At 42.1% G+C, this 72,089-nt stretch overlaps 1 protein-coding gene across 1 annotated transcript; it reads left to right on the top strand.

Annotated features, from left to right (window-relative positions):
- The first annotated feature begins 15,027 nt into the window (after positions 1-15,027).
- On the top strand, positions 15,028-54,635 carry AQP9 (aquaporin 9). The gene is made up of 6 exons (XM_080673855.1): positions 15,028-15,533; positions 39,085-39,211; positions 45,801-45,938; positions 46,737-46,855; positions 48,839-49,056; positions 52,230-54,635. The coding sequence occupies exons 1-6, from the start codon at positions 15,423-15,425 to the stop codon at positions 52,402-52,404; spliced, it is 888 nt and encodes a 295-aa protein (XP_080529981.1). The 5' UTR covers positions 15,028-15,422; the 3' UTR covers positions 52,405-54,635.
- The last annotated feature ends 17,454 nt before the right edge of the window (positions 54,636-72,089 follow it).

Raw genomic sequence — 72,089 nt, 5'->3', positions numbered from 1 at the left:
TCATGAGGTTTATATTTTCATTTGTTCAATTGCTAGCAAAACAGAGCATATTTTCATGTTTATTGGCCATGTGTTTGAAGTGCCTCTTCAGTTTTGTGTCCATTGGATCGCCCTTTGTCTATTATATGTGATGCATGTATCTTCTTCCAAATGTCTTTGACTCCCTTTGTGTATCTTTCAATAAACATTTTTTAAGTTTAATGTGTCATATGTATCAATATTTTTTCTCTGGTTTGTGCATTTGAGGTCTTATTTAGGAAATCCATCCCTGTGCTGACAGCAGGACCTTGAGTGCTCAGCCTGAAAGTTTTTACTTTCTTTCCTAGTTTATTGAAAAGAGAAGTGAGACCTGTTTTAGGATGATGGCTAAAGACAGTCTAAAGGTTGTGGTGCAAAAAAGACTCAAGATAGGGAGAAGCCAATTTTAATTGTTCACACAAAAGATGGGAGAAAGATTTCTAGAAATAAATTATTACAAGTTCAGAATATGTTGAATACAGCTTTGATTAAAATTGAAGCCAGACACCACCAACTTCAATAGCTGTAACTTTCCCATAAGTAATTTTAAGAATAGCAAAGTACTTGAGTAACATGTCACCTTAGTTTATACAGGTAAGAGGGAAGACTAGCAGATAGTCGCATACTGTTTTTAAAAACTTAAATTACGTCTATCCTTCTTCTAAATCTTGTCTTCAGAAGGTAGATAGATGTTCATTGTTTACTGAAAAGGACAAAAAATTTCCTGCAATATTTAGAGGTTTCTTTTCAAGTTCCAAGGATTATTGATTTGAAACAATGAGAATATTAATCATTGCTAAAGAAAAAGTATTTATTAAGTGTTTGTTGTTGAACTTTGTATTTGTACAGTAAAACTGTAAATTATAATTGCAATAAAAAGTTCTTATTTACTAATTACATGCTAATTAATCTGCTTACCATTCATGTGGTTGTGACAGTTCACATAAGCCCTGACCTGGTAGCTCAGTTGGTCATTCTGTACACCAAAAGGTTTGAGGTTTGATTCCTGGTCAGGGCACATACCCAGATGCATGTTGGATCTCTGGTGGGGGCACATACAGGAGGCAGCCTATCAATATTTGTCTCTCTCTTGTTACAGAAAACCGGAGAAGAACCAAGCAATACTTAGAGAGATGGAGTTACATTTATTACACGCGGGTCCAGAGGAAAATGTCTCTCAAATTCTGGGCCCCAACATGGAGGAATTTCCCCTATTTATATGTTTTTACTTTCTTTGTCTCCCAAATATGGGCTGTTTCCGGCCCCCTTTGCAAGTTCTTAAAAAGCCCCTATGTGCTGGGGCCTTGAGACCTCAATCAAAGGCTTGGCCTAGTGCCAGCACTGATAATTTCATCTGGGGAAGGTTTAATGGCCTCTTTGAAGTGGGAGTAGTCTTATTTTTCCTTATTGTTTAAGCAAGCAAGCAAGCAAGCAAGCATTTACAGAAGCCAAATAGCAGGGTTAAAATTTCAAACAGCAATTTTTATATAAGATCGATGCTTCACTCTAAAATAAAAAATAAAAACAATAAAAATATATCCTCAGGTGAGAATTTTAAAAAATTGGGGGTGGAGGCGGGAAGGGGGGGAGAGGATTCACTTAAAGTCAAGAATATAGCTAAAGGCTTTCCTCCTTGTAATAAGCCATTTTACCAGGAAAATAAAGAAATAACTCTAAAAGATCAACTGTAAAATATAATGTAGATCTAATTTTTATTCAGCAGATTGAAAATTGAGGGGTGGGCAAAGATACAGCGAACAAATATAAAAACAGAGGTGGCAATACTATAATATGAAACCAGAAAAGCATCTAATGCTTTAAAGAGAACTATTTGTTTTGATAAAAGAGGCAGTTCATAAAGAAGTTGTGTAATAACATAAACTGATGAACAAAATAGATCCAGAGACCAAGAAGCATCGAACAGACCATCAAACTTGAGGGAAGGCTGGGGGTGGGGGTGGGGGGGCAGAGCGGGTGTAAGAGATCAACCAAAGGACTTGTATGCATGTATACAAGCATAACCAACGGACACAGACACTAGGGAGGTGAGGGCATGTGCTGGGGGGTGTTGGGGGGTGGCTGGGGAGAGGTCAATGGGGAAAAAAGGAGACATATGTAATACTTTAAACAATAAAGAATTAAAAAAAGAAGTTATAATAGTCATGAAAATGTATGCAAAAACAATTACAGTGGAACCTCCTTTCTTGAACTTAATTTGTTCTGGAAGGCTGTTCCAGAAGTGATTTGTTTGAAAACCAAATCATTTTTTCCCATTGGAAACAATGTACATTGAATTAATTCATTCTAGACCCCCAAATGATTCCCTGTTTTAATCTTTCTTTCTTTTTAATCTTATATACAGTACATGTCTAATGTACTGTTTAATTTATAAATAAGCATTTCTTTCCTTACATTTATCAAGCCACCCCCCTCCCCCCATCAGCCTTAAACAAATTTTTCATATATCACTGTCTGGGAAATGCCATCACCAGCTAACTGCTTTTCCTTTATCTGATCAACAACAATTTTTCTACCTATTCAATTGCCTGTGATTGTTGTTTTGTGAGCACTTACACACCTTAGCAACATTAGCATTCTTGATGACCTCTTTGTTTTACTATTGTACTAATCATTGATTTTGCCAGCAACAAAAGCATTCTCTCCTGTGCTTGTTTCCTGAGAGACACTTTTTGTTATGCTGACACAGATATCAGCATGAAAGTTTTGTCAGGTCAAAAAGTGAAGTTTTTGTCCACAACCGAGACATTTTTTCGGTGTACAACTTCCTTGAGAACTGAATTGTTAAAGATGGGAGACATTCACGAACCAAGGTTTGACTGTATTAGGGTTCAATCAGAGCAGCAGAATCATCTATATCTACATCTATACCTATATCCATATAACCATGTATGCATGTACTAGTACAGTGGTCGGCAGACTCATTAGTCAACAGAGCCAAATATCAACAGTACAACAATTGATATTTCTTTTGAGAGCCAAATTTTTTAAACTTAAACTTCTTCTAATGCCACTTCTTCAAAATAGACTCGCCCAGGCCGTGGTATTTTGTGGAAGAGCCACACTCAAGGAGCCAAAGAGCCACATGTGGCTCGCGAGCCGCGGTTTGCTGACCACTGTACTAGTATACATATACTTGTGTGTGTAAAGTTATCTATTAAGGGATTTGACTTTATGTAACTGTGGGAACTAGTCTAACAGTCTCTTCTAAGACTGTTGTCTTCACCTCTGATGATGAGGCTTGAGGTCCACAGAGCCAGGAAGAGAAGACGAAGAAAAAGTAGGAGAGAACAAGAACAAGTTGGAACCCATCATGAGTTCACAAGGACAGACTGACATCTGCTGAGACCTGTCAGTTCTTATTGCTTCTGACCTCAAGGGTATGAATGTGCTACAGAAGCTGGGACACTTCATGGAGTTAAACCCACCGAGTTCAGGAGTCAGAGGAACTAACAGTGGAGCCACGGGAAGGTGGGGCAGTGGCAACAAGGGGAGCCAGCAGACAAAGGCAACACGTGTGAGCTACAAAACAGTCACTGCTTCAATTCTATTCTCCACATCTTGCACAAGAATTCTCTGGTGGCTCACCCCAACCAGAAATATACAGAAAAGGGAATTCTGGGAAATGCATTCAGCCTAGTCAAGTTGACACATTGCAAAGCCACCATAAACAATATACCATGGACATATATTAAGCAAATCTTCCAGTAACATAAGGAGAATTTCATAAAATCAATACATATTATTGATACCGAATTTTGAGAGTGGAACCCAGATTCTTTGTCCGCCAGAATCGAAGAATGAATCCAGACAGAAAGTGGTATAGCAAAGATGGAGATTTATTGAAGAACAAGTACAGACTCCCACGTGGGGAGAGGGAAGAGTCCCACAAAATGGATTCCCACTCCCACGTAGGGAGGGGGAAGAGTCCCACAGGGTTCCCTTTCCCTATGGCTTATAAAGGCTGCAGATCCTGGTGCCTTGATATCCCCTCTGATTGGTCACTATTCCCTTAGACTGGTTACTATAGTAACTCCTGGGCTCAAAGGTTGAGTCTCACATGAGACCTGTGAGGTACTCTCCCCCCACCCCTCAAACACACACACTCTCCTTCCTTATTGTTTTCCTCTTCCCTTTGGGCTTTCTTCTTCTCCTTCTGAAAGAAGGGCTTCCTTCTCTTTATTTTGTAAATGTGACCTTTCTTGGCTACTTCCAGTTCCCTTGTCTTATGGAAATATACCTGTTGCTGCTTCCCTGTCTTAAGGAGATGTAACTGCACCTGGCTTCCTTGTGTTATGGAAATGTACCTTCTCCCAATCTGAGGCCCTGTGTTTTTTCCATGGACCCCAATTCTAAAAAGTCCCTAAGCCTGCCTATATCCCCCTAAAATTCCTGCTTCGTTATGGTGGATAATTTGAACAAACTTTACTCAGAATTTGATAGCTTAAGTGTGGTAGGCAGAAGTCTAAGATGGTCCCAAAGTCCCCCACCTTCTGGTGTGTGTATACTCTCTATAATCTACTCCCCTTAAGAAAGTCAGACTTGTAAATATAATGGGATATCACTCCTGTGTTTATATTATGGTACATGGCTGAAGAGATTTTGCAGATATAATTTAGGTCCCCAGTTAACTTTGAGTTAACCAAAAGAGTTTATACTAGTGGGCCAGATCTAATTTTAATGCCTCCCATAATTAAAACATTTTCAAAGATCTACTACCCCAAGAGGGGCTTGGCTCCTATTTGTATGTAAATGGGGGCCAATTAATTTTTAAGAAACAGATAATTCTTGGGTTATTTAAACTGTTTCATAAGATAGAGAAATATGGAAATCTTTTCATTTTATTTACCCATGAGTAGTATTGTTATGCCCAGATTTCGTGATCCCCAAAGACCACCAGGGAGCCGAGTCCGATGCAAAAGCAAAGAGCCTTTAATCGAGCTAGCTCGAGCCCAGTCCCCCCCGCCACACACACACACACACACACACACACACACACACACACACACACACACACCGGCGCGCGCGCGCGCGCGCGCGCGCGCGCACACACACACACACACACACACACACACACACACACACACACACAGGCGCAGCGGTGAGGTGGAGAGAGAGCTCCAGAACCCAAACGCGATGATTTATAGGGGGCCTGGGAGAGGTAGGAGGGGTGAGGTAGTGTGGCCTCCGCTGATTGGTCGGGGTCAGGTTGCACATGGGGGCAGGGCGCGGCTTACTTTCCCCTTGCATTTCTATTGGCTAATTCAAAAGTGTGGGTTGGGCTCTTGGAGAGGTTCTAGGGCGGGAACCTGACTCCACGAGGTGGAAGATATGGAACAAAGGGAACATGGAGTCGGTCTCTCCCGGCCCTTTCAGTATTAGTGTGATATCAACGTCTGAAAAATAAATACAAATTACCTATCTATAATTTTACTTGTAAATATCAAAGCCAAAAAAATAAATACTGAAAAAATAAAAATATAATATAATTTAATAATAACATGAGTAACAAGAATTTTTGAAATGCAATATCTTCATTAAATATTCAAAAGACATTTTATAAAATTCAACATCCATTCCTACTTTTAACAAAACATTTCTCAGTAAAAAAAAAAAAGTTTAGCTGGGCCAGTGTGATTCAGTGATTGATTGAGTGTTGACCCATGAACCAGGAGGTCGTAGTTTAATTCCTGGTCATGGCACATGCCCAAGTTGTGGGCTCGATCCATAGTGGGGGGTGGGTGCAGGATTAAAATAAAGAAAAAAAGTCTTAGCATGATAAATAGGAAACATGAAACTTAATAAATGGGCCACTAAAGGCGTTTTCTTTATATATTTTTCAATTTTATTTTATTGATTTTTTAATTTTTATTTTATTTTGGAGAGAGGAAGAGAGAGGAGGGTGGGGAGAGAAAGAGAAACATAGAAGAGAGAAACATTGATTGGTTGCCTCCCACTTGTGCCCCTACAGGGGATGGAACCGCAACCTGGGTATGTGCCCTGTCCAAGAATCAAACCCACCACCTTTTGGTGCATGGGACAACGTTCCAACTGTTAATGTAAAAAAAAAAAAAAAACCACATTGAAACCTGTAAAGAATTTTTGTGAGTTTATTTGAGCCAAACTGTGGACATATGCCAGGAAGCAGAACCTCAACAAATTGAGATAATGCTCCAGAGAATGGCGGGTTACATTTGTATTTATACATTGCAATCAAAGGAGGGACATAGGTGGGTTACATGAAATCAATTGGTGATACCGGTAGATTAAGGAGGTGGGATAATGCAAAGTGGTGGGAAACCCCTGGGATTGGATAAAAAGTAAAATGATGGACAGGTACTTAGGTGAGTGCGGGAACGATTAACATGATAATGAAGGAATTTGTAGTATCTGTCCTGGCGCTGACCACATTTGGTTGTGCCCCAGGGGCTCCAGAAAAAGGGAAGTTACAAGTTACCCAGACATTACAAGGGTATGTTATCATAGATGCAAAAAGACAGATAGGCTCAGTTAAGGTAAAGGTTGAGCCATCAGTGAAGATACCAGCCTAGGATGTATCTGCCCACCATAACTGTGTTTAGTTAAAGTTTAATTTCAGACCATCCTTTGTGGTTACTTTAGGTCTCTGAGTTTGCAAGACTGTCATGCAGGCCTCCCCTGAGCTTGTCAGGTCAGCATGTGGCGTCCACACAACTAACAGCCAAACAGGCCAGGCAAAGCATTGTCTTTAAATTCAGGAACAATATAAGGATGTCTGTTTTCATTATTATGACCCAATATTTTTGCAAGGATTTACATCCATACAATAAGGCAAGGAAAAGAAATAAAAAGAATAATTAAAAAAGAAAGTAAATGAATAAGGCTTATATTTAGTTCATATTATTCAAAAGTCTAAATATCAGACAAGTAGGGCTCTCCAGTATGGATATTCACAGAAATCCCATTCAAACTGGCTTTACTATAGGTTTACATAGTTGCAAGCCCAGAGATTGAGAGGGCCTCAGGGTTGATTGATCTAATAATTCAGTGATGTCATTTAGGGCTCAGATATATCTTGTCTTCAAGCCCTGCTAGTCTCTGTGTCAGCTTAATTAGGTTAGTTCCCCACAAGATTGTGGGATGGGTTTCTGTAAAAGTTGGGGCTATAAACTTGCCATATCCAGGGAATAATAGAGAACTGGGTTCTTCTAACTTTCAGAGAAGTGAGGGATTCCTTTCCAAAGCCCCGGAAAGCTTTGGAAAGCTTCTTCTAAAACATCATTGGACCAGATTAAATAATATTATTATTTCTGAGCCAGGCATGGCTTCAAGGGACAAAAAATGATTCTGATAAGCTTAGAATAATCAGTGTTTACCTTTAAACCTGAATATAATCTGTATTCCACCCCATACCAATAGTTGCATAGACAAAAAGATAGCTATTCAAATGAATATCTGGTGCTATTAGAAAGAGGGATTAATAGATGCCAAATAGGCAACTAACAATGTTCACTATAATATCATCCACAAAACTATTTGAAACTATAAAAATGTTCATTAGGATGGACAGATACAAGACATACACAAAAATAGAGATTTGCTTGTAATAATTGGTTAGAAAATAGAATAAAAAAGGAGATCTCATTTTAATCCCCAAAATAAATATGACTAAATATCAAAGGCCTAGAAACACATTTAAGTATTTGCAAGACCAATGGAAAAAACAATGTAACTTGATTTGAGAACTGAAAAGAGACTTGAACAAATGGAGAGATAAGAATTATAATTCTAACTGGGAAAGCTCAATATTATAATTTTATCCATCCATAAAGTTAATGCTTTTTCATTAATTATAGTTGGGAGGGCATGGAACTTAAAAAATTATTCTAAAGTTCATCTAGATAATAAACATTTTAAAATAATAATCAGAAGGATCTAACAGAAAGATATCAAAAGGTGTACCAAAACTATTTAAAATCACAGTTTTATTTTGGGGATTTTTTTTATACAGAGAAGATGAAATTTCAAATCAAATAGTGTTGAAAACTTGTCAACCTATTTGGGGAAAATATTAGAATGCTATCTTATATTATACATCATAATATATTTTTAAAAAATTAAAAATTTAAGTGTAAAAAGTAAAATCATGAAAATAATATAGGACAAATTTTAATATTTTTATAATTGTTGAATAGAGCAGATCTTTCTTAACATAAATGCCAAGTTGGAAACCTTATAGGAAAAGTTTATGGACTTAAACACATAAATTTTCTAAAATTTTATATGGCAGCCAAATACCATCATTTTAAGTGAAAGATAAATAATTAACTGGAAAATTAATTGCTACATATAACAGATAAAATATTTACATTTACATTATTTTTTACATTATTATATTGTAAAGAGTGACAAAAATAAGTAAAATATTATATATACCTGAAAAGGAAGTAGAGGACTGAAATAAAAATTTGTAAAAGAATAAATATAAATAGCTAATACATGGAAGATGCTCAGCCTCACACTTAACCAAAGAAATGCATACTAAACAACATTATTTTTTAACTATTAGATTGGGAAAAAATTGAAAGGATTTACATTGACCAATATTGAAATTAATGGGAGCCCTAGCAGGTTTTGCTCAGTAGATAGAGCATTGGCCCTAATTTGATTCCAGTCAAGCGCATGTACCTTGATTGCAGGTTCCCTGGCCCTGGTCAGGGTGTGTGCAGGAGGCAACCAATCGATGTGTCTCTTTCATATTGATCTTTCTCTCTGTCTCTCCCTCTCCCTTCCATTCTCTCTAAAAATCAATGGAAAAAATATCCTCAGGTGAGGATTAATAATAATAGATAAATAAATGGGAGAAATAGGTACTTTTACAACTATATATATAGAAATATTCTAATATATAAAAAGCCAGGGGCCATCATGACCGAAACAACCGGGCCAACGACCGAACAGCAGGCTGCGTTGGGCGGCCAGACTGGTAGGAGGGTTAGTGAAGGATGACCAAATGATTGAACAGCAGGCTGCATGGGGCAACCAGGCCAGCAGGGGGGCAGTTGGGGCTGACCAGGCCAGCGGGGGGAGCACTTAGGGGTGACCAGGCCAGCAGAGGGGGTCAGTTGGGGGCTACCAGGCTGGCAGAGCGGGGGGGGGGGGGGGCGGAGTTAGGGGCGACCAGGCTGGCAGGGGGGGCAGTTAAGGGCAATCAGGCTGGCAGGCAGGTGAGCGATTAGGAGCCAGTGGTTCCGGATTGTGAGAGGGATGTCTAATTGCCAGTACGTACATTGATTGCAGGTTCCCTGGCCCTGGTCAGGGTGTGTGCAGGAGGCAACCAATCAATGTGTCTCTTTCATATTGATCTTTCTCTCTGTCTCTCCCTCTCCCTTCCATTCTCTCTAAAAATCAATGGAAAAATATCCTCAGGTGAGGATTAATAATAATAAATAATCGGGCCTAAACCGGCAGTCAGACATCCCCTGAGGGGTCCCGGATTGGAGAAGGTGCAGGCTGAGCTGAGGGGACACCCCCCCTATGCACAAATTTTGTGCACTGGGCCTCTTATATATATATATATCTACACTAATAAAAGAGAAAGATGCAAATTGACCGTACCTCCATGACGCCCACCAGCCAATCAGGAGTGCGTATGCAAATTAACCCAACAAAGATAGCGGGTTACTTTGCATACACAGGCGTGGAATGAAGACTGAGGCTCCATCCTGAGTGAAGACTGAAGACTGAAGACTGAAGACTGAAGAGGCTTGGCTTCTCCACTGCAGCCAGAGTGAAGGCCTGGGTCCTGGGTGCTGGAGGAAAACTGGTGCCAGCAGCCAGGGGAAGGAAGGCCTATTGCACGAATCTTCTAGTGTATGTGTATGTATATATATATATATATATATATATATATATATATATATATATATATATGTGTGTGTGTGTGTGTGTGTGTGTGTGTATTCATTGACCAGTAATTCAATTCTTAGACAATTATGCTAAGAGATAGATAATAAAATAAATATATAAGGATGTTCATTTAATGGGGAAAAATTGGAAATAACCAACTGTTCATCAAAAGAATGGCCAATGTGGCTTGGCTGGTTGGAGCATTGTCCTGTACACCAAAAGGTTGCAGGTTTAATTCCCAGTCAGGGCACATACCCAGGTGGTGGGTTCAATCCCTGGTTGGCAACTGATTGATGTTTCTCACTCACATCAATGTCTCTCTCTCTCTATCTCACTCTCTCTCTCTCCCCTAAGAAAAAAATCAATAAAAACAATATCCTTAGGTGAGGATTAAAAAAAGAAGAAACATTTAAATTATGGCATATTTGTGCATTGGAATATTACATAATTGTTAAAACATGTTATATATTGGCACAGAAAGATAAATGAGATATTTTAAGTAGAATATACACTTTAGTATATATATTATAATTCTACTTTTAGGGGGAAAAGGAAATATTTAAACAGTATAGACCTACTGAAAAAAAAAATCTAGAGGGATGTATTTCAATCTGTTAACAATGGTTAGCTCTGGGCTGGGATTATGACAGATTTTTTGTTTTAATTTAAATACTCCTGAATTGCCCGGCCAGCATGGCTTAATGGTTGAGCGTCAACCTATGAATCAGGAAATCACGATTTGATTCCAGGTCAGGGCACCTGCCCAGGTTGCAGGCTTGACCCCCAGTAGGGGGCGTGCAGGAGGCACCCAATCAATAATTCTCTCTCATCGTTGATGTTTCTATCTCTCTCTCCCTCTTTCTTCCTCTCTGAAATCAATAAAAAAAATATTTAAAAAAAATAAATAAAAATAAACACTCCTGAATTATTTTTATTTTGTTTAGTTTAATATGATTTTATGCTCAAGGGGAATTGGTTATTTCTTCATCAAATAGAAAAGAAAGTGGAGGAGACAGTTAATATGGTTACCATACACTGAATGTTTGTGTCCCCCAAAATTCATATGTTCATGCACTAATCCCCAATATGGTAGTATTTGGAGGTGGGATCATTGGGAGGAAATTGGTTTTTAATGAAGTTATGGGGTGGAGTTCCCATGATAGGATTGATGCCCTTAAAAGGGGATAAAGAAACCAGAGCTGTCTCTAGCCATGTGAGGATACAGTGAGAAGGTGGTTGTCTGCTAGTCAGGAAGAGGGACCTCACCCAAACCTGACCACACTTTCAGCCTCCAGAACTGTGAGAAAAAAAAAAAAAACACCACAAAAAACATTTGTTGTTTAAACAACCCAGTCTATAGGTCTTGTAGGCCAAACTGACTAAGATAATGGGATTCATGGTGAAGTAACTTTGAAGAAATATTTTTCAGGATAGATAAGACTTGAGCTTGTTTTAGGCCCTGGGAAAGAAGCCAATTCGGGAAGAGATTTGGGAGGGTGAGGGGAGCATTAACAAGCCAAAGTCCCAGAGGGGCTGGAACAGTACACAAGTATCAGGGCTAACTTTAGAAAGAAGGAAAGGACAAAAGGCCAACATAAACGAAGTTAGGAAATCTTTTTGAAGAGGGAAACAAAAGGTATTAAAACTATTGAAACCATGTGTTTTCCCAATGAATTGGGAGAAAAGATCATCATTGGGGAAAAGATCATCATTGGAGTAGGAGGGCTGGGACTGGGAGCTGGAGGGGTATAGAAGAGGTATATTGCTGCTGCATAGAATGAAATAGGCATGCTATCTGAATTACCAGTTATGCTCATGATATTCTTGATCTTTATCCCACATCTACCAAATCATAGTCTCTGAAGGTGGGTGATCCTAATGCACACTAAAAACCTGGAACCTTTGAAACAAAAGGTTAACTAAGGATATGGGGCTGCTGCTGATGCTAGATCACAATTGTTTGAAAGAGTCAATTAATACATTTGTATGATTTTCTCCAGCATTATTGAGAAAAATCAATAGCTGGATATACCCAGAGTTGGGCTTTGACAATGTGGGTGTAGAAGTTAAGTCGATGGGTCAGTGGAACCTGAGATACTAGTAAGTGCATCATTAACTTGGGTAATCACAAGGTAAGATTGGGGTGGGGAGAGAGGAGTTGGACTGGAATTTATGAGGAGGATATAAAGCAGATTTCTAAAAGTCATGGAGTGGGTGAAATGCAAGAACTACAAGTTTGGTTAGTGAGATGTGTCCTGGTGTAAAAGATTTTGAAAAGGAGATGGTGACACAGTCCCAATAGTGGCTATTGAAGGAGCTTCTGAACTACTAGAGTGGAGATAAAGTTGACCCAAGTAAAAGAGGTCAGAGTGTGAAATGGTTATCCTTATGAACACCAGGTTTGTTGGATCCAATGGGTGGAGGCGAAGGTGGTACTCAAGACCAAACCAGATAGTGAAGAAGAAAATGTTAGGGTCAGGGAGGGTGAAAAAAAAAAGTGTGACTGTTGTTTAAAGATAGAATAAAAGTAACAATAAAGATTTCATTGTTCTCTACCTAAGCATGAAATGTTCAGCCTCTGCTCTCTTCAAACTCTTTCCCTAGGTAACCTCATCTTTATTCACAGTTTTAATTATCACCTCTATGTGCACACAGACCTTCCTTCTGAATCCAGATCTGTATCATTTCCTACTTGATATCTATCAGAAGCACCAGAGAGCCCTTGAGGTTCACCCTGCACAAGCAGAGTTCATGATCTTCCACTGTAATTCTGGTCCTCTTCCAGAGTTTGTTCTCCCATTGCTTAGCACCTCCTCCCCACAAGCCAGGATGAGTCAGCAATCAACCTTGATGAGTCCCTTTTCCTTATCTTCTATATCCAACCCATCAAACTTCCAATCCTATATAATAAAAGCCTAATATGCTAAGTGTCCAACAGTTCTTTTGATGATTCGACCAGTCGCTATGACACACACTGACCACCAGGGGGAAGGAGCTCTGACTGGTAGGTTAGCTTGCTGCTGGGGTCTGGCAAATGGGGACGAGGTGAGATGGGCCAGACACGCCCTGGAGCCCTCCCACAGTCCCTCCCCTGCTGGCCAATCTTCCTTGGTCCCTCCCCAACCTCTAAAATATTTCTTCTAATTAATTTCCTTTCAATGTGCACAAATCCATGTACCAGGCCTCTAGTTTAAGATATAAAGAACTCTTGAATCATTCTATTTCTCTCCATTGTTAAAGCCACCACCCAGTCCTAGATTTCTGTAATACCCCACAATGGGCCCACCTACGCCCCCAGAAGGCCCCCTCCAATCCCTCTCCACCTCACCAGCCAGGATGATCTTTCCAAAACTTTAATCTGGTGGTGTCATGTTTCTGCTTAAACCACCTCAAAGACTTATTATTGGGTTTAGCCCTAAACATGATTTACAAGTCTCAGTGAGGTCTGAGCCCTGCCCACAGCCCCAGGCTCATTTTTGCATCACTCCTTCACTGGGAGCCAGCTGCAATGGGTTTGTTTCATTCTTAGATAGGCATCATTCTATTCCCACCCCAACCCCCAAGGCCTTTCTACATGTTCTTCCTTCCCTAGTACCTGTCACTTACCCCTACGCTCTCTTTTGATCTCAGGTCAGGCATGATTTCTTTGGAGGAGCCATCAGAGACCTCTCCAACAAGGTCAAATCTCCCTGTTATAATCATTCATATCCCCCAACTTTATGGCATACATCTCAGTTGTGATTTTACATATTTCTGTATGTTTGATTATTTCACTTATGTCTGTCTCCCTCACTAGACTCTTTGCTCATGACAGCCAAGAACCCTGTGTTGTTGCTAAGCACAGGCAGGGTGTGACACATAATGAATATGCCATAAATATTTCTTAGATGAGTGAATGAAGGGATCAAAAACCACCTCTGTCTGGTATTACCTATAGTCCCAGTAATAAAGTTTGTTTCTCGTGTCCATCCCTTGGGTCTTGGGAATAGTGTGGTCATAATGGACTCTTCTAAGTAATGATATCCATGCTAGCTTAACCAGCAGTTAAAGCCAAAATGCTTTATTCTTGTCCTGGCTCCATAGTGGTGTGCCCTCAGACAAGATATGCATTTTTTTATTCCTAAACTCTGTGTTTTACCTACAGATCAGGTGTCTCCTTTTGCCTTTGAACTTTCAACAGCTGTTTCTCCAAACCTCTCCTCCTTCCCTTCCAGCCTGCCTCCCCAGCTGGAGATGACTGCTGGCCTCCTGCAAAGGTAGGGGAGGTCCTAAAACAGAGCCAGCTCCTCTGTGGGAGGGTTGGGAGGAAGCGTGGGACTGCCTTTGTATTCAGAAACAACTGCTGGATTCTATTTCTTCAGACAAACACGTTTTGAAAAGAACAAGGCTTGAATATTTGACATGACAAGGAGCTAGTTCTAAACACTGTTGCCGGAAAGGGTGTAATTCATCAAACCGAAAACGGAGGAGCCTGATATAGGTGTATTAACCCCCTTTCTTGTTTAATTGGGCTCATATATATTCAGATTGATCTCTTTCTGCTTCAGTGACGTCTAAGCAGTCTGAGTTTTCAGCTGCTGTTGTCTATTTTCTAGATAGTTTGCCTAAATATGTCATGGTAAGTGAAGGGGAGAAACTTGGTTTTCAAACTGGAATGTTTCTTCAGAAGAAACTCAGCAAGTTGCCTTCTCCACCTTTCTGATTCTTGGATCCCAAACTATCCTCGGTTGATGAAGTGCAGTTTCAAACCCCGTCCTGTGCTATAGACTTGCAGTGTGAAACTTGTCATGGTCTCTCTGTATGTTAATTTCTCCATCCCTAGAATGGATGCAATGGTTCTTACCAGTCTCAGGGACACATCATTAAATCACGGAAATGATATCAGAGGAAAACAAGAATGACTCATCTCGCAGAAAGGCATAGCTATATTTTCTTCGTGTTCTCCAACGTGCATGAAAATCTTGTTCAGAAGAGATGTATACGTACCTGATTTGACAACTCCAAGCTGCACTGCAACCACGCACTTCCGAACAGGAGGAAAAAAATTCGAACCATTTCTGTGTGCCATTGTGTAACACAGAAATCTCTGGCCTGGAGCCCATCGCTGTGGTTTGGCAACACAATCAGCACATCTCTTTTTTTCATCTCTTGAAGAAAAAAAAAAGCAACACATACAACCCAACAGAGAGAAAGCACCTTGAGAATAAAGGTAATGATTAATCCATCAGGCACAAAAAGGGATAAAAAGATCCTTTTGGGATTTCAAAGGTTTTAACTCACTAATTTAAAGAAATAGCAGTGAACAGGGAGTGACAATTTCCCCAGAAGAGGATTAAGTCACGAGCTGTAATTGGGACAGTGCTGAGTCGAATAATCTTATCAGAGATCTCAAGGTGTTTATGAGCAGTTGTCAAAACTTCCTTTTACATGTGCGAGTGAAGTAGGGAGCAGAAGAAGCAGGTCCTGGTGGAAAGAGTGGTCCTTGGAGAAGCCGCACGATGCAGCCTGAGAAGGAATGGAGGCGGAAAAGCTTCAAGCAGAGACTGGTGTTGAAGAGCAGTTTGGCTAAAGAAACACTCTCCGAGTTCTTGGGCACGTGTATAATGATCGTGAGTATTTCCTGATTTTCGGGTTTCCAAACCAATAATGCCTCCCTATCAACGTAGTTTCTGGTGGAGACTTTTGTTTTGGTTTCTTTAAGTTTGTCAGTAGATTCATCTCTTCCAGGAAGCAGCAAGTTACTTACAGGCTGTGTAACTACTTAGAGGTCTCAATATTAGGTTTCCATTTACTAGTTTCATGTGTTCACAAGACTTGGTGGGAGTGGAAGAGGAGGGAGCTTGAAGTACTTTTTTAATTTTAGAGATTTACTTGGACTCTAAGGTGGCCTTGTGATTAATGTCAGATATGAGAAATTTTTTTCATTGACTCATTGATTGTTTATTTCACACAAACATTGGGGTGACTCAGTCACTTGAAATAAGTATTGACAGCCAATAAATATGGATGGTAAGAAACGGTTCATTATTGTGTTGGTAGATCACTTGACTCTTAAATTAAAAATTGCACGAGACAGAAACAGTGTACTGTGCATAGCCCAGCTTTGGCTTTGCACCATTTCCCCCTCTAACTCAAGCTAATCACTAAAGAGCTTTAATTAGACAATTACAAGAACCTTCTAAGTATATATAGAGGAAGGGCTGATTCTAAACCTCTTGAGGATTTTATCTAGAGATTTGCACAGCTATTAATAAAACATTAGAAAGTTTACTTGAGTAGTATGGGCTCTAGGTTTTTATCCTGTTGCATATTTTCCCACATTCTCTGGACCTTGAATTTTCAGTTGGAGCCAGACCATTTGTTTTTGGGGTTTTGTGTGTGTGTGTGTGTGTGTGTGTGTGTGTGTGTGTGTGTGTGTTTAAATCTTCACCTGAGGATATTTTTCCATTGATTTTAGAAAGAGTGGAGGAGAGAGGGAAAGACAGAAATAGCTATGTGAGAGAAACACATCCATAGGTTGCCTCCTGCATGCAACCAAGGTATGTGCCCTTGACCGGAATCAAACCCAGGACCATTCAGTCTGCAGGCAGACACTGCCAGACCATTTGTGAACAGAAATTTAAATCTTTGATTATTCTCCTGTGTAGCAACTACTGATTTTAACTTGTTTTTAAAAATAATCTGCTCAAGGATTCCCTACTCCGGATATAAATAATTTTATTTTTCTTAAGGCAATAGAGAATTGCCCATAAACTTTGTACATTAAAAGTTATTTAGTAAGAAAAAAATAAAGAAAAAAGTTATTTGGTAATGTACAGCATGGTGACTACAGTTGATAATACTGTATTGTCTATTTGAAAGTTGCTAACTAGATCTTAAAACTTATAAGAAAAAATTATAAAACTGTGGTGATGTGGTGATGGATGTTAACTTATTGTGGTTATCATTTCGCAATATATACAAATATCAAAATATTAGGTTGTGCACCTGAAACTAATATAATGTTACATGTCAATTATACCTCAATTTTTAAGAAGTTATTTGCTTTGGGTAAATACATAATAATTTAGGAGAATAAGCCAAAATTGAGAAATGAATGTGAACTTGGGAATTGAACTAGCATAAGATGAGAGAGAGCGCCATGTTTTCTGGTCTCTGATAGCTTCGTTTTTATCTAATTCACTCAAGTATTTTAAAGGCATTAGGGATGATTTCTTGTTTTGCTTCTGGGTTGTCCTTACCCCATGATTGGGTAGAGGAGATTGTGAAGGAAAAGAGACAATCAAAGCCAAGGATTCTTTTGATTTTTGTTATTGCTTCCTGGAAAATTGTGCTCAAGGAGACAGACACGCTCAGGTCAGGGTCATGTTACTTGACAATTTGGTCCCAAAGAGGAGAGTGGTTGTGACCCCTGACTTCTGCTCCACAGTAACCTTGCTTCCAGAGAAAGTGAAGCAAGTTCAGTTACAACTCTTGAGTGTTCTGCAGAGTAGGAAGTAAACACCCATTTTGTAACCAAAAAAGTTAAAACTCTTTATTTCTTAACAAGAACCTGTTTCATAATCCCATCCAGTCTGGGTTAAGTAAGTGAAAATTGCTTTCAGCCATTCACTATTCTACTGTTAAAAATCAAACACAAAATCCAACTGTGTCAATATGAAGATCTAATTGGCTTTATGAAGTGATTCATAAATTGGGCAGCATCCCATCTTAGCAACTAGAAGGGGGTCCGAGGAGTTATACAGAAAGGAAGGTTTTATAGGCAGAAAGTAATTAGAGTGGATTAATTCAGGCAAGACCCATTCCTTTAGGGCAAGGCAGGGTGTTATTAGGAAGGTTTTACATAAAAAGAAAGGATTATTTTTGGGTCAGGACATCTTTGGAGGGAAAAGAAGGGAAGGGTTTTAAACATGCAAACTGCTTCTTTCTATGGGTTGGGGGCAATGGAGAGGGCCCACAGCATAGATCCTTACTGGTGCTAGGCCAGAAAATTCCAGAGTGGTTGATTAAAATTATGTTTCTGGAGAGGTTGAAACTGCAATTAAATCAGGTATGAAATATAGTTTAGGTATCATGGCTTTCAGCACAAGTGACCATTTTGGGCCTGTGGTTTTCTGTTTAAAAACTACTCCTATGACTGGGTGGCTCAGTCAGTTGGAGTGTTGTCCCATAAGCCAAAATCCCTCTCTCTCTCTCTCTCTCTCTCTCTCTCTCTCTCTCTCTCTCTCCTTCTCCTTCCTCTCTCTAAAATCAATAAAAACATACCTTTGGGTGAAGATTTTAAAAAATTAAATTAAAAAAAAACACAAAACACCACTCATACAACTAGCACTGTCTCTTCCCCTAGCATTCAAGAGGGGAGCTAAAGAAATAATATCTTACTATCGTATGTTGAAAAATTAACCTTTGTATCTTCTGCCTAAAGCCAATCCAGTCCTGAAAAGCTTGATTTCCATCTATACTGTACGCTTAGTTAAAGCAAACCCTGATGAAATCTATGATAGTGATTACAAGCTCCAATTTTGTTGAGGCCTGTGGGGATGTACAGACAAGTTGCCACACCGCAATTACTTTTTAATCCATCAATCTATATGGTTTTGCTCAAAGATTTCCAGAGTGGTTGTCTCTGCTGTATTAAAAAATGTGCATTTTGCCTTGTTTTCTCTAGTAAAAAGCTCTGCATTCTGATAAGGTGGGGAAAGGGAGCCTTAAACAGATGGCAAAGGATGTTCAGGACTCATTAGTGCTTCAGGTTTGTGAAGCTGGTTCCCCTTCCCTCCTCCCCAAACTCTCCCACTCTGGGAGTTTGGGGCCATTTCCCCCACCAAAACCAACACAAAACAAAACAAAATGCTCTTTGGGGAAGCCATGTCACTTAAACTCATTCATGTCATGGTGTAAATGACTAATAAGGCCCACTGGTAGCATTAAGGGAAGGGATGGCCCATGAGAAATTCTTTGTAAACTACAGGTAAAAAGAATAATTGCATCACAAGCCAAGGAACTAGCTAGAATTTGGCTTTTTAGGCACTAAGATAGGTAGGTCTTCTTGCCTTTGCTAATGTCAGGGAGGAGGTTTTATTATCACCCATCAACAGTTGGAGAAATGAAGACTCAAAGAGATGAAATAACTGGCCCAAACCAGAAAAGCAGTAAACTGGAATTCTTTTTTATTCTAGAGCCTATACATTCCACACCCCTTACTGGAACTATTTTAGGATGTCCTTGGTAGATCGTAAGACTCCCTCTGCTTTAACAGATTAGAGCCATAGCTTGCTTAAGGGCATGTGAGTTACTTAAGGGCATGTGAGTTTAAACCCGTAAGCACTTGAGACCAGATTGTTAGTTATGCCCGGAAGCCAATGTCTTTACTTTCTCGGAAGCTGAAAAGACTGTTCAGTGCTGGTAGAGAGGTATGAAGTGCTGGTAGAGAGGTATGAAGTGCAGGTAGAGCTCAGGCCCATGCATGTGGGCTCATGGCCTGGTGATTTCAAACTGCACCTTAAAAACACTACATGTGAAGTTCCTGATACAAGAAACACTCATTCAATTCAACTTCCTTTCCCCCTTTCTCGCTCCTTCCCCTTCTGCTCAGAATCCTTGTATTATTTGAAAACAACCGCTTTGTCTCCTCCTGGCCAAAATCTTGCAGGCTCCTTTCTCCAGCATCTGCCACAGAACTCTGCTCATACATACTAGTAAGTGGAAGCCCATAAATATGTGTTGAATTTAAATCTTTTTTTTTTTCTTCTGAACATTCTAGGATCTCCAGTTATTTCTCGTATGTTCACTCCTTGCTATTCTGTGTACGTTCTTCTCTCTTTAAACATTTCAACATTCTTTGACACAGCTCATCCTCTTGAAGATGCTGAGAAGAATAGCCCCCCGCAAGCAGCCATGTGGCCTGCAGTAGGAGGGCACCCTTCTAGGGCTGAACTTCTGAGTAGGTAGCACCTATTTGTGTATTGGGGAAGACCCTAAATTCTTTTCTCACCCTGTGTCAAGCTTGCGCATTAGAGGTCTACTTTTTGACATTTCTAAGAACGAAAAAATGTGAATCCTTTTTTTAAAAGTGATATCCTTGATGGGTGTCCTGAAGGGAAATACAAAAGGTAAAGGCTTGGGACACAGACTATGGGTGGGCATAGGGGAGTGGGCAGTGCACGAGAGAGGGAGGAAATGAGATGAATGGTACATGAGAAACTTCAGACTCTCTGTGTTTCCCACGTCTGCTCCTGACTTCCTCCATGACTTCGTGCCCCAATCCTCTCCCAGCCGGAGTCACTGGGTTAATAATTTCATTCTAGGAAGGTTCTCAGATGGGCTTCCTACAGAAATTCTAGAGCTTTAAAATCATTATTACAAAGTGTGCTCAGATCTTGGAGTAGGCCTATTTCATTTTAGAGAGTTTTTTTTTTTACTATGTTTTTATTGATTTTAAAGAGAGAGTAAGGGAGAGGGATAGAGAGATAGAAACATCAGTGAAAAACATCATTCGGCTGGCTCCTGCACACCCCCTACTGGGGATTAAGGCCAAAACCTGGGCCTGTGCCCTGACTGGAGACCTCTTGGTTCATGGGTCGATGCTCAACCACTGAGCCACACCAGCAGGGCAAGAGAGCTTTTAAAAAAAATTTTATTGATTGATTTGAAAGAGACAGACAGACAGACATTGACATCAATATGTCCCATATATTTATGCATTCATTGGTTGATTCTTGTATGTGCCCTGACTGGAGATCGAACCCGAACCTTGGGATATTGAGACGATGTTCTAACCAACTGTGATACCTGGCCAGGGCCCATTTTAGAGAGCTTTGGAAACAAAATATATACATGCATATATATAGTCAAAAATATATACATGTGTGTGTGTATATATATATCTCCTATCTAATAAAAGAGTAATATGCAAATTGACTGTACCTCTGCTACACCCACAAGCCATGACCACCAGCCATGCCCACCAGCCAATCAGGAGGGAATATGCAAATAAACCCAACCAAGATGGCTGCAGCCACAGAGAGCAGGAGGGAGGCTTGGGTTTCCCTGGCAATGGAGGAAGCCAAGCTTTCTGCCTGCCCTTGCCGGCCCAGGCCTCCACTCAATGCTACAAAGTTTCAATTATAGAAGATAAATAAATCCCAACAGAAATGGCGGCAGCCATGGAGCTAGAGAGAGAGCAGGAGGCTAGGGTTGCCCGCGGCAATAGAGGAAGCCAAGCTTCTGCAGCCCTGGCCTGCTTTGGCTTCTGCTTAAGGCTAAAAAGTTTTAATTATAGAAGATACATAAATCCCAACAGAAATGGCTGCCACCACGGAGCAAGCAGAAGGCTTGGCTCCACTCCAGGCTACAAAGTTTCAATTGTAGAAGATAAATAAATCCCAGATACCAGGGCCTCTGCTTGGGTCTCCAGGGGGCATGGCTGGCCTGCAAACCACCACAGGCCCCTCGCCCAGGCCACCCCACACCCCAAAGGAACCCCCACTCTGATCCGGGACACCCTTCAGGGCAAACCAGCTGGCCCCCACCCGTGCACCAGGCCTCTATCCTATCTAATAAAAGAGTAATATGCAGATTGACCATCACTCCAACACACAAGATGGCTGCCCACATGTGGTCAAAGATCCTGCCCCCATGTGGACACAAGATGGCCACCACAAGATGGCCAGCAGGGGAGGGCAGTTGGGAGGGACCAGGCCTGCAAGGGAGGGCAGTTAGGGGCAAACAGGTTGGCAGGGGAGCAGTTAGGCATCAATCAGGCTGGCAGGGAAGTGGTTAGGGGGTGATCAGGCTGGCAGGCAGAAGCAGTTAGGGGCAATCAGGAAGGCAAGCAGGCAAGCAGTTGGGAGCCAGCAGTCCTGGATTGTGAGAGGGATGTCCAACTGCCCATCTGGGGTCCCAGATTGGAGAGGGTGTAGGCTGGGCTGAGGGACACCCTGTCCCCCCCCCCCCCATGCACGAATTTCATGCACCGGGCCTCTAATATATATTCCAAATTTAGAGTGAAATAGGAAAGTTCTTCAAATAAGCCCGTTCTTAAAATAAGTCTGCTTTGCAGGGCATAATTCAGGGCAGTTTGGGTCTACTACATTATTTAGAATTCTCAGGTACTGGAGGACAGCTGGGATAGGGGCGGGATGGATGGAATTGGCCCTTCATATTGATGGAGAAGCCAAGGCACAGGCTAGCACAACCATGTATCTTGTATCTTTCCTGGGAGAGAGAGAGGGATAAGAGAAGGAGGAAGGGAAAGAGGGAGAGAGAGGGGGGGAGAGAGAGAGAGAGAGAGAGAGAGAGAGAGAGAGAGAGAGATCAACTCCATCCTTCTAGATGGGAAAACAGATATAATTAAGAGGTTCACCCAAGATCACCCTGCCCATGAATGCAAGAACTGGGCTTGATATCTTGACTTCAGTCATTCCTAATATACTATAATTTGATGAGATATAACTTTTCATGTGAAATCTCAAAAAGAGCATCACTAGTTTTATAGCCTAAAGTACATTAGCTAGCAGAGGTGTCAAAAGATGATTATATAGAACAGACATGATCATGGCAGGAAAATTTTATAAAAAATCTATTAGCATAGAGGTTTTGGGTCTCTTTATCACCAGGTGGTTCTGCCATGGCTCCAATGAACACACTGACCATGTGTTTTTCCCCTTAGGACTTTTATATTCTGTGAGCCAGCGAAGGACCTATAGGAAAGTGAGTCTCAAGAGACCCTGTAACTCCTCTCTTGCTTTCTGCCTCCTGCCCTCTATCTGTCTCTTCTCTGCTTAGCTCTATTTAATGCTTTGCAAAGGTATGCCCCCCACTTCAAGCCTGGGGGATTCAGGACGGGAGTCCCCCAGAACTGGAGCTATCAGGTTGCCCACTGATAATAGGACAGAAGTCTCTGCTGTCAGCAGTGCCCTGGCTGATTCTGGCCATGCATGGCTAGTCTGCCAGAGGTGTGGAAGGATCCACCACCCCGGGCTCTCACACACTGGATTTGGGATGAAGTGGTCCCCGTTGTCCAGTCCCTGTGTCCCTCAGATGAGGGAACAGAGACCCACATGCTCAGTTTCTGTCAAGTGCCCTTTCTACCACAGCAGGACATCAGAGAGACCATCCACAGTCAATCCCACCTGTTTCTAACTATTTTCTTATGACTTATGTCCCGTACTTAGCCTTTCATGGATATGCACTTGTGTACTTGGGTGTCCTGTCACAGCAAGAAAGTCCACACTTCTAAAATCTGAATGTGTGAACAAGCTAAACACAGAGGTGTCTTGCCCTGTACCTTCACTGGGGTATAAAGGGGCCTTGAAGCAGGAAGCTAAAGAGGCGTGGTTCTCTCCCTTCAAATAGTGATGACGACAAAAGACAATGAAGGGGTTAACATTTACTGAGCATACTTTATACCAAGACACTCATTCCTTGAAAAATCTCATGACATAAGGGGATTGTTCTTATTTTACAGCTGAGGAAGTCAAGGCTCTGTAGATTAAGCAACTTGACCACAGGCAAGTGAGTGGTGGAGCTGGGATTAGAGTCAGGTCTCTGGTCTCTTCACTGTGCTGACGTTACTTACCATTCTCCTTTGAACTTTCACCACTGTCGCCTGTAACAATATATATTATTCTTATGTATGGTTTTAAAATTTACATACATGGCTTCATAGTTTATATACCTTTTACAATTTGAGATTTCCCCCCAAAGACACTTTTTGAGATTCAGCTATTTGGGGACACATAGATATAAGGCAATTCATTTTAGCCATTGTGCAATATGGCGGGTTTATATATCCAGTCCCCTCTTGAACTGTTATGTTGATTGTAATTGGTCACAACTACCAACACTGCTGCAATAAACATCTTTGTATGTGTCTCCTTATAATCGAGTTCCAGAGTTTCTCTTGAGTATATACTTAGAAGTGGGTTTGGTGGTACTAGAGCTGGCATATTCAACTGGGTGGGTATTGTAAAATTGCTCTCCAAAGTGGCTTTAAAGTTATACTACCAGAAGCAACATATGAGTTTCCATTTTCCACATACTCCTTGACCATGGTATCCAACTTTTATATTTCTGTCCTTTGGACATATAGGAAAAAAAATTCCTAGTGTTGTTGACTAACTTTTCATGTTTACTAAAACTTTAGATTTTCTCTTTTTGAAGTTGTCTGTTTATGTCCTCTGCACATTTTTTAAAATGATTCTTATTGGTTATAGGATATTGGTATTTGTTTTAAATCCAGATATTAAAGGTATTTTGTATTTTCTTATTTATAGTTCAATATTTTTCTTTTTGTATTTAGGCCTTTAAATCATTAGAATTTTGTATGATGTAGAGTAGGCATGAATCTCTTTATCTGGAAGGAAAGCCAGTTGCTCCAATACCAGTCCTATGTCTGCTGATTGTGTTGGCCTCTCTATTACATGCCAGTTCACTTATAAATGTGGCTGTATGTCTACTCTTTATTTAATTCCATTGATATCTGTCCAAACCTGCACTGATGCCATATATTTATGTTATAATCACCTTCTAAATTTTTATCTTGTGTTTTTCTTCCTTGTTATTTTTTCAATATTGTCTAAACTACTTGTAGTCTTTTGTTCTTCCACATGAATTTTATATTTAGTTTATCAAGTTCCATAAATACTCTGTAGATATTTTGGCTGGAATTGCATTACATTTATATATTATTCTGGATAGAACTGATATCTTTCAAATATTGAATCTTCTCATTCATGAACATGAAATAGTTCTTCATTCAAAGGTCTGCTTTTTATATTCTAAATTTTTATAATTTACTTGGTGTTAGTCATATATTTTGCTTGCTATATTTCTAGGTATCTAATGGTTATTGCTACTGTGAATTGTACATTTTACAATTATATTTTTCAATTGGTTATTATAGGGTTTAGGAACAACATTGATTTTTATATGTTGATCTTATATTTAGCAAACTTGGTAACTGATTAGTTCAAGTAAGTTTATAGATTATCTTGGATATTCTATGTAGGTCAGAGCTGTCAAATATGATAGCTAGTAGTCATTGTGGTTACTTAAATTAAACAAATAAAAATGAGTTTAAAAATGAGTTCCTCAGTCTTACCAGTCCCATTTCAAGTGATAAAGAGCCATATATGACTATTGACTATCATTGGACAGCAGGTATAGAACTTTTCCCTTATTGCAAATGATCTGTTGGACTGTGTTGATACAGATAATATTTTTTTTCTAAGAAGATGAGAACTTCAATTTTCTTTCTAGTCCTTAAATATTTAAATTTATCTGTCTTTTTATTGCAGTTAAAACCTCTTGCAATGTTGTAAGAAGCTGCAATTGTGGCATTCTTATTTTATTTCAACTTTAAAGAATGTGCTTCTCATGTTTTGCCATTAAGTGTGATGGTTCCTTTAAATTTTTGCTAAACATTCTTGATTTGAGTAAGGAAATTGGTTTATTCTTTATTTACTAAAGTGTTCATTAGAAATGATCACTGATTTTTTAAAATACCTTTCTACATCTATTGAGATAAGTTTAGGGGTTTCTTTTTATCTGTTGATGAAGAAAATTACATTGATAAATATGTTTAGCATTAAATTGTCTTTACATTGTTGAGCTTTATTCCTACCTAATCATGCAGCATTCAGTTTGCAATGTTTTATTAAGGATTTGGACTATAAATTCTTTTTTATTATGTTATTCTTGTCTAGTTTTATTACCAAGGTTATATTAGCTTCAGGAAATAAACTGGAGTTCTTTCCCTCTCTATATTTTCTGGAACACGTTGTATACAATGAGGGTTATCTGTTCCTTGAAGATTATTTTGCATGTGCATTGTAAACAACAACAGCAAAGTCAGGTGTTTTGAGAGATTTCTCTAGCAGTTACGCCTAATTTAGATTTTCTATTCTTAATTCCATTTTGGCAATTTATATTATTTCCAGGAAACTGTACTTTGTTTTTGTTTTCAAATGTAGTCCTTCGAAATTCTTAGTACTTTCAGGATTAATACAATGAAAGTAATAATGTTGAAATGATTTTTCATAGTATTTACTTACGGTTTTTATAATTTTTACTTATGGTGAAGTCCTCTTTTTAATTTTTAACATGGTTTCTTTGTCTTCCACTCAGTAGTTTGTTTTCTTATAATCCTTTAATTGAATTGATCAGCTTTCTTTATTTCTCTCTTTTCCCATACTTGTCTTTCTATAAGTATTTATCCTTACATTCTTAAAAAAGATGTATTCTTGAGCTAACAAAATGTGAAGTGAATTAACACTTTCTGAACAACATTAAAAAATTTAAAATCTTAATTGTAATCAACTATTCCATATTACATGCCATTATTGTCTAATATTTAAATTCTATTCTGGCTATTACTATTATTGGTGTTTTAATAGTGAATGCTTATAAATTTACTACGGTATACCAGTTCATTTTCTAATCATTACTGCATGCATCCATTATTTTGTTTTAGGTGCAATCTCCTTCTTTGTGTAGTAGAAACTTTCTTTAGAGAATTTTTCAGAGAGGATGTGTGAGGAATAAACTTCGTTTGCCTGAATATGTCTTTATTTCACTCTCAAGGCTCAATGGTAAATTGATTGATTGATTTTCCTTGGCATTTCGAAAGTGTCATCCTAATGTGTCTATTACTGCTCGTGACAAGTCTGTTATTGTTGGTTTAATTTTGTCCTTAGTAGTCTGCATTTCTCTGGTTACAGTTGAGTTTCTCTGTTTTTAATTCTGAAATTTCACTATAATATGACTAGGGGTTCGTCTTCTATTTAAGGATTTGCAATTTTCACCAGTTCTGGAAAATTCTCAGCTTTATTACATTGCCTCTCCCCCAGTCTCTTTATTTTTTTTGTTTAGAACTCCTATTATGCTTGTATATATGCTTGACCCTCTCACTTTTCTTATCTCATTCACTCTTTCATATTTCTATTTCTTAATCTCTCCATAATGAATTTTGTGTAGTTGTCTTGAATCAATCTTCCAATTCACTAATTCCCTACGCAGTTGTATTTAACATCTATTTAACACACTCATTAACTGTAGTTTCATTAATGTTTTTATTTCTAGAAGTGCCGTTGATTGTGTTTTTTTTCCCCCTTACATGTTTATGTCTTTTATCTCTTTAACTCACTAGGCTTAATATATTTATGGTATTTTATAATTATTCTATCACCTCCTTGTTTATTTTATCCACTGACGCTCATTCACAAAGGATCATTTCCTTAGTGTTTTGTAAATCTGTACTGTAAACACTTCAGGAAGGTTTCCTTTCTCTGTGGGAATTCCATATGGCCAGCACACATTTGCATTTGCTTCTGCTAAGTTGCCCAGGGATATCACCAACCAGGAAAAAATATATATCATGAAATTAAAACAGAAAAAAGGAAACTGATGAATGTGGATGCCTCCTTGAAGAGCACTTTCCCTACAGAATGGCTTTCTGATCCCTTCCTCCCACATGAGACCGATGACCATGAATGACTAGAAATCCCATGCTTTCTCTAAAGAGGCTGGTTCTCAAGTCCTTAGACGCTGAGTCAGTATCAGCTGAAGGGAGATTTCCCTGCAGGCTTTCCCTTATTAGCAGTGACATGACAGGCCAGACTAACATGGAAACTTTCTGAGTTCCAAAGGAACTGGGGAGAAAAGCCGGTCCTGGGTCGCTGACCTCTAAGAGCTGCAGACGCCCAAGCCAAACTTGACTCTGCCAATCAGAACTCTGCTTTTTCATCTTGACCCAGAAATGACTCTGACTTTGAAAGGGGAAATACTTTTGTTTTCTACTTCCCAAAAGTGGGTTTGGTTGGTTTTTCTTTAGTGACAAAGTGCATTGCAACATGTTCTCATTACTTGACAAGAAAGGAGAACATAAGAATGAGAGCAGAAGTTGGCTTGCTTTTGCTCATCAACCTTGTGATGAAGATATGACATAAAGTGAAGGACAGGTGAGGAAGATAAGCCTCATAAAAGGGAGATAATCAATATAACTGATCTAAATGCTCAGACAGCCCAGCAGTGATGGTTACTCCCATCATCCTGTGGGCACCATATTCATGTCTGATCTAGGATTGCTACCTAAAAGCAAAGTAAATGTTTAAGCAAAAAGATGCTGGCAAAATTTGCCCAGCCCCTGACCCCTTTTCCATCTTGATAGATTGGCTGGTCATGCTAAGACACAGACCTGGGATGGCCAGTCAATACCAAAAGGAAGTGAGGGCTTAGTCCCTCTCAGACTAGAATCAGCCTGCATGCTCTAGTCTCTGTCTGGAAGTTTAGGCTTCCTGAGGAGAAAATCTTCCCCAAATCCTATGCCTCTATCCACAGTGAATGCTTAAAGAAGTTGGGGTATGACTCCACTTCTGGATATGTTTCTGAAGAAACCCAAATCACTAATTCAAAAGAATATTTGTCTGCACTCCTATGTTCATTGCAGGGTTATTATAGATGAGACTAGAGGCCCAGTGCATGAAAATTCATGCACTCGGGGGGCGGGGGTGGCGGTCTATCAGCCCAGCCTGTGCCCTCTCGCAGTCTGGGAGCCCTTGGGGGATGTCCAACTGATGACTTAGGCAGGCTTCCCGGGGACAGTGGGCCTAAGCCAGTGGTCGGCAAACTCATTAGTCAACAGAGCCAAATATCAACAGTACGATTGAAATTTCTTTTGAGAGCCAAATTTTTTAAACTTAAACTTCTTCTAACACCACTTCTTCAAAATAGACTCACCCAGGCCATGTTATTTTGTGGAAGAGCCACACTCAAGGGGCCAAAGAACGGCATGTGGCTCGCGAGCCGCAGTTTGCCGACCACTGGCCTAAGCCATCTGTTGGACATCCTTAAGTGCTGCAGTGGAGGCAGGAGAGGCTCCTGCCACTGCCGCTGCACTTGCCAGCCAAGAGCCTGACTTCTGGCTGAGCCGCGCTCCCCCTGTGGGAGCGCACTGACCACCAGGGAGCAGCTCCTGCATTGAGCGTCTGCCGCCTGGTGGTCAGTGCACATCATAGCAACCAGTCGTTCTGCTATTCAGTCAATTTGCATATTACCCTTTTATTATATAGGATTTGTGTTATATACTGGTTTATACAATGTGTTAACATAAGAAACATTCAAACCTACAGAGAAATTTTATGAGTTTGAGTCAAACTGATGACAATTGCCAGGAAGCAAAATCCTAAAGGGCTAAGAGAATGCTCTGGAAATGCTCTGGAAATTTGCACCTCACGGCACAATCAAAAGAGGAGGCTTGAGTGGGTTACATGAAATCCATTGATGACAGATTAGAGAGGAGGGAGAACAAAGGGGTGGGGAGCTCTGGGATTGTATAAAAAGTAAAGTGATAGACACATACTTTTACATAGGTGGGTACAGGATAGTTATTAACACAATAATAATAACAATGAGAGGATTTGTGGTCTGTGCCCAGAAGGGTCTGGATAAAGCAAAGTTACCTTGAAATCCCAAAGATATGTTATCATAGATGCAATAGATAGGCTCAATTACGGTAAAGATTTACTTTTATCAGGGAAGATTCTAGCCTAGGATGCGACTACTTGCCATAAGCTGCTTTTAGTTAAAACAGTTTAATTTCAGACCATCCTATGTGGTTACTTTAGGTCTCTGAGTTTGTAAGGCTGCCACTCAGGTATCCCTGAGCTTCTCAGGTTTAGTATGTGGAATATTCAAAGAATGGAATCTTTCCATTTGTGACAGCATGGATTATGAAATAGGTCAATCATGTGATTTCACTGATATGTGGAATCTAAAGAAAAAAATAAATGAACAAACAAAATAGGAACAGACTCATTGACACAGTGAACATACAGATGGTTGCCTGAGGGGAGGGGACTTGGGGGAATGGGTGATAAAGGTGAAGGGATTAAGAAGCACAAATTGGTAGTCACAAAATAGTCTTGGGAATGTAAAGTACAGCATAAGGAATACAGTCAATAATGTCGTAATAACTATGTATGGTATCAGATCAGTACTGGAAATATTGAGGGGAACAGTTTGTAAAGTATATGATTGTCTAACCACAATGTTGTACACCTGAAACTAATACAAAATAATATTAAATGTAAACTGTAATTGAAAAAATTTAAGTAAAAAAGAGTTCATTGCAAAGGGATGCATCCATGAAATGAACTCTTGTATAGCTATTGAAGACAGAGAGGCCAGTCTTCATATGCTGATATGGAATGACTCTCTAAGCTATCAGATGGAAAGAGCAGGCAGAGATTGGTATTTATCAAATACTCTTATTTGTATACACACACATATTTTTTGACAGACTATACCATAAAGTACTGATATTAGTTACCTGTGGAGAATAAAATATGAAATCTGGGGTGGAAAAGAGACATTTATTATATTTTATTGTATACGCTTTGTAACTGAAAAATTTTTACATGCTCCTGTACATTTTCTTCACTCCCTTTGTTGCAGATAAGCTGCCAGGCTGGAGAATTAACCAGCCGGGCACTCAGAGAATATTCAGAAAAGTTGCCTTTATTGCAGATTGCACTAGTGCTGTGACTCAGGGGAGTCAGTCTCCAAATCCAGAGTGATGAATATGGACAAAGCTTTCCCTTTATACCCTGAGTTCCTTTGTCCCCCAAATATGGATCAGGCTTCTAGACCCTTCTCGGGCTTTGCAGCCCCCCATGAGTTGGGATGGGGGAAGTGAGACCACACTCAGAGGCCTGCCAGCACTGGCGCCAGCCCCTCTGGGGATTGTATATGGTTCATGGTTTATGGCCTCTGTAAAATGGGAGTATTCTGGGAAACAGGTTCTGTCCAAACAGTCAGGACAGGCATCACAGATAAAAATGGAGTTTGATAAGAATGGACTTTATTGGCAAGCAAGAGTGTGTGGCAGAAGGCAGAAGGCAGGTTACTGGCACAGATTCAGGTAGCTAGCCCCTGAAATGTCTTATTTTCCCCTTCACCCTGTTGCCCATAAACGAGTTCACTCAGCAGAGTTTGTCCCTTCCAAGTGTTTTAGGGTGTCGCTTGAAATAGGTTCTGAAGAACACTAGTTCCATGAAATGCAGATAAAAATTAAGTGAAAGAAATGATGCTGTCTTTCCCAAATATAATTGGGAAACACTGGCAGCTAAGCAATTTTTCTCAACTGTGGAAATTGCCATGTTCACTGGAAATCTCTAACAGGGGAATAGAATGTTTAGCCATCCCCAGACTGACTTTGCCACATATCCCCCACCCCCTTTTTTTTAAGGAGCATCTCATGGAACTATTGATCTGTGAAATATGTTTTAGGAATTGAAGGGCCTAGCATAAATCTAAATCAAATCAGCTTCCGGAATTCCTCCAAGAGTCTTCAGGACTCTCTTCCAGATTGAGAGTGAACCACGGTATACTTGACATCATTGGGCCACTGAATAAACAGAGAATTGACCTCAGTAACCTTCATCCACACACAGCACACTCAGACCCATGGTCATCCCAGTATGAACATGCACACCTTGATAAAGAAGTGCATTATTGGATTCTTATTCTGGCCCTGGGATTATGATCAAGCTCTTGTCAAAGCTAGCATTATTTGGGATGAGTTGAGGGATATGAATGCCTGGTGTAGGCCAGAAAAGAAGAGCATTGTTTTTTTCAGCCAACAGAAATAATGGAGTTTAGTCACCTTTCATTTCTGAGGCCCAAGTCTGTTCTTGGTACTTTTTTCTACTGAAAGCACTGAGGTTGGCCATTTGCCTATTCACCTGCTTCTCAAATCTCAAGATTTGAGATTTTTCTCTTTTTATGAGCCTGCCCTAATGTCATCTCTTTCAAGTACAGCTGGTTCTTAAGGGTTGATTGATATCCTGATATTCTCTCATGCTGCATGCCACCAAATACTTTATTTGTAACCACAATGTCCAGGTTTCAGTCCTGGTCCTTTGTGACTATTTTTGTTATGATTGAGAAAGTTTTGTTTTTTGATTAGAAAACTAACTGACTGGAAAGCCTTGCTCACCTATGCTTTCTGTCCTAATAAAGGGAACAAGGAGACCCACCGAGACAGCAGCAGTTGTCATGGGAGAAACACAGGGCTGAGAAGCACAGGACTGTCTGCAGACTCGGATTCTGTCACTTATTAGCTATATGAATTCTGTCAAGTCATCCCGTCTTCCACTTTTTAAATGGGATTAAGTATTGGAAAGAATGATGGAAGTAACGTATGTGAGAGTGCCTGGCTCAAACCATACATGCTGTAAATGAGTGCCCATTCGCCCATCCAGAGGTCAAAATTGTGAGCAGTCACACCCGGGCCTTATCACTCGCTGCCTGTGTGAACATGAGAAATTCTTTTGACCTCTTAACCTTTCTAAGCTTTGTTTTCTTATTTGTAAAATGGAGACAGTAAGAGGACCTGATTCATAGAAGTTGTTGTATGGAAAGTGCTTAGCTCATAAAAAGCACTCAATAAATATTAGTTGTTACTGTTATCATTACATGTTCCAATGGATATAGTCACGTAAACTAAACAGGTGTATATAATCAGGTGGAGCAGAATGTGGGACTTGCGGCAATGCATGCCTACAGCACAGGTGGGAAAGCCAAGGTTTGCAGAGAATGCTGTACTGGTAGATTGGCATTTGTTCTCCTTTCTCTCCAGTTACAAAAAAAAACACAATGTTTGTAGAAGGAGGGAAATAGCTCCCCAAGTGACTCCCTTCTCAAGAGAGGGGACTGTGTCTTTTGGTCTCCCTAGTACCACCATCTTAAAGTTGGACCTGTAGTCGTCCTTCATTGGAAGGTAGTCCAGAGCCTTCCTCCAGGAACTGGGAGGAGTGCTGCATCTTAGCCCAGGTGTGTTCTGTGATATCAGGGGCCAGGAAGTCTCTGGCACCAAAAGCTAAATGGCTTTCTCTTTCCAGGGCTTAAGAATGCAATCAATAGCCCCAAATCTTATTGTGACCAAACAGGTAACATATATGTGTGAAGTGGACATGATGGGGTCAGGGAGGAAGTAGATAGTATGTGCCTTGTCATAGGAGGCACCTGCCACGCAGACCTCCACTGTGGCTGAGCAGGAGTGGTGTAAATCTTTATCAGATTTACCAGTTTTTCAGGAATTTCCAGACATCGAGTTCTATGTATAATTTTTCTGTTTTTAAAAACTGGCAACAATTACTAAAATTAAGAAAAATGACCATGTGGGCCAAACAAAACACATCTATGAGACAGTCCTACTCACAGGCTGTCTTCAGCCATGGACCACCAGCCTCTGATTGCTCTACAGTGTCCTTAACCACATTCTACAAAGACAAAATAATCACCAGGAAAGGGCAATGGGGAGATTGTGAGGGCCCAAGGCTTCTGTTCAATGCCATTAGTTTGTAAGAGGCCTGGCTATTGGAAATCTAATTCCTATATGCAAGACTGTGATCTCCTCGCCCACCCCATCCCCTCCTACCACCCAAATTTGTTGAGACAATAGTATGAAAACCATTTTTATTTCAGGCACTATCAACAGAAATTTTGATCTCATGTAATCTTAATCAAGTTTCTCAATAGGGCCTATCTGTTGTATACTCATGTGCATATATTGTATAGCTCAGATTTAATAGTATTATGTCAGGTGATTCACTAATTTGAAGTATTAATAAAATGATTCACGAATTTGGGGAGATTTAAATGTTGAAATAACCATCTTCTCAGTAAAGCTGAATTACAAAACTGTAGCTTTATGCACACTTTCCCCAGGCATAAAGATTTAAGCCATTCATTAATAACAAGCTTATAACATCAAATGACAGTACCACACTTCATCTATACTTTTCTTATGATTCTTACCAGTTCTCAGCTATCTTATCTTTTATTGGTCTACAAGTTTTCAGAGGACCTGTGTGTGTGTGTTTGTGTGTGTGTGTGTGTTTGTGTGTGTGTGTGTGTGTGTGCGCGCGCGCACACTTTGTTTTGTTTTTATATATTTTTATTGATTTCAGAGAGGAGGGGAGAGGGGGAGAGAGAGAAACATCAATGATGAGAATTGTATATTGGCTGCCTCCTGCATGCCCCCAACTGGGGATCGATCCCGCAAGCTGGGCATGTGCCATTGACTGAAATTGAACCCGGGACCCTTTAGTCCACTGGCCGATGCTCTACCCATTGATAAAGCTGTATCCAAAACCAGCTAAGGCTGTGTGTGGTTTGTTTGTTTGCTTGCTTGTTTTTAAAATATTTTTTGCATCCTTACTAGTACCAAATACTATGCATGGCACTTAGAATTTTCAAATGTACACATAGAGGAGAGAAAGGAAGAAATAGTCGAGTGACAGCCAAGTCCCAATTAGAGCTACTTGTAGATGTGGGTGGGGATCTTAGTTTCTGACAATTTGGTGTTTTGAAAGACAGACTTCTAAAGCACAAATCTGGACAAACCACTTATTTGGCTCAGATATAGGTGAGGGCAGTTCAGTATAAGTGAAGGAACATGAAACTTTGAACACAAATGTTAAAATTGGGTTCAAAAATATCTTTATTTGTCCTCAGGCAAATTCATTTCTTTTTTTAAAATATGTTTTTAATCGATTTTTAGAGAGAAACAGGAATGGAAAGGGGTAGAGAGATAGAAACATCAAGGATGAGAGGGAATCACTGATTGGCTGCCTCCTGCATGCCCCTATTGGGGATCAAGTCTGCGACCTGGGCATGTTCCCTGACCAGAAATCGAACTATGGCCTTTTGGTTCATGGGTCGACACTCCACCACTGAACCACACCAGCTGGGCAGGGCTCAGTTTTTACATACTCACTGGAAAAATACTTAATGAGTGTGTTTTGTGCTGTGTACTGTTCTAGGAACATCTTGGCCTACACCTTAAAGGAAGTAATAGATGTGCAAGAGATTTGAGAAAGGTCAAATGAAAGAAAATCTGTGGGCTTATCATTCTCTCTCCCCATCCCCAGCATTTTGGATCATGATCATCACTTCATCACATTAGGTTTTACATTGTGTCCAGTAATTACCTTGTCATAGAGGTCACGGCTCAGTTGGGAACTTCCCAGCAGTCCCAACTGACATTTCTTAGAAATCACACCTCCCACTTTTCACATTCTACCCCAAACTAACTTTTTCTCTTGAAAAGGCATTTATGCCGGGTTTTTTCTATGCCTGTATTTCGATATTTTAATATATCTTACCAAATATTGTTTAAGCATGGAATATAAAGAAGCCCAAGCTGCCCTAGTAGGCATTTTAGTCTTGGTGGGATACCACAAGGCAAAGTGGAATATATTGAAATGACATTGTAAAAACATGGTAGAAGAAGCAGAAGAGCCCTTGAGGCCTTAAATTGTCAGAGAAAGTCCCACAAAAATGGAGGATGTTAGATCATTGTATAGAATAGAATGAGTTTGGTTGAGGAGGGTGCCGGGCAAAACGTTTCTGCTGGAAGGCATAGTATGAGCAGGTGTACAGAAGTGGGAATGGGTGCCATGAGTTCATAGCACTTGAGTGACCAGGATGCCAGCCTGGCTGACACAGAAGATTTATGCTGAAGAGTACGGGGCAGAAAGTGTGGGGAACATGGAGCAAGGCATTGGAGAGCCCCTGGGCATCAGGCTGAGGGGTTTGTGCTGGCACTTCCTCAGCAATGGGGGAGGGGGGGGCGGGGAGGGGCGCGAATATGAGCCATGCTTCATCTGGCACTGGGTAGGGAGACATTAGAAGTGGGGACACTAGTCGGAGGCTGCAGAAGAAGGCTCAGAAGGTTTGGGAATGGTTGGCTATGGGTGGCGAAGAGAAGAGGACAGAATACTAAAGGATTCCAGAATGCTTGGCCTGGGTGTGTGGGAATGACTGGGGGTACCTTGCCCACCAATCAGTCTTTTGTAGGAGCTCTGCCTTTCAAATGGCTTTCTTTTCCATTGAGATTTTTTCTTGCCCTCCTGGAACCTAGAGATTTTTTATTTTTTTAAGAAAGAAGAGAACATGTTTCTGCTGCAAGTTTATTTGGCATCCAATGTAGGGTCTGGAGCCAAGCCTGGGATGAAAGTCAAAGGCAGCCTGAGTTCTTCCCTGGAGATATCAACTCCTCCCACTTCTCTCTACTGCCTCGCCATTAGAACTAACACAGTCAGTGCATCTTGGGACTGGGGACTGCAGGGTTTTTAAAAGGTCTTCTAGATAATTTCTCTGCCTTCAAGGAGGAGCAAATCATCCCAAATGTATTAAATATCCCATGTTTGCAAATTGCATTTTTCTGAAGGACCTCACCAATGAGCCTTGGGAAAGCTATTTAGAATTAATTGATCACTATCAGGAAATTGTTTATGTGCAACCTCTCATAGTTCAGTTTCCAACTTCCCTTCTCATTCCTTTGTGAGGAGACACAATAGCTGGTATTGTCTCACCTACCATAATGTTCTCAAGTTTCATCAATATTGTTCCAAATGGCAAGATTTCATTCTTTTCATGGCTGATTTCACTATATATATATATATATATATATATATATATATATATATATATATATTATGAAATGTTTCCTTAATGGACCATGATTAAATGGTTTTAATTGGCTATTCAATAAATATATGGACACTTTATTTATTTATTTATTATTTATTTATTTTTGACACATTTTTTAAATAGCAGAAAATACATGGTGCTATGGTCTCAATGCTTGTGCTTCCCCTCCTCATCCCAACTTCATTGGTTGAAATCTAATGCTTAAGGTAATGGTATCAGGAGGTAAGGCCTTTGGGAGATAACGAGGCTCTGAAGGCAGAGCCCTCAGGCGTGGGATTAGTGCCCTTATAAAAAGACATCCCAGAGAGCTGGTGTGCCCCCTCACCATGTGAGAACACAGAGGGAAGTCTGCAACCTGCATGAGGACCTCCCCTGATCATACTGGCCCCTAATCTGAGACTTCCAACCTCCAAAACTATGAGAAATACGTTTGTATTATTTATAAGCTATCCAGTCTGTGGTATCTTGTTTGAGCACCACAAATGGACTAAGACACATGGTAAAAAAGGAAAAGGATATACAATGAACAGTTTTCTTCCGACACCTGTCTCAGCCATCTCATTTCCTGATGCGTGTGTATTCGTGGAGATAGCCGATGCATATAGAAATAAACATATATAATGTATTCTTAATACAGTTTGGCAGTGTGCTTTAATACTGCTTTGCATCTTATCTTTAGATTTAGTAATATACCTTGGTACACACAGATCTTCCTCATTCTATTTCACTACACTATACAAAATACTGTGTAATATTTGAAGACTATCATACTGCATCTCCATGGTACAGCTGCTTCCCAAGTGCCTTTTTCTTCCCAGGGCCATATGGATATTTATAACTTCATTTGTGGGCTGTACAAATTATCAACTTAAAAATTAGCCTGCTATATTTAACTCACCCCTAATGCCTTGGCAGGGCCAGACCAAATGATTTTGTGGGACTTATACAGCCCGTGGGCCAGACATTCTTCACCCCTGGCTTGCAGCAATGTGCTTGGTGCCATGGGGAAGCAGTACGTTGGGTAGCCTCTGCTCCCCAGCAAACTATAGCCCAATCAGAAAGAAAAGACATGGGGATGAGGAAGGCTTGATTGCCATTTCAATTGCCCTGCGGTTTTCCCTGGTTTTCCAGCACATCAGACTCTTTCTAATAGCCTTGTACATGGCTTAAATGAACTTTCTGCCTGTTAGATGTGCAGATGATTGTGAGACTGACCTGGCCTATACTGGGGATCGCAAGCTCAGGTGCCTATAGGGGCCAGGAAGGAGAACTAAGTGGGCAAAGTGGAGCGAGCCAATTGGGAGAGCACAAGCTCTATTTAAAGGGGGCAGCCAACAGCTACTTTGCTCCAGGATATTCTTTCCCTATGGGTTGCTAGATCTGATTGATTAAAAGGAATCTATGGATAAAAGGCATATAGGGTCTTTTTGTTTTATTTCTTACAACCTCATGTGAATCTACAATTATCTAAAAACTAGAGGCCCAGTGCACAAAATTCATGCACCGGGAGTGGGGGGGTGTCCCTCAGCCTGGCCTGTGCTCTCTCATAATCCAGGATGCCTCGGGTAGGGTCCCTAGGCTTGGCTGGCCATCAGGGCCTATCGGGGTTTTCCTTCCCCCAACTGCTGGCAGCTGGACCCACTGCCACTGCTTGCCATCTGTGTGGCGCTGCCCCCCCCCACCCCCCGCCACTGGTTGCCTCCCTCTGCGAGCAACAGGTGTGGTGTGCGACTGCTGGCCGGCCCCAGGCTAAGGGACCCCCCCCCCCCAGGCTGAGGGACCCCCCCCCCCCACACACACACACGATGCATGAATTTTGTGCACTGGGCCTCTAGTTTTTAGATAATTGTAGATTCACATGAGGTTGTAAGAAATAAAACAAAAAGACCCTATATGCCTTTTATCCATAGATTCCTTTTAATCAATCAGATCTAGCAACCCATAGGGAAAGAATATCCTGGAGCAAAGTAGCAGTTGGCTGCCCCCTTTAAATAGAGCTTGTGCTCTCCCAATTGGCTCGCTCCACTTTGCCCACTTAGTTCTCCTTCCTGGCCCCTATAGGCACCACAGCATCACTGGCCAGTGGCCTGGGCCTCCCTCTGTGAGGCAATCATGGGGTGATGGCGGGGCCCCCCACCAATTGCATCGCACCCGCCTTGGCTGGCCTGGCACCAGTGCATGTCATAGCATGGTCGTCCGGAAGGTCATCCAGATGGTCGTTCTGCTGTTTGGTTGTTTGGTCGATTTGCATATTACCCTTTTATTATTATAGATTAAAAGTTTGATTTAAAATAAAAGCTAATAATAATAATAATAAAAGTAATTTTAAAAGGCAGAAACCTGGATCATTGTGTGAAGTTACCTGATTCATAAATGTAGGCAAAAATTTAACACTGCACAGGCCCAAGAAAACTCACCCATCAGCCAGGTGCAGGCTGATGTTATGTGCATCCTGCAGGCTCTGCGTGTTATGTGCTACATGCTCTTGAGTCAGCTCCGACTCCTTGGGATCTGTGCCCAGCCGGAGCATTATAATTTGATTTTCACAAAGCCTGTGTCAGCCCAATCCATGAATTTGCTTAAAAAGTACTTCTTGTTACTTTGTCAAAGTCTTTGACTGTGGCCATCTCCACTCACTTGTTGAGTTTTCTCTCATTCCAGGTCCTCGGATGTGGCTGTGTTGCCCAAGCCATCCTCAGTCGAGGACATTTTGGAGGAATCGTCACTGTTAATGTTGGATTTGCAATGGCGGTCACCATGGCCATTTATGTGACTGGGGGTGTCTCTGGTAAGTAAGAGAAATAATAGCAGCTGCCATTATCTCAACTATTTCCATGTGCTAGCACAGTGCTGGCTGCTTTCTATACCTTCATTTATTTAGATCTCAACAGTCCTGCAAGAATATGTATTTGGTTCTATTTTCAGAGATGATAAAACGAAAATGTCCAGCAAATGGCAAGTGATGTGTGCACAGGCAACTTTTAGCAAGAGACAGACATGGGAGTTAGAAGTGAGTCCTGTATCTGGCCACTGAATCATACTTTCAGCTCTCTTTTCCTTGCTCTTCCCTGGAAACTATTGCCCAGGTGCCGGGTGAACAGCCCAGTGAAGACGCCACTCCACAGAGGCCCAGTCTCTGGACCTTCATCCGCAGCACTGAGTCTGGGTCACTGGCTGGGGCTTTCATGGAAGTGCAGGTCTGGCCCAGAGGTCTTGGTCTAATTGTGCCTCAAGTGGTGGGCTAGCAGCCTGGGAACTTAGGAAGGGACTGTGAGAATGATCTGGTTGCAAAGGCTCTTGGGATCTTTCAGCAGCTGGTCTGGGTGCTCAGAACACTAGGACGAGACTGTTGGTGGTAAGGGGAAAAGAGAATCATGCATGCTGGGCACTGTGCTGGCTGCTGGACATGCTTACCTCCTCTCCCCTCTCCAGCAGGACTCAGAGGCAGGCATTAGTGTCTCCCTTCTACAGAGAAAACTGGGGCTCTGAGGGATTAAGTGAGTTGCCAGAAGTCTCATAGCTGATAAAGGGACAGAACAAAGATTTGACCCAGGCCTCCATGACAGCAAAGCTCATGTCCCCATTATTACACAACATTCCCAACAGCCTATGATGGGAAGGGTGTTACAGGCAGGGCACTTCATTGCAGCACTGAAGAATGATGGCTTAGCCTCCCTGGGAACCTCCTTGGGCTGGGCACCTGGAACTGTCATTTGCTGGCTGGCACCCTTTCCATCTCGCAGTCGACGCTGATCCTGGGGCAGTTCAGGTTACAGATGCCTGTCATGTCATTTGTTTGGCATGAGCCGTGTTTATGTTCAAACTCCAGCCGAGCCTCTGCTGTGATCCCAGTGCTGTACTGCCGACCCACGTCTCAAGAGTAACCAGGGGACCATCTTGAATGTGCCAAGGCTTAATTCCAGCACAGACCTCAGCCCCACACACAGGACATGCTCCTGAACTAAAACGGGCACGCAAGATTCTCTGCTGCCACCTTACATGCTCCCACACCATTCACACCTGTGGTTTCCACGTGCATGTGATATGAATGTGGGCATATTCTCAGCTAGTTTTTTATTGTTTGTTTTCTGGTGGACATATGGTTTTGGAGTATTTTCTTGCATGGCACCCTGAATTGAACATTGTCAAATATTTAGTTAAGATGGCTTTGTCCCACACCCTACCAATGTAAATAACACCTTTTGCCACCACCATTGTCCATGACTGCATTCACTGGTGCACTTGGGGAATCTGGGCCATCCCCATAGGAGGAAAGGGAGGAACCAGCAGGAAGGGGAAGAGGGAGTAGAGGTTGGTATGGATCTGGCCCCTGGACTGGGGTTAAGACCCTGTGCTCAGAGCGGGAGGGCCAGAACTCATGGAACTGTTTTTAATAGAGTTGTTTCTGGGTGAGGGTCAGGAGCTGGCCAAATTGTTTATGAGAGACTGTGAGACCCCAAAATATAAGTAGAGTTTTTTTGAGCCTGGCTGGTAAGGTAGGAACGGGAGCTCATCTCCCCCACTCTGTTTGGGAACTTAGCACTGTTCGGGCTCTCTGAAAACTGGTGGCTTTGGGAGCATGGGCAGACGACACGCTGGCCCACCAATGACATCCATTCAGACTCAGTATTGGCTCCAGCAGCTGCAGGGATAGGGGAGGAAGATTATGTGTGGGAAGTGACTTTCTCATGGGGCTTCAGCTAACTTAATGGTTTGTGGGCACCTGGGAGGCCCTCTTTGAGGATTCCAAAAACAACCAAACATATATGGGGCATAACCATCAATGAGATCTCATTTTGTGGTTGCAGACTGGTAAGGTGAGCTGACATCTGGTTTTGAAATATAAAACATTACCTTACTGCAAAGAAGTTACCACACCTGCTTCCCTTGTGAACATTCCAGTGGTCTGGGAACCCAACCAGCCAATCAGAGTGCATGGCACCCTCATTATGTAGCGTCTTCCACCCAGTGTTACGCCACTGACCTGCACCAGGCTACAGTGCTTGTTTTGATGTAGTATTTTATAAGTAATATAAATTCACCGAAAAATCAAAATAGCTTTGCTTTATGACAAATAGCATATGAAGGTTATCTTTATCCTAGAATTGTCTATGGGTGGTGCGAGGAGGGGACTTGTCTAGAACAGAGCCTTGAGAGAGTTCAGCCTGCTCACATAAGACTTTTATCTCAAGGCCTCCGATTGCCTGTGGGGCTCTTTGTGTGAACAATCTGATCATCACGACAACCTTGGCAGGGCCAGACTCTGGCGAGGCACTCCCTGACTCTGGCACTGCTGTTCTTTCCAGTACACTGCTCTGCCCTGTCCTTTGGGTAAGCAAGAGTGACCACTCATCTCTGCAAGGAGACATTTTCCTCATTGCTCTGCAAAGCACCCTCCCAGACACACCTTCTCTGGCCTCCAGCTTTCCCTCTCTGTAAATCCTTGTCATCTGAGCTATCTGGATAAAGGCCTCTTGACTGTTTATTTCTTCAACTTTTAGATATTTTTTTTAGTCCTCACCTGAAGATATGTTTTTATTTATTTATTTATTTACTTATTTATTTGAGAGAGAGGAGGGGGAGAGAGAAATATCGGTGTGAAAGAGAAACCAATTGGTTCCCTTCCCTATGCACCCCAACCGAGGATTGAACCTGGGTGTGTGTCCTCACCAGGAATCGAACCCACTGCCTTCTTTTTTTAATCCTTATAGTTGAAAGTATTACATATGTCCCCCTTCCCCCCCATTGATCCCCTCTAGCCCACCTCCCCCGCCCAAAGCCTTCACCACCCTATTATCTGTGTCCATGGAACCCACCACCAGGGACAATGCTCCAACCCACTGACTAACCTTGCCAGAGCTCAACTTTCATATCTTGAACACCTACTAACTGCCTTGCAGCATGTGAAGTCCCAGGTGAATAACAGTTCCAGCTTCAGGGTTCTTATAAGAGATTAAAACACAAAAACCTACCTTTGGGAAGTTTTATTTTGGGAGAGGAGCTTGATAAACAAACAACTCTTCCACTGGTGAACCCATTGAAGGGGAGGTATTTTATTTGGGGGATTTAGGAACTGTCCACTGTCCTATGTGCTCCCTGCTCCGAACCCCGGTTTCCTAGTGCATGGACTGCTGCTGGTCTCCAGCATCATAACTCTCTTGCATTTAAAAGTAAAACAAGACATGTGACATGTTTGCAAGGCTTCAGGAAATCATCTGGGCTTTGGCATATTGGCATTTTTTGCTCATGTTAGCCCCTGAGTGGCAGGGGCAGGTATAGAAAGGACCCTGGGGTTTAGCCAGCATTCAGAACCCCTCTCTGCTGCAAACCTACCTTGGTGTAGAGCAGCCGTGGGCAAACTACGGCCCGCGGGCCAGATCCGGGCCCGTTCGGCTGTTCTATCCGGCCAGCGGAGCCGAAAGAGCGGAGGGTTCTCTTGCTCTCCTCTCCGCTCCTTTACTTTGAATTTATATTAGTTCACACAAACACTCCATCCATGCTTTTGTTCCAGCCCTCCAGTCCAGTTTAAGAACCCATTGTGGCCCTCGAGTCAAAAAGTTTGCCCACCCCTGGTGTAGAGACTCAGGAAAAGCATGGTTTCCTGCACAGGGAGGGCTTCCAAAAACAAGCTCACCCATAGGTGCTGTGGAGGGTCACATGTAAAGCATCATCATAACCAGCATTGTCATCACTCTTTTGTTTACAACTATTTCTGTAGCCCAAAAGTCCACATTTTCATATGGTCACATTGACAGGCATTCTAATCTCCCCTCCACACAAAATGTCACCTGTAAGGGAGCCCATACACGCATGTGATTGTTATTTTCCTCTGCCCACTGAGGCAGAAGCCTTTATAATCTTGGTGCAAAAGGTCTGGAAGTGCCTGGCCAGCGTGGCTCAGTGGTTGAGCATCTATCTATGAACCAGGAGGTCACAGTTCAATTCCCGGTCAGGGCACATGCCCAGGTTGCGGGCTTGATCCCCAGTTGGGGAGCGTGCAGGAGGCAGCCCATCAATGATTCTCTCTCATCATTGATGTTTCTATCTCTCTCTCCCCCTCCCTTTCTGAAGTCAATAAAAATCTATTAAAAAAAAAAAAAAAAGGTCTGGAAGTGACAGAACATAGAACATAGACCAGCCGTGGGCAAACTACGGCCCACGGGCCGGATCCGGCCTGTTCGGCTGTTCTATCCGGCCCGCGGAGCTGAAAGAGCAGAGGGTTCTCTTGCTCTCCCCTCCGCTCCTTTACTTTGAATTTATATTAGTTCACACAAACACTCCATCCATGCTTTTGTTCCGGCCCTCCGGTCCAGTTTAAGAACCCATTGTGGCCCTCAAGTCAAAAAGTTTGCCCACCCCTGACATAGACCCTAGAGTTCAGAGAAACCTGGATTTGAATTCTAGTTCTCCCACTTTTAACCATGTAACCTTAAGAAAGTTACTTTAGCCCTAACCGGTTCGGCTCAGTGGATGGAGCGTCAGCCTGCAGACTCAAGGGTCCCAGGTTCGTTTCCGGTCAAGGGCATGTAGCTTGGTTGCGGGCACATCTCCAGTAGGGGGTGTGCAGGAGGCAGCTGATTGATGTTTCTCTCTCATCAATGTTTCTGACTATCTCTCTCCCTTCCTCTCTGTAAAAAATCAATAAAATATAAAAAAAAGGAAGTTACTTTAGTTCTGTGCCTCAGTTTCCTCATCAGTGAACTGGAGCAGCACCCATCTCACCAGGTTCTTCTGAAGATCAAGTGCATGTACTGTCCCTGTGATAGCATCTGGCAGGTGTTCAATGAAAGTTGTTGTTGCTAGTACAGCCAGCTGGGAATATTAGTGACTTACCAGAGCAAACTCTGTCTGACCTTGTGGTGAGAGGAGAATCAAGGAGGCTGATTTCTCTAGCCATGGTTTAGGGTGGGGTGACACAAGTGCTGCTACGTGTGTGTGAGAGGAATATATTGTTTATGCAGAACTGCAGAGAACCCACTCAGACACTGTGATCACCTCAAAGTTAATGGAGGCTGTTACCTCAGTGAGGGGCCCAGCCTACCAACCAAGGGACATTTCCCCTTAAAGAGATGTCTCTTTTTCAGACTTTTAAAAAATTTTTTATGAGTTTATTTGAGCCAAACTGGCAACATGCTGGAAAGCAAGATCTCAGCTCCCTTTTTACTTCCAAGGTTGTTTTTATATCTTCTGGACATGGACTGAGGAATTGCTAGATATAGATTTAAACTGTATAGGTCCGTTGACTTTTTAAAAAGATATATTGAAGTTAACAATTCACATCAATCTCTTTGAGGTTATCCTAGCCAACAAAAGAGTAATATGCAAATTGACCATCACTCCAACACAAAAGGTGGCTGCCCCCATGTGGTCAAAGATGGCTGCCCCCATGTGGACACAAGATGGCCACCACAAGATGGCCAGCAGGGGAGGGCAATTGGGAGGGACCAGGCCTGCAAGGGAGGGCAGTTGTGGGTGATCAAACCTGCAGGGGAGGGCAGTTGGGGGTGATCAAACCTGCAGGGGAGGGCAGTTAGGGGTGACCAAGCTGGCAGAGGAGGGAAGTTGGGGGTGACCAGGCCTGCAGGGGAGGGCAGTTAGGGGTGACCAGGCCTTCAGGGGAGGACAGTTGGGGAGGGACCCAGGCCTGCAGGGGAGGGCAGTTGGGGGTGACCAGGCCTGCAGGGGAGGGCAGTTAGGGGCAATCCGGCTTGCAGGGGAGCAGTTAGGCATCAATCAGGCTGGTAGGGGAGTGGTTAGGGGGTGATCAGGCTGGCAGGCAGAAGCGATTAGGGGCAATCAGGAAGGCAGGACGCGAGCAGTTGGAAGCCAGCAGTCCTAGATTGTGAGAGGGATGTCCGACTGCCCATGTAGGCCTGATCCTGGGCAGTCAGACATCCCTTGAGGGGTCCCAGATTGGAGAGGGTGCAGGCTGGGCTGAGGGACACACACCCCCGTGCACGAATTTCGTGCACCGGGCCTCTAGTTGCTTTATAAATAGAGAAAACCCAGTAGGTAGGTAGGTAGATAGATAGATAGATAGATAGATAGATAGATAGATAGATAGATATGAGCCACTTGAATAAAAGTTTCTTTCTATATAAAAAAGCTAAACATCCTAAACAGTGTCTAATGATGCCATGAGGATTATTAGTCCTCCCTTCCTCCCTATTCAAGCTCACTCTCTCTCTCGTTCTCTCTCTGTCTCTCTTTCACACACACACACACACACACACACACACACACACACACACACACACCACTCTGTGTCCTCACATACGGATCTCTACCCAGAGGACTGAGGTCTCTAGATAAGAATTATTTTCTTCATAAGGATTCTCCCTGATCTGCCCTCTAACATCATCTTATCTTCCCCGTAGGTGGCCACATCAACCCTGCTGTGTCTTTTGCAATGTGTCTCTTTGGACGGATGAAATGGTTCAAGTTTCCTTTTTATGTGGGAGCCCAGTTCCTGGGAGCCTTCGTAGGGTCTGCAATCCTCTTTGGTATTTACTATGGTGAGTAAGACCCCTCAGTCCAGAGGTTCGGGAGAGCTGGGCATAACTTGGATGTCAGAATTACTTGGAAGAGGTGCAATAAGACAAGAATAGGAAGCACTCTACAACTGACAGGCAATTTGAAAAGCTCTAATTTCTAAATAATGGAACCAACATTATCGTTAGGGAAAATTCATGAAGCCTCTCAATGAGAATGGTCACAACTTAAAAGAGAGAGCAGAACTTAAAGTAAGCTTATATTTAGGTCCAACCAGGACTACAATGTTAACATGTACAAAATAAGTAGCTACATGACTTAAGTAAATCATCTGATTGTACTGGTCTTGGTTTTCTCTGGAAAAATGAGGGAAATGAACTGTGGTAGGAGAGAGCTGGGGTTGGACTGGCTCTTTGGGGATACCTATCTCCCTTGCTCCAAGGGCAACTTCACTAGTCCATGACACCCTCAAATTGTGGACTGCTATTAGAATTATGAATTCTGCCTGGAGTAGGTTCAAGTTACACATTGGCTTTTGGTCAATATAAAAAATTCCAACAATTCCCCCTAAAGATGATTGTTTCCAGGACCCACTGGCTAAGGATTTGGCTCAAATTTCAAGTGAACCATTGAGGACAGACAGGGCTTCCTGACCTTAACCCGCCATCGTATGGCTTCTCTGGGCATATAAAGTGAAGAAAAGCAAACAATATGGATCTGCCAAACTAAACCTGAGTGACTGTGGTTGGTTAACACCTGGCATAGACCTCCCTCACCCCTTCCCAGAGAATGCTAACGTGCTGGAACTCTGTCTTCCGTAGATGGAATTATGTCCTTTGGTGGTGGAAAACTGCTCATCGTGGGAGAAAATGCAACAGCACACATTTTTGCAACGTACCCAGCTCCGTATCTGTCTCTGGCAAATGCATTTGCAGACCAAGTAAGTATCCATTCAATCGAGAGCTAACTTTGGTGAAAAGACAGAATTTAATAAGGGGACTGCATGGGACTGCTATGGGCTTATCAATAAGGAGAGGCTGTGTTTCTAGAGCCAGAGGTCACTGGGTGTCACCCAAGCTTTCATGACAGATTTTTGCCTTTGTTGAAGTTGATACCATTAAAAGAGTTTTCTGCTTCTGCTTTAATATATACACTTGTGCATACCAGTTGAATTCCAGAAGATAGTAAATGACTGAACATTTCAGCCTCTGTAGGGGCAAATGGGGTTTGCTACACGGTTGTGTCTCTTTTGTGCAAACAATCTAAATGGAGAGACCACAAGAAAAGACATTCTGCCTTCTTCCCAGCCCCTACCCACCCGCCGGGTTTTCATGGGCTATGTATATAAGTTCTTTGGTTTATCTCTTCTCATCCTCCCAACCCCACATTGAGGTATGCCAGTCTTGCCTTCTATCCCTGACATCACTTGCAAGAGTGATCTGTTACTTGTCAGAGAACCAGGCCCTGTACTCCTCGAACAAGGAACAGCATGAAACTGTACCTGGCTCAGTAGGTGCCAGTAAATAGTTATTAGGTAAAAGAATGACTATCCATTAATTAAATTATACAATCTGCTAGAACAATATTTAGAGCTAAACAATTTAGTAATCTTGAGAGAAGCTGACCCTGAAATGGCCTGGGGCCAGCTCACTCTCCTGAGCGGGGAAGGAGGAGAGCGTTGCTAGAGGGCTCAGTGGAGAGAGGCTGTCTCTGTGGGAAAGTCATAGGGGCTGAAGCCTTCACTTTGTCACATTCTCAGAACAGAGTAAGAGTGTAGGAAGGAGGTAGTGGGTCCAAATCTCAAGGAACTAAGACATCAGCCTTTTCAGGGCAAGCCCAGGATTGAGAGAGAAAGTTGGCTTTCTGGAAAGGGCCTGAATTCACATGAGGAACCTCTAAAATTCCTCCCACAGCTCTGGACTCCAATGCCATCTTCTTCATTATAAGATTCATTGGGCTTGAACTGCATGAAAAGTAGGATCCCTGAGAAACCTTATGATTTTTCCATATTTTAGATTATTTTCATGGTATGGTTCTCAACTATCCAATGGGGTCAAATTGAATAAATAATTTTGTGGGGCTTAAATGCATGTTGCTAAATTACTGCTGAGTTTCTTTTCAAATGTGTGGTACATGTTCAGTTCTACTGGAAAAGCCTGGGAGAACTGGTATCATTTCCCTAACATTTGGTATTGTTTGGATTTCTTTTCATTACAAATCTGTTTTTCCCATTTGTTTCTTAATTCTCCTTTTCTTTAATGAATTTTCTGTTCATTTCCTTTGCTCATTTTCCTACTGATATCTCACATTATTCATCTTGCCAGTTTGAATGAGCCTCTTTGTTCATTTTTCCAGCCTGCAGTTTGTCTTTCGTTTAGCTGGGTAGTGGTTTAGCAGGAGAGTATAGTAAAGTTAGTCTCTAGAGCCTCTAACTCTCTGGGTCCACTGATTGCCATTAATTTTGCAACCTTGGGCAAGTAACTAATCTGTAAAGGAGAATATTGCCATCACGTTTGAAATTGCTATGGCAAGGAGAGTGTCTGACCCGGTCTGTGTTGCTCAGTGATTGAGTATTGACCTATAAACCAGGAGATCATGCTTCGATTCCAAGTCAGGGCACATGCCCGGGTTGCCAGCGTGGTCCCCAGTGGGGGGTGTGCAGGAGGCAGTTAGTCGTTGATTCTCTCTCTCTATCCCTCTCCCTTCCTCTCTCTCTTAAATTAAAACAAAACAAACAAAAACACCCTACAACGTATCATTTCATACACACAATCAATTAAAGAAAAAGAAGAGTGGCACAGTGTGCTCACCTAGTGTATGTTAGTTATTACTAGGTTTGTTCTTAACAAGAGGGGCTGGATTTTAAGGTTGGCAAACAGACAGATTATAAACTAACCCCCTTGGACATTTTCTCTTTCCCCAGGTGATGTCCACCATGTTCCTCCTCATGGTTGTCTTTGCCATCTTTGACTCCAGAAACTGGGGAGTCCCCAAAGGCCTAGAGCCCATTGCCATCGGCCTCCTGATTATTGTCCTTTCTTCCTCTTTGGGATTGAACTGTGGCTGTGCCATGAATCCAGCTCGAGACCTGAGTCCCAGACTTTTCACTGCTTTGGCAGGTTGGGGGTTTGATGTCTTCAGGTAAGTAACAATGGTGGGAGTGGAGGGGAGAGAAAGATTCATGCTGTGCTTTATCAGGGAGGCCTGTGCTTTGGATTGGAATCCAGGAGAGTACAGACTGGAAGGTGGAGGTCAAGTGCATACCCTGGCCATGCGTGTGGAATGTCTCACTGGTGATTTTTGACATGGTGGGGCTGTGTATGTGTGAGGTGTGTGTGAGAGAGAGACAGGCAGGCAGGCAGACACAGAGAGACAGAGAGAGAGAGAGAGGGTGGGGGGGATTCCACAGAGATAGTCCTGTCCTATATAAAATTGGTATATGGTTTTATGGGCACATTTTGATTGTATAACTTGTCTACAGATTTACTTTGTGACAAAGTTGGTTTAGATTTTATATCTTTCAATACTACTACAGGGCTCTTTCTAGGGAACCATGCTAGCTATGCTTCATTCATTATTTCATTCAACAATTCTTCACTGAACCATATCTCATGTTCTGTCATTGAGCTAGGCAAGGAAATTTCAAAATTTGCTAAGTCACTAGCCTTGAGCAATGTAATAAGGACTCTGGCAACCCCTAAAACAAAGTTCTGAGGAGTGACTAGCTCTGCCTGGGGAAGTTGGGAAAGGTGTCACTGAAGAAAGAACTGAGTTGGGTCTTAAAAAATCCTAGCAGAACAGAGATAAAAGAGAGCCTGTGCACAGGAAATTTTGCAAGACCCTGTGCTGTGAACCTCATAGTGTGCTGAGGAAGTATGTCAACGGTCAGTACCTAACTCCCAGGACAAAACCTGCCCATTACTTCCTTCCCCCCTCCCCCCTATAAAGCCACAGTAGCTCATCCCATCCACTAATCACTTCTCTGTATAGGAAAGGAACTTAACTTTGGTTCATCAGGAAACACAGAATGTTACACTAATGAGCAATCCAGTCTGGCTGGAAGGGTGCGTGAAGAAGATTGGAAAGGGCAAATTATTGACAGACCATAGAGGCCCTAGACTCCTAAAAAGGAAATCTAGGGGTTTGGCTGCTCCCTATTCTGTAGGTTATAGGGAGCAGCCAAGGAGTTAGGGCAGACATTTGGCATGTTTAGAACTTCAATTTAGGAAAATTAATCTGACATCATTATATAAAATGGATGAAAAAGGACCTCTCCTTTATCTCTCCTTTGGAGGGGGCAGCAATCAGTTAGGAAAAAGCCAGGCTTGCTCGTTATCCTCAACCAAAGAGTTCCCAAGAAAACCTTTAAGAGACAGCAGGTCTCCAAAGTGTTCCCAGAGTCCCACCCTTTCAAGTTTCTGTAGCCACGGTCAGCATCTCAGTAGGTATCCTAGCTTGGGTCCACACCCTCAGATAAAGCCAAGAATGCCTTCTTCTCAGACCTTCACTTGCCCCTGTATGGCAAGCAGTGAGGCTGACTGGAGGGGCAGCAGGAGGTCTGACAAGAGCAAGAGTCACCAGACCTTGGCTGACTCTTCCTTTTCCTGGTAAATGTTAGGATGTTTCCCATCCGACTTCTCTCCATGAATTCACATTAAGATGCTAATGATTTGATGAAGGATCTCAGGGTGATATTATTTTTTCAAAAAAAGTTTACCCAAAGGGATGAATTCCTGATGATGGTACCTTAAGCAATTAACATAGACATTTCTGGCTTCCCCCAAAATCATAGCATGCAAATGACCCTGTATACATGTAAGACTTGACCCGGCAGGGAACCAGGTGCAAGCTCCTCCATTTATGACATGTGACAAGGTGCTCAGCTCTGATAGAAGGAGGAGGGTCCATCCAGGGGAAGGAGAGCATGCATCCTGGCAGATATCTTGGACCGCAATCTGTGGAATGACAGATTCGCCATAAAATAGTGCTGGGAGAAAGGAAATAAAGAACCTCCTAGTCCTTTAAAGCCCTTGTGCTTCCCATAGAAACTTCCATCTGGATTTGAGGGCACGGGAAAGGGCGCTGCGGGATGGCAGTTTCGCGCCTTCTCTCTCATGCAGTAACAGCGACACCTTGTGGCTGCTGTGCTCAGTCTCAGTGCTGTTCCCGGGAGCCTGCATTGATGATCTAAGAGTAATGATGGAAGAGTACTTGTCTGATCCAAGTGGAAGGGACCACGGGGGACTTGCCGGAAGTCCTGTCCTGAGATTAGAACTGGGTCTCGTGAATCCTAGAACAGGCCTCTTGTTTGTGCTTATTTTCTTCATTATCCTTTCTTATCAAAATCTGATACAAAGCAAAAGACCCTATGTGTAAGTTATTAAGCACACTGATAAGAACCACAGCCCCGAGTCCTTCCCTTAACGGAACGCTATGAAACTCTCCTGTGCACCCATGTGCTCCTCCTGTTTTCCCTTCCTCCTCCACAGTGTCCTGAATTATTATTATTTTTTTTTTGCTATTTCCCTGCTTTTAAAAAAGTTTTATCTCAAATGTATAGCTACTTAAACCATATATTGTGTAGTTTTGCTTGCTTCTGAGCACTCATGAGTTACTTAAATGGAATTCCTGTCTCCAAAAAAGATGGTGACAATTCACAAAGACGGCTGCTTTCTCACAGAACTATACCCTTAATATAACGCATTGACATTGAGGATTTCTGGAGGGGAGAGGGAATCACAGCACAATAGCCTGATCAGAAAATTACTTTAAGCTTAGTTACCTCAAAAAATAAGCACTGAAGTAAATTATAGTTAGTGCATAATTCGTATTCCACCTCTGATGTTTTAAATTCGTTTTCATTGATAAACATTACTGATTTTTGTTTGTTTGTTTTTTGTGGTTGCCCTCACATGACCAATGATGTCCAGGAATCTCTCCACATCTTTCCATTCATAATCCTCAGGACTCATTGTTTCAGGACAAGGAAAAGTAAATTCCTGAATAATCAACCTGAACTTTTATTACATGCCCTCAATTTTAACCATATTGTAGGACTATGTTTTCTGAAAGGAAAATAAAAAAAATGGGACATATTCTCTCATAAGTACCAATAGGACAATGGTGGATCATCTGAAGTCAGGTGTATTGGAGAATCCAGGTTGCCAAGCTGTGGTGAGTGCCCTTATACTTAACTCTTGCTGATTGATAAGGGAGCCATGAGCATGAGAAAGACTAGCTGGTTAGTGAATAACTAGCAGTAATACAAGGAGGAAGGCCAAGTGATGTATCACTAATTCCTTGTTTGATTTCAGAGCTGGAAATAATTTCTGGTGGATTCCTGTTGTGGCCCCTATGGTTGGTGCTGTCATTGGAGGCCTCATCTATGTTCTTCTCATTGAAATCCACCACTCAGACCCGAACCCCAACTTCGAGGCAGAACCACCGGAGGACAAACTAGAGAAACATGAACTTAGTGTGGTAATGTAGTGGCGTGCTCAGTCCTAGGTTTACCATGGGCTGAGCTGATGTTCTCTTCAGGAAAGATGGCATCCAGCAGCCTATGTTTTCATAAGACTGGCATGAATCTGCCCAATGTTCTCTGCTAGCCATTTGGGACACCTGATTGGAAAAGAATCGGAATGAAGTTTTGAAAACACTGACCTCTTCTCTACCAGTTCCCCCTGCCCTCAGAGAAGTATGGATTGTCTCCTGAAACAGCCTTCTCTCCACCCTGTTTATTTCATTCTTTCCTGTGAATTTTTATTGCTGTGTGAGTACTAATAACTTGAAACTTTGACCTTGGACTTATTTGGATGGTCTCAATTGCATTATCTGTATGAAGCAGCATCACCAAAAACTTTATTTTCAAACCCATAAAGGTTACATTCTGAATATCAATATCAACCAAAACTCAATTGAAAAATGAAACAGCGGTTTCAGTTAACATATTTATGAATTAGGAAACTAAAGGGTTAATGCTCTAGTTTTGCCATGCCACTATTATTTATAAGTATTGATATTCTCCAAACCCAGGGATGTAGGAAGCAGTAGAATGCAGCTGGAAAGCATAGGAGAAGGACATTGTGGCATTCAGAAACCTCAGGAGACAAGATAAATTTGGGAAACCAAATGGAATTATTTTAATGGAAACCATTTATCAGATTAATCTCTAGCTCTTTGCATTTTTAGAGGGCATCAATTAATTTCCTGGTCTTTAGTATGTAATAACCTAAAATACAATCATAACCTCAGTCATGAAAAATACATCACTCTGTATTTTTAGCTCAAATGTATTTTCCTAATTGCCCATGTGAGGACAGACATTTGACAAGTTAAGTCAATGACTGCACTCGTCCATTCTTCTATGCATGCCCTAGAAGCCAAAATGGGAAGCCATTGGCTCCGGGTCCAGTATAATCTTCAGGATGGAGGGTCCCTGGAAATAGCATACCTATTGGGCTTTAGATTATACAAAGCACTTTCGCACATATGACCTAATTTAATCCTCATAGGGACAGTCTGAGGTAACTGCCCTGCTGCCCTTTTCAGATATGGAAACAAAATCTCAGGGAAGCCAAGTGAGTGGCCTGGGTCAGGTGGAAAGTCAAAACATCTCATGTATCCTACACCTTCCAGAAGGCCAGCCTTTACTGGCCAGCCAGAAGGAGCAGGATTGGCAGCTGCCAGAATATGTACACCTCCTGGAACTAATTCTCCTGGATCCTAAGATAAAAGGCCTGTGTTGTCTGGTTTTATTCACTCTGCTCTGAAGCTTTCAAAAGAAAGGGAGCGATTTGATCATATTTGTCATCTGCTGAAAAGCGTCACCAGAAGGCCTCCTTTTTTAGGACACCGTTGATATTGCTCAGTCTTGATCTCCCTTCCCTGCCAATCCCAAACCTTACATTCAGGAAATTTCCTCTTGGTTAGGCTCTTCCCTTTAAGCTCCTTTAATGATGTCCTTTGGTCAAAAGAGTCTCTGTCAGTTACAAACACCAGAGAAATTGCTCTACACCAAGCGATGCACCTTCGGTCAAACTTAAAAAAAGCCCAGAATTCCCAGAGGGATCCAGTTTTCCAATTGCTCTGCGATAATAACTGAACAACAGAAAACTAACGTGAAATATCTCCAGTGGCCCACATTCTACAATCTACTGACATATGGAGATTTTTTCTTGCTCTGAAACTACTTGGGTATTTCCTACTTGAAATAAAATTGTTTTTTTTGTTTAAGTTTTTATAAGTATTAAGACTGCTAAGTACACTTAGTTCAGAGATTGCCTATTCCTGTCTATAAACTGAGATCTTCTGAGGAGCTTTTTAAAAATATGCCCGGATGGTCATTTGTAATGTCTGGGGTGATTCCCATGTGCATCCAGGGTTGAGAGCATTGACTTGGTGAATTACATGGGTCTAAGGCTTCTTTCAGAACCAAATCTGTTGAGGGCCGGGCAGTTCTGGTAGGATTCTCAATGTCGGGGTCCTCATGGAGTAGAGAGCAGTGGTTCCCCAAGGGGGGTAATCTTGTTCTCTTCCCACTTCCACCCACCATTCGTGCAAGGAGACATTTGTCAATTCCTGGAGATATTTTTGGTTGTCTGCCTGGGAAAGGGGTGTTACTGGCATCTGGTGGGTAGAGGTCCAGGATACTACTCAACAGCCCACAATGCACAGGATACCCCAGGCCCCACCCCCTGCAATAAAGAATTATTCAGCCCAAAATGTCTACAGTGTGGAGGTTGAGAGACCCTGGAGTCAAGAAAAGGTGAGGAGAGGAGTAAGAATATGTTGAAATCCTATTTCCTGATTCCAGTCCTGCCAAAAACAGAGATGCCAAACAGACCCTGGGGGTAGATTACAGAGCAGGAGACAACCCAACATTTGAGTTTTCAGGTTGGATTGTGGAATCTATGATCCATGCAGGTGTTCATTATACGTTACTTGGTGATTAATGACTAGGATTATGAAGAGGAAATGTACACTTATGAAAATCAACTCCAGGAAGGTTTTTTAAATGGAAAAAAAAAAAGCCCTTTTGTTCCAGGTGCTCACACGCAAGTCCTCCCCTCCCCCACCTTACAAGTGGGTTTGTCTGTGTTGGGTTCTTTTTTGGGGGGTGGGGGGGTTAAAATATATATATTATTGATTTCAGAGAGGAAGGGAGAGAGAGATAGAAACACCAATGATAAGAATAATTGGTCGGCTGCCTCCTACACACCTTCTACGGGGGATCAAGCCAGCAACCCTGGCATGTGCCCTTGACCAGAATCAAACCTGGGATCCTTCAGTCCACAGGCCGACGCTCTATCCCTTGAGCCAAACCAGCTGGGGCTGTGTCAGGTTCTTATCCAAGAGAAGGTCTATCAGGTTGAATGACTGTTATCAGAAGTCAATTAGATACAACTAACCTACTTGTTAAATGTATCCTTTAGGAGCTAAAATTGCAGCATGCCCCCCTTGCTCTCTTCCTTGTCAACCCTAAACCATAATAGAAGCATTTATCTTAATGCCAAAAATAGAACTTATGATTTTCCAACCAGTTGTGATCTCAGGGCATGTCAAAGCTTATAGGACTTTTCTAAGCAGTAAGAGCCAGAGTTAATATCAGATGTTGAACAGGATAAGTGGAGTATAAATGTCACATTTAAAATCTGATCCTTAACATAGAAAGTATTTCCTTTCCATTGCTTTACACACACACTTGTCTAATTTAAAGGTACGTCAGTGCTCAAAAATGTCATCATGGAAAAAGAATGACCACTTCCAGTTACAGAACCTATTGTTCAAATAAAAACATGTGGTAACCCACAAGCAAACCACCAGAGCTGCTGTAAATAGAGAAGGGGTGGGGAAGGGGGTGGGAGTTTCATTCTGCCTGTGATATCATCTTATACTGCATGCCCCCCCAACCCAAGACAGCCCCTGAGAGGTCTCTGAAGAGAAACTGTGCGGTGGGGGGGGGGGGGGGTCCTTCAGAATTTAAAAACAGTTTCACAATTTGAAAACCATTGATAAAGACTTAAGACAAGTTGTTGAACATTTTTATAAAGGTTTCAAAAATAGAACATACCAAAAGCCATGTTCAATCCCAAGCAATATTCTAGGTTTCTTAATAAATAAATTAGAAAGTTTAAACAGAATCAACCAACCCACAAAACATTACCCACAAAGAAATGTTGTATGTCAATTCTCAAACTGGGACTTTAGGTAAGTCTATACAAATAAATAGGCAGGCAGGTAGGTAGGTAGGTAGGTAGAGCAATTCACCAAGTCCCAGCCTCTTTCTTGTGGCTGGAATGGCATAGCTCTTATTCAAGAGAAACTGTCTCTAGATTAATGAAAGGAGAACCCCATATAACTAAATATGAATAAATGAACTGAAGTACCTGAGAGAATCCATGGAAAGATGTGTGGATTCTATCAAGCACAATTCAATTCTATCTTCCTCCAGTATTACATATCTTTTGGGGTTTGGGTACTTTTGCCTTCTAGGAAATAACCCCACGTCCCCCCCCCCCCCCCCCCCCCCCCGCCGACACACACACACAAGTTATAAATTATACTAGAAGCCTGGTGCATGAAATTTGTGCATGGGGGGGGGGGGTGTTCCCTCAGCCCAGCCTGCACCCTCTCCAATCTGGGACCCCTCAGGGGATGTCCAGCTGCCGGCGGGATGGGGCCTAAACTGGCAGTTGGACATCTCTCTCATAATCTGGCACCACTGGCTCCTAACCATTCGCCTGCCTGCCTGCCTGCCTGATCGCCCCTAACCAACTTTGCCTGCAGGCCTCATGCCCCTAACTGCTCCCCTGCCTGCCTGACCACCCCTAATTGCCTCTTCCTGCTGGCCTGATCACCCCTAACTGCCCTCCCCTGTGGGCCTGATTGCCCCTAACTGCCCTCCCCTGCCAGCCTGACCACCCCTAACCACCTCTGCCTCAGCCCCCACCACCATGGCTTTGTCCAGAAGGACATCCAGAAGATGTCGGGTCTAATTAGCATATTACCCTTTTATTAGTATAGATCAGTGGTCGGCAAACTCATTAGTCAATAGAGCCAAATATCAACAGCACAACGATTGAAATTTCTTTTGAGCCAAATTTTTTAAACTTAAACTTCTTCTAACGCCACTTCTTCAAAATAGACTCACCCAGGCCGTGGTATTTTGTGGAAGAGCCACACTCAAGGGGCCAAAGAGCCGCATGTGGCTTGCAAACCGCGGTTTGTCGACCACTGGTACAGATCATGGCCCTGCCTCCTGCTTCCTTCCCATACTGCACCCCCTGGTGTCCAGAGCCCAGTCACACAGTGGCCTCTTCTTTTTATTTATTTATTTATTTATTTATTTATTTATTTATTTATTTATTTATTTTTATTTTTTTATTTTTATTTTTATTTTTTTTTAAATAAATCTTTATTCAGATTATTACAATTATTTCTCCTTTTTCCCCCCATAGCTCCCCTCCACCCCTTTCCCACCCCACCTTCTGCCCTTACCTCCCCCCCACTGTCCTCATCCAAAGGTGTATGATTTTTGTCCATTCTCTTCATGAACCCCCCATACCCCTTCCCCCTGAGAATTATCAGTCCACTCCCTTTCTATGCCCCTGATTCTATTATATTCACCAGATTATTCTGCTCCTCAGGTTTTTAATTCACTTGATTTTTAGGTTCGCTTGTTGATAGATATGTATTTGTTGTTCATAATTTTTCTCTTTACTTTTTTCTTCTTCCTCTTCTTTAAGAATACCTTTCAGCATTTCATATAATACTGGTTTGGTGGTGATGAACTCCTTCAGCTTTTTCTTATCTGTGAAGCTCTTTATCTGCCCTTCAATTCTGAATGATAGCTTTGCTGGGTAGAGTAATCTTGGTTGTAGGTTCTTGCTATTCATCACATTGAAAATTTCTTGCCACTCCCGTCTGGCCTGCATAGTTTCTGTTGAGAAGTCAGCTGACAGTCGTATGGGTGCTCCCTTGTAGGTAACTAGCTGTTTTTCTCTTGCTGCTTTTAATATTCTCTCTTTGTCTTTTGCTCTTGGCATTTTAATTATGATGTGTCTTGGTGTGGTCCTCTTTGGATTCCTTTTGTTTGGGGTTCTGTGGGCTTCCTGGACTTGTAAGTCTATTTCTTTCACCAGGTGGGGGAAGTTTTCGGTCATTATTTCTTCAAATAGGTTTTCAGTATCTTGCTCTCTCTCTTCTTCTGGCACCCCCATAATTCTGATGTTGGTACGCTTGAAGTTGTCCCAGAGTCTTCTTACATTATCTTCAACTTTTTGGATTTTTTTTTTTGCTTTTTGCTTTTTCGGTTGAGTGTTTTTTGCTTCTTTGTATTTCACTTCTTTGACTTGATTCTTGTGTTCCTCTATTCTGTTTCTGGGTCTCTGTATAATATTTTTTATTTCAGTCAGTGTATGTTTAATTTCTAGTTGGTCCTTTTTCATATCTTCGAGGGTCTCATTATATTTATCGGCCTTTTCTAGGATATTCTTAAAAAGTCTTATAACGGTGGTTTTGAATTCTATATCCAGTCGTTTGTTTTCCTCCATTTCTTTCGTTTGTGATCTGATTCTTTGACCCCGCATTTTTACTGATTCCCTGAGTTGGTAAGGTAGATATTTGTGCTAGGTTTCCAATATGGCCCAGTGGGTCTGCTTCCCCAGTTAACCTGAGGTGGACACTCTTGGTGCACCTCTTTGTGGACTGTGTGTACAGCCTTGTTGTAATTAAGTCTTTATTGTTGTTGGTATCACTGGGAAGAATTGACCTCCGGGTCAGTAGGCTGTAAGGATCAGCTGTGTCTATGCTGGGAGAAGCCCGGTGCTGGAGACAGCCCTATAGGATTAGACTTGCCAAACTGCAATAGCCTCTGTGCTCAGCTTGGATGGGGTGGAGCCTCAGTCTTGGCTTCCTGTCAGCCCCGCCCCTGCGCGCACGTGCACTTTCAGTCCTCCGCCTTCCCCAGCTCGAGTCTCTGCCTGAGAGTCCAGACTCCCCCCACAAGAGCGTGGGTCCCCAGGGGCTCGCCTGGAACCGGGGTTCACTGCAGTCAGAACTGGGGCTCAGTGCAGTCAGAATCCTCTGACTCCCCTCCACTAGGGAAAGCCTGTGGCAACCCCCGCAGCCTTTGTGCGCACCAGCGCGTGCGCGAGTGCGCACTTTCAGTCCTCCGCCTTCCCCGGCTCCCGAGTCTCCGCCCGAGAGTCCAGACTCCCCCCACAAGAGCGTGGGTCCCCAGGGGCTCGCCTGGAACTGGGGTTCAGTGCAGTCAGAACTGGGGTTCAGTGTGGTCGGAGGCTTCCTTCCCCCTTCCGCCAGAGAAAGTCAGCCAGGCTCTCAGCCGCCCTTCCTCTCTGCGCGCACAAAGCCCCTTTGCCGTACCTCCAATTCTCTGTGAGCTTTTCTCCTTCCTTCTAGTTGTAGAATTTTCACTCAGCCTGCTTTCCTGTGGTTCTGGATGGTGTCCGTTCTGTCTTTTAGTTGTAGTTTTGAAATTGTTGTGCTAGGCAGCAGTTTAGGTGTTTACCTATGCCGCCATCTTGGTTTCTCCTGGCCTCTTCTTCCTGTCCCTCAACTCCCTGACTGTATGGTCTCAGGAAATAGGACCCAGGGAAGATGAAACCCAAGGTAGGGATGGAGATAGAGGAGAGCTTGGGGAGTCCTGGAGGTGTGAGGAATACTCCAGAGGCCAGGCCCAAGGCCATGGGAATCCTCCACCCTCCTTGTGAAGCACCCAGCGGAAAAGGGGATTTCCTGAGCTTCTGAGAAGAAAGCAAGGGGTTCTGGAGCCTGGGCCTCATAAGCAACAGAGACCCTGCACTGTGTTAACACATAGTTCTTGTGTAGTATCTCACAGTTTACAAAGCACGTTCACATCTAGTATCTGATAAGAGTCTTAGAACAGACCAGCGAGTAGACTATTATCCCCATTTAGAGATGAGAAAACTGAGTCTCAGAGGCCTAAGAACTTTGCAACCAGTTCCAGAGTGAACAGTGGCAGAGGTGGAATACAAATCACATGGCTAAGAGTGACCAACAGTCCCAGTTTGCTTGGGATCCAGGGATTTTCTGGGGTGTGTGAGGCCGGTGCTAAAGCCGGGAAGAGTCAGTCACCCTACATCTTGAGTCAAGACCCACACACTTCCCACCACGGTGCCAGTTAATATACACTAGCAGAGAAAATAGTATAATTGGGAGTACAATAGTATAATGGACTCTCTACCCAGCTGCAACAGTTACCAATGCATCGCCAGTATTGTTTCCTCTATGCCCCTCTCTCTGTCTTACTACTAACCTGGGATTATTTGTTGAAGCAAATCCCAGACATGATGTCATTGTATTCATGAATATTTAATATATATCTAAAAGATAAGAATTCTTTTTTTTTAATATGTATTTTTATTGATTTTTTTACAGAGAGGAAGGGAGAGAGAGAGAGAGTTAGAAACATCGGTGAGAGAAACATCTATCACCTGCCTCCTGCACGCCCCCTACTGGGGATGTGCCCGCAACCAAGGTACATGCCCCTGATCGGAATGGAACCTGGGACCCCTCTGTCCACAGGCCGACGCTCTATCCAGTGAGCCAAACCGGTCAGAGCAAGATAAGAATTCTTTAAAAATATTAGTATCACACATAAAAATAATTATCAGTGATGTCTTAATATCATCAAAATCCAGTCACAGTTCATATATCCAGTGAGACTGTCCTTTAACTCTTGCGAATAACAATGTGGACTGTGGATATGGGAGACGGGTGATTTACTCCGATGTCCAGTTCCTCAGGACAACATTGGGGTTTTGTAGGTCTAGTTTATGTGTGTTTTGTACTTTGTATTAGAGTCTTCTGTAAGATTTTTGCAAAATATTTTCATTTTTACACCAAAAGGGAAATGCATGTGCCCACTGTTACTAAAAGTACCCATCTGGCAGGAGTGAAATTATGTCTAGGAAGGGAGGAAGCCTCAAATTTACTTGAAATTGTGAGAAATGTCTATTACTACATCAAAAAATGCATACTCTACAAAATGCTCACATTTTAAAAGCTAAAATGCACTGTGAAAAGAAATCCAAATTTTTTTAACAGCCATACAGCCCTCTTTGTATGTGAAACTCTGTGGTTGTTAAGGTAAGTGGATACCTAAAAATTTCTAAGCTATGATAAACTTTAGGAGTGATGTTTATTTGATGCTTCCTATTTGTTTGTTTGTTTGTTTGTTTATACTATTTTACCAAAAGACTTCAGACTTTTGAAAATAAAAGCAAATAAGAAGTGCCATAATACAGCCCAACTTTTGCATAAAGGAAGTCACCTCTGCTAAAATGTTTTTGTGTATTTTTTAATATGTTTTTATTGATTTTTTTAGAGAGAGAGGAAGGGAGAGGGATACAGAAATAGAAACATTGATGAGAAAGGAACATCATTGATCAACTGCCTCCTATATGCACCCACACTGGGGATCAAGACTACAACCTGGGCATGTGCCCTGACAGGGAATTGAACTCGGTTCCTGGGTCAATTGTTGAGTTACACTGGCTGTGCTGAAAGGGGATTTTGATGGCCCTCAGCTGACCTATCTCATCTGGTGATATGCTGAGAATAAGATGCTGATTCAATAGATGAGATAGCCACAAAGATCTTTGAGGGTGAAGGGAAGGGTGGGCCATGCTTTGCCCATATGGGAGTCTAATTTTAGCCTGGGGCCAAGGGCAAGGAACAGGTGTTTTGTTGCTGAATCACTGAACAAGACCGTGAAGGGAGTCTGTGCATCACAGGTTGAAGGCTGTGTGGCTAGTGCTCAAGAGGTCAGGGTCTGGAGATAACCATATTGAATTCTGATTCACTGCTGAATAGCTATGAGACCCTCTAAACCTCAGTCTCTTCACCCCTGAAATGGGAACAATATTGGCAAGTGCTTTCTATTGATTGTTGAAAATATTAAGAAAATGGCTGTGAAACATTGTACATAGTGCCTGGAATTTACTTTCCTGAGAATTACTTTCAGCTGATTCTATCATTATTTCATATTTACGTACTCAGCTTTACAGCTGCTTTGCCAACATTAAAAAGAAAAAAAAAACCTGAAGAAAAACGATGCACATTTGCTGACATTTAAATAATCCAATTTTGAGACAGACTTAGCTTTGACAATTCTCTTAATATACTCTGTTGCAAAGAATGCCATGCTTAGTTCCTGAATTACAGTGCTTTGGTTGATTTCTGGCCCACAGAACTGTAAGTAAATAAAACGTTGTTTTAGGCCACTAGGTATGTGCTAGGTTGTTGCAGAAGCTGAACAAACTAATAGAGATGATAACACTCCCAAAACAATCTTGAACAAGAACAAAGTTAGAGGACTTTCACTTCAAGGTTTTAAAACTTAGTAAAAAGCTGCAGTAGTCAAGACAGTGTGGATAAGGATAGACATGTAACAACAGAACAGAATTGAGAGTCTAGAGATAAACCTTTGCATTTATAGTCTACTGATTTTTAACAAGGGTGTCAAGACAATTCCTTGGCCTTTTCAACAGGTTGTGCTGGAACAACTAGATAACCATTTACATAAGGTTGAATTTGGATCCATAGCTTAAAACATGTACAAATGTTAATTCATAATTGATCAAAGACTTAAGTGGAAGAGCTAAGACTATAAAACTCTTAAAAGAAAACATAGGCATAAATCTTTATGAGCTTGGGTTAGATGATAGTTTGCACCAAAAGGATAATCAACAAAAGAAAAAATAGATAAATTGGACTTCCTGAAAATTAAATTTTGTGTTTTGAAGACACAATCAAGAAAGTGTAAAGAATCTACAGAACTCGTGAAAATATTTGCAATCATATATCTGATAAGGAGATTGTATCATAAGAACTATTACAACTCAACAATAAAAGAACAAGTAACTCAATTTGAAAATGAGCAAAGGAGTTAAATAGACATTTCTCCAAAGAAGATATATAAATGGCCAATAAGCACAAAGAAATATGCTCGAAATAATTAGTCATTAGGAGATGCAAGTCAAAGCCACAGTGAAATGCTATTCCCACCGACTTGGATGGCTGTAATAGAAAATAGAGACAATAACCACCATTGATAAGGCCGTGTAGAAATGGATCCTTTATATATTGCTGGTGGGAATATAAAATGGTGCAGCTACTTTGAAAAACAGTCCTAATAAACAAACAGAGTTACCATGTGATCTAGCAATTCCACGCTTAGGTCTGTATTCAAAGGAATTGAAAACGCATGCCCATAAAAAAAAGCGTGTACATGAATGCTCATAGCAGCATTATTTATAACAGCCAACAAAAAAACACCAAATGCCCTTCATCTGATGAATGGATAAATAAATGTGCTACCTCCATGCAATGGAAAATCATTCAGCAGCTAAAAGGAATGAAATACATTCCTTGAAAACAATTTGCTAAGTATGAGAAATCAGACACAAAAGGCCACATAGAGTATAATTCCATTTATATGAAATGTCCAAAATAGACAAATCTATAGAGACAGAATGTAGATTTTCAGCCGCTGGTTGACAGGGGTAAGGGGAGAGGAAGTGGGGGGTGACTGCTAATAGTTCCCAGGTTTCTTTTGGTGGTGCTGAAAATGTTCTGGAATCAGATGCACAACTCTGTGAATAATCTACAAACCACTGAATTATATACCTTTAAAAGAGAAAATTTTATGGCATGTGAATAATTTCTCAATAAAAAAGAATGTTATAACCATTTGAAGAACAATATGGGAGCACTTAGTGATACTAAATATGTGTATCCCTACAACTGAGAAATCTCTCTCCTGTCTATATACTTCTGATAACCAGATCCATAGTGGCATATGCACGGGGATGTTTATTGTTGCCTTTGACAGCGTGGTGTCAGAAACAACCTAAATGTCCATCACTAGGATTGCTCATTGAAATGTGATGGATACTTACTATCAGACACCATGCAGCAGTTAGCAGCAATGAGCCAGATAAGCATCCCACACTATAAATAGATCATAAAAACAGTGTTGAGTTAAAGTAAAAGGAAACAGAACAAGACTCAGAGCAAGTACCATTTATGTAAATTGAAAATACATAAATACAATATATTCTTCAATGATGCATGCAAATGCAAGCATATAGCATCTTAGAACGGCTAACAGTGGTAAGAGTGGGGACTGGGAGTAAAAACCTAGGATGAGGGAGGGAAATCTATTCCATTTATATAAAAGCCTGACCACCAGGGGGTAGACACTCAACACAGGAGCCGCGGAGCTGCGGTGACTTGGCAGCTGTGGTTCTTGGGGGACACATCTGGAACCAGAGAGGAGGGAGCCCAATTCCGGGGTGCGTCACCTGAGAACTGCTCTCTCGCAATCCAGGACCCCTCAGGGGATGTTAGTGAGCCAGTTTCGGCCCAATTCCTGCAGGCTAGGCCAAGGGACCCCACCTGCTGGAGAGACCCTGCTCACTCCGCAGATGCCCTTCAAGCTGCAGCACCGCCCCTGGTGAGGCCAGCTGGCGAGGGACTCAGGGAGGTTGGCTCCTGGGAGTGTCCGGCCCATCTCACCCAGTCCTGCCCTGTCCTGCTGGCCACCTTCTAATTAATTTCCTTTCAATGTGCACGAATCCTTACAACAGGTCACTAGTAATAAAATAAAATAGAAGCAAAGCCAAGAACATGAAAACGTTGATAATGTGCTATGACTAAGAAGTATAAATGACTCAACTCTCTGACCCAAGGTCCAAAGAGAGAAAGAGAAGGGGGAGGGCAAAAAGGACGTGGGGTGGGGAGGAGAGGAGGGCGGAAAGAAGGCAGTTCAGATGCACCCCAACACTTTAACAGACTGTCTCCAGGTGCTGGAATTGTGGTGAGGTTTATTTCTCCATCTCCTTCAAAACACTCTTTAAAAATATTTTTTTAGTTTTAAAAGATTTTTTAAAAATGGCCAAGGTCTTAGATGACTTTTGAATGACTTTTAAGGGCACCTTGATGCTACAGGCAGCCAGAGAATTACAACCAGGATCATTTCCTGGGGTCATCAATGTGGATTTAAAATGACTGCCTTGTGAAGTGTAACCACTGCCTCTCCCGTTCTTATCAGGTCTGTTCTAGCCTTCCATTGACATTTTGAGCTCTCAGAGAGTCACCAGTGACCCAGATCCCACTCAGTTGTCATCACATATGGTCATCCCTCTGGAAAAAAAAAAAAAAAAAAAGGCATCTAATAGGTTTCTGAATGCCCAGAAATCAGTAAGAGAAGGGCTCTCCAGGGTTTAATTCAGGACTGGTTGGAAGAACTGGATGGGATGAGCAAGAGTCGGGAATCTTGGAAATTCTCTTAGAAGATGTCTTATTACCATACTTGGCTCTCTGCTGGAGCAGCACAGTCACCCCCACTGCTGGGGCCACCTAATACTATTTATAGATTCAACTCATATCCAAGATCTGGTACTTCCAGATTTGGAGGGGGATATAAGAAACCCTGGCCTGGTACTGTCTGGTTACTAGGTTAGGCTTGTGCATGGTTCTATGACTTGGTACCCAGGTCCTTGCTACTATTATTTAGTTGTACTTCCCTTCCTGATGCCCTAGTTCCCCATCATAAGGGTTCTCTCCTATTTCTCCAAGTCCTGCTCTCTAACCCGAGATCCCATGACTTCCTGATGTTAAATAGTTTCCTGGCGCAGCTAAATGATGTCTGGGTCTCACCCAGCTCACTCCTAATGATGACACACCTATGCAAAATATGGCAGGAACATATAGAGTGAACCCAATGGGTCTGTCCGATGGTGGCTGGAGCCCCAATGAGTTGAGCCATGTGAAACATGCTAGGTCCACAAAAGGTTTAAGTTGGGCATGGGGTGGGAGGCACATTTTAATCAATGTTTGGAGCATGAAGAACAAAAAAAAAAAGGGATATGCCCACAGCTTTGGGCAGATGGTCAGTGTTAACAGATGGCAGAGAGAAAGCAGCACTATTTTTATTTTTGCTACATTCTTCAACACAGTGCCATGAGATGAGGGATAGGCATGTGTTGTTCAAATTTTCAGATAAGTGAAAAGAAAGAGGTCAAATTTAGAAACTACAGATTGAGTAACAGCTTGTCATTACAATAATAAAACAATAACAATAATGAAAACCAACATGTATTGAGTCATTGCATGCTGGGCATGGTGCTGTATGCTCTCCGTACATCATTGCATTTTCATTATCATATCAAACCCTCAAAGAAAGTATTAATATTCTCATTTTACAGATGAAGAGACTGAGGCTCTGAGAAGTTGGCTCACTTGCCTTAGTTCACAATAAAAATATCCAGGATTTCAACCCAGGTGTGTTTGATGGCCAAGCCTGGGCTCATCAAATTTTAAATCAAATTGTTGCTGATTCTGTAGGCAGAGTAATGTGTGTTCACTAGGAGACTACGAGTTGATTGGCAGCCAGTGTGTCAGACTATATTTGAACCACTTTTTTTGGAAAGTTTACCCAGAAAATTCAGGGGAAAGCTGGAGACCAAGTATTCCTTGACTTAAGCAAGGCAAATTTTCTGCAATATCATTGTGAATCAAAAGAAGAAAAGCAGCCTAATGGACGATAGAGTAGACAGATTTCCAGCTGGAATGATCGCTTCCTAAAAGTATTGCTCAATCAAAAGAACAAACCTGCCTAGCAGATCTTTATCGCCCTTCCTTAGGACTCTGAACTTGCCCAGCCCCATTCAACAATTCTGTCAATGACTTGGATAAAATATGACATATTTGTCAAGTTGCAGGGGACACAAGGGATAATGATTTTATTGGATGACAGATTTGAATAGATTGTTTAACTGGAATGACCATTTTCTAAAAATGTTGCTCAGTTAATATATCTGAATCCACCCGTTAGTGCCTGCAAACAGACTGAATTTGCCTGGTCCTATTAAGCAATTCTTTCAACGATTTGGATAAAATGTGTAGGACGTGTTTGCCAAGTTGTAGAGAACACGAGAGATAATTGTTATATTAGGTGGCAGAACTCAAATCTTTTCTAAAAATCTCATCAAGCTGGAATGATGTCACAGCAGACAAGATGAAATTATGAAGAAAAAAGATATAAAAATCCTTTATTTAGGTTTGTAATACCACTTATGAAAACATTGGAGAGAAGTAGCCAAACAGCCATTCTATGACGAATGCCAGGGACTTATAGCTTGCTGCACATCCCATCTGATGGCAGGATGGCTAAAGGTAAGCAAGCCCAGGACAGTGTGAGTAGTGTGGGGATAATGGAGGCACCGTTCCTTCCGTCCTCAGCATGAGACAGATCAATTTTGTTCTGGGAATATGTTTCGAGTTATCTATAGCTATATAACAAACCTCTCAGATGTAGTGGCTTAAAAAATCGTATTCTTATCTCTCGTGATTCTGTGTGCTGGCTGGGCTCCGCTGGGTGTCCTGTTGGCTTGGTTTGGAAGCAGTCCTGGGCAGGGCATCCACGATGGCTCTCACTCACAGAGCTGACCTCTCGGTTCTCCAAGTGGCATCTCATCCTCTAGGGTTTCCTCTCCAGCAGGGTGGCTAAACTCACATGATGGTTAGCTTCCAAGTGCACAGACATAACATTTATTTAAGACTTAGGACCCAAAGTGGCACAGTCAAAGGGCAGCCAAAATTCAGTGTGGGACAAACTAACTACACAAGGACATGCATAGCAGGAGCTGTCATTTAGGAGGCCATCTTTGGAGCCTATCAGAGGAGGACAACCAGGTTTATAATAAATCCTATATAATAAAAGCCCAGCAACCATAACGACCGGAACAACTGCTCAACCAGTCACTATGAGGTGCATTGACCACCTCTCAGTCCCTCCCCAGGCCCATGGGCTCCAATCGTAGCATGGTGAACGGGAAACCACAGGGAACCAGGTGGGTGGTGGCGGGGTGGGACTGGGGACTGGCAAGCAGGCGGAAGATGGCCCTGATCGCAGGCTAGGCCTAGGGACCCTACCTGTGCATGATTTCATGAGCTGGGCCTCTAGTTATATTATAAAATTATTGTATAATGTGAAAGTCTTACATAAACTTGGGAATTTTAGCACAGACCTGATTAGGTTTTATAGATTCACATGAGTTGTTTTCAAATTCTTTAAGGACTGGGTAGAGAGGAGGGCTTAGATACATGCTATTAGTATACACTGAGTGGCCAGATTATTATGATCTCTGAACACATAATAATCTAGCCACTCAGTGTAGACTGACCACAGAGTTGGGATTTTAAAATAAGGTTTTTCCATGTATAAGAACTGCATTGTGGGTAGTTAGAAAGAAGCAGAGGACTTACTAGCCAGAGGCTGGGGGCCACTATCTCCTGCTTCCTTGACATATCAAGATTTGCAAGCTTTCCCTTATACATAAGTACACTGAGTGGCCAGATTATTATGCGTTCAGAGATCATAATCATCTGGCCACTCAGTGTATAGCTCCAGGGAACAAAATTTGTGCTAGAAGTAGGTTTCAGCACAGCAGCCGAGTGCCCAGTTGTCTGGGGGGATGCAGAGAGGTTTCTGTCTGAGCAGAAAGTCCTTCTAGATGGTCTCTAAGGCCTCTTTCCCCCTTGATATCTCAGCTTCTAATTACAGGCCTCCTTCTGTTAATTATTTCTTGGTGTGAAACCTATCTCCTCAGCCAGGTTTTAAATTGGAGGAGCTGAATAAAGGACTAAAGAGATTTCTGGACTAGTGTCTGGTCTTAGCTCTGTCAACAGCCAGCTGCTATGTGGCTTCGGGTAAGTCATTTAATGTCCCTGGGCCTCAATTGCTTCATCTGGAAAAGGAGGGGATTGAATTCTAACCCCCATCCTAGTACAAAGTGAGGATAACAAAATTTGGACCCAAAGTGGCACAGGATAAAATGGAAATGAAAATAGATAAATTTCTTTAGATATTGCCTGGCCTGTTGTACTTAATGTTAGCGCTCATTCTTTTCTTTCTTTTCTCTCTCTCAAATCAATAAATTTTTAAAACAATCTTTATTGTTGAAAGTATTACATATATCCCCCTTTTTCCCCCATTAACCCCCTCCAGTCCACCCCCACCCCCGCCCCAGCTCTCATTATTTTCATGGTGATTATTATTATAGTGTTTTCTGGCTCTATGATTTCCATGTATACAATAAAATCTTGAGTTACTTTAGACCTTCACTTTATTTGCTCTGCTCAGTGGTGATCAGAAAGTGACTTGTAATCATTTCTAGTCTAAGTCTCCTCAACAAGTAACCAGGAGCCCCCCTTGACCTTGTATAGGGCACACCTTTGATAAATAATTGAATTAAACCTGAAATCGTTTGAGCAACAAAGTGTTCTCTTGTGCCATGTCCAGCAGAGGGAGCCAAAGAAAAGAAATAAGTTCTTTGATTAGGTAGGGAACACAGTAAGATGGAAGGTCAGGGGCTTTTAGAGGTCCCCTCATTCACTGTTCCCCTCACACTCCCTTCATTTTATAGGTTGTGAAACTGAGGCCAAGAGAGGAAAGGGGATTTCCCAAAGTTACCAACTAATAAGTGGTAAGATTCTCAGAAAAGAAAAGAAAAAGAAGCCCGTATTCTCAATCCATATCCTTGGGTCTTTGACACGTGGTCCTTTCAATAATCCACATTGCTTTTTTGTTCTTCAAGGAAATCAGTTGTAGGTAACTGACCTCGACATTCACTTCTCCTCCCTCATCTGACAGCATAGGCTTTGGGTTTGAATCCTGACTCTGCTCCTCACTAACTGTGTGACCATGGGCAAGTTACATAGCCTCCCAAAGAGTCAGAATCACGTCTTTAAAGTGGTTACAAATAATTACAGTTATTTCAAAGGGTTGCTGGGAGGATTAAATAAAATGAAATGTGAAATGCCTTACTAGATGTAAACACCTATCTTTGTCAAAAAGAAATGGTTTTATCTAAATGAACTGAACCTGGATAACACAGGTCTCAAACTCAGACCTATGTCAGATGCTTCCAGGAGCCAGACATTTAAATAAAGCTGAGAGCAAGGAGCTCCAGGGACTGTGGCAAACCACAGAGTTCATGGCCATGGGAGGCAATCAACCTTCACCAAAGGGAAAAACAAGTCCAATGTTGCCAGATTTTCCAAAATGTCAAGAGAAGTGGACATCTGGGTTTTTATGTGTAAATTTCTGTTTTTTAAAAATACTGCGCAGACCAAGTAAAATCCAGGCCAGCAGCTTGTTATGCCTGCTTTCACAGCTAATTTTAGGGCTCCATATGCAGGCACACAGCATTCTAGAGCTGAGAAACTCAGCCCAAAAAATTCAGGGTAGGTATCTCTCTCATTTGGAAGGAATGTGCCAATAATATAAGCCCACAGGATTGTTTTGCCAAGGGCCTTACTCAGCAAACACATTGAACTTCTGGGGATTATTTTGCAATATCTAGAATATCCTCCAAGTTTCCTCGAAGACTTTAGGTTTTTCTGCCCACTCCATGTCTGACGCCACTGTCTTCCAGCTTGACTATACATTATACATCCCACACTGATGTATTTTTTTTTAAGGCAGAAAATAACATTTTGTGGCTTTATATATAGCATTCATTTTTACTTAACAGCTACCTTCTTTAGATGTTCATTGAAAAGAGGTTCATTGCAAGTAACAGCTAGGTTGGGGAAGAGGGACTATGTGTCTAGAAATTTTTAGACCAAACTTCTAATACACATCCTATATAATAAAAGGCTAATATGCAAATAGACTGAATGGCAGAACAACCAGTCACTATGACACGCACTGACCACCAGGGGGCGTGTGTGGAACATGGCGGGCGTTGGTCGTGGTGGGATGGTGGAGCAGATGAGCAGGGGCACCAGACCAAGGTGGGGCGCCAGTCACTGTCATCAGGGTGAGCCTCTGGTAGGTACTGAAAATTCTTTGCTCCCGCGCATCGTGGTCCCGCCCAGAACTTGCTGGCCCCACTCACACCTGGTGGCTCCAGCGCCACTCACACCCACTGCCAGCACCGGCCCCGTTCCCCCGCACAGCCAGCACCGGAGCCGCCGCTTGCACCCGCTGCCAGTGCCTGGCGCCAGTCCCAATCACTTGGCACTTTCAGCAAGTGTGAGCAGCGGCTGCCAGCCCTGATCGCCCCTGAGGGCTTCTCCACCCTCCCCCTGCTCCTGAGGAGCGATCGGGGCAGCAGCTGCCACTCACCCCTGCTGATGGCACCAGCCCCAATCTCTCTGGGAGTAGCAGCAGTGGGAGTGGGGCTGCTGGCAGACAGGAGACTGGGGACCACGGTGGGAGGAGCCAGGCGAGGGTGCGAAGGATGGGCTGAGACCTGCCCCTGTGCCTACCGCAGCCTCACGGACCACAGTTCCTTTCAAGGTGCATGAATTCGTGAACTGGGCCCCTAGTTAAGAATAAAAACCAACTGTGTTCCAGTCCAAGAAGAAAAATAAATTACAAGCATGTCAGAATAGGAAAAATAAAATAAAATGTTAAAATGAAGAAAAGGTGAAGTCAGGGGAATGGGAGGAAAATAGCAGAATAGTTCAATCCCAACTTCTTAAAGATCTTTGAGGGGTGTGTGTGTTTTCTTTGAGTTGTTTTTACTTCTCTACCTAGCAAACTGAAGCCCTGCGTTTTATGCTTGACTTCCATAGGGCCTCTCCACTACTTCCTTTGTGGAAAGAAGGGCTGATTGGGCAACATGTTCATTTTTTATTGTTTCACTACTTGCAAAATGTTCTTGGGCAAACTCAGCCTGGTGGGTTAGTGACCAGGTTGGCGTGTTTCAAGCCATCCCTTTGGAGACTGGGGGGTGTTATTGCCCTGCGTGTAGCAATCTTGTTTCAAACTTGAGGTTTCCAGTGGGCATGGTCGCGATGTGATTATGTTGACTTGGTTGAGAAGGGAACTCAGTGTGCGGGGCTGTTGTCAGTGCCAAGGCATCCTGCAGTCCAGGGTCAAAGGTCTAAGGAGCAGGAGAAACCACAGGCCTGGAGAGAGACAGGACCAATGTCAAGGCCTCACGTGTGCCCTGCCTGCCCCCAGTCATTTTGATATGGAAAAGCCAATGGATTACTAGAGAGGTTAAAATTTTTACATGTCAAAAAAGTGAGGTTAATTTTCAAGAGAGATAGCAAAGACTAGTAGGAATAAGAGGACGAGCTCTCTTGCTTGCTAACTCTGTGGCCTTGGG

This window comes from Plecotus auritus, assembly GCF_963455305.1.
Source record: "Plecotus auritus genome assembly, chromosome: 1".
NCBI classification, from domain to species: domain Eukaryota; kingdom Metazoa; phylum Chordata; class Mammalia; order Chiroptera; family Vespertilionidae; genus Plecotus; species Plecotus auritus.
Note: the sequence above shows the minus strand (reverse complement) of the source record. Positions and strands in the feature narration are given on the sequence as shown.

Excerpts from the sequence above, each read along its gene's own strand:
- AQP9 (XM_080673855.1), top strand. The coding sequence starts at position 15,423 with ATGCAGCCTGAGAAGGAATGGAGGCGGAAAAGCTTCAAGCAGAGACTG. Across the intron at positions 15,534-39,084 it reads TGGGCACGTGTATAATGATC|GTCCTCGGATGTGGCTGTGT; the intron begins GTGAGTATTTCC and ends CTCTCATTCCAG. Across the intron at positions 46,856-48,838 it reads CAAATGCATTTGCAGACCAA|GTGATGTCCACCATGTTCCT; the intron begins GTAAGTATCCAT and ends CTCTTTCCCCAG.